Source organism: Camponotus floridanus, unplaced genomic scaffold (assembly GCF_003227725.1).
Source record: "Camponotus floridanus strain SB8 unplaced genomic scaffold, Cflo_v7.5 scaffold3, whole genome shotgun sequence".
NCBI classification, from domain to species: Eukaryota; Metazoa; Arthropoda; class Insecta; order Hymenoptera; family Formicidae; genus Camponotus; species Camponotus floridanus.
Window position 1 is genome coordinate 7,182,323 of NW_020229436.1, and position 70,276 is coordinate 7,252,598.

The 70,276-nt window shown below is 27.4% G+C and overlaps 3 protein-coding genes across 4 annotated transcripts; 1 reads left to right on the forward strand and 2 right to left on the reverse strand.

Annotated features, from left to right (window-relative positions):
- Nucleotides 1-511: 511 nt before the first annotated feature.
- On the reverse strand, nucleotides 512-18,962 carry LOC105254349 (RING finger protein nhl-1). Its single transcript, XM_025410159.1, has 10 exons — nucleotides 18,641-18,962; nucleotides 17,986-18,125; nucleotides 17,185-17,351; nucleotides 16,805-16,924; nucleotides 16,397-16,618; nucleotides 4,660-4,814; nucleotides 3,621-3,874; nucleotides 1,638-1,981; nucleotides 900-967; nucleotides 512-808 (listed from the first exon to the last, which is right to left on the reverse strand). The coding sequence occupies exons 1-10, from the start codon at nucleotides 18,808-18,810 to the stop codon at nucleotides 586-588; spliced, it is 1,863 nt and encodes a 620-aa protein (XP_025265944.1). The 5' UTR covers nucleotides 18,811-18,962; the 3' UTR covers nucleotides 512-585.
- Nucleotides 18,963-26,362: 7,400 nt separating this feature from the next.
- On the reverse strand, nucleotides 26,363-33,116 carry LOC105250535 (myb-like protein X). Of its 2 annotated transcripts, none has more exons than XM_025410102.1 (10): nucleotides 32,988-33,116; nucleotides 30,303-30,523; nucleotides 29,963-30,115; nucleotides 29,700-29,744; nucleotides 29,362-29,466; nucleotides 28,139-28,288; nucleotides 27,641-27,745; nucleotides 27,221-27,445; nucleotides 26,561-26,857; nucleotides 26,363-26,394 (listed from the first exon to the last, which is right to left on the reverse strand). In XM_025410102.1, exons 2-9 carry the CDS (start codon nucleotides 30,424-30,426, stop codon nucleotides 26,613-26,615), a joined length of 1,152 nt encoding a protein of 383 aa, XP_025265887.1. In that variant the 5' UTR covers nucleotides 30,427-30,523; nucleotides 32,988-33,116; the 3' UTR covers nucleotides 26,363-26,394; nucleotides 26,561-26,612. The 2 variants fall into 2 exon arrangements, with proteins under 2 accessions (XP_025265887.1, XP_025265886.1); XM_025410101.1 differs by having other exon boundaries at nucleotides 29,700-29,780.
- Nucleotides 33,117-46,206: 13,090 nt separating this feature from the next.
- On the forward strand, nucleotides 46,207-56,438 carry LOC112638431 (aminopeptidase N-like). Its single transcript, XM_025410160.1, has 12 exons — nucleotides 46,207-46,379; nucleotides 47,449-47,941; nucleotides 48,046-48,546; nucleotides 48,614-48,800; nucleotides 49,152-49,305; nucleotides 50,485-50,566; nucleotides 51,321-51,742; nucleotides 53,485-53,762; nucleotides 55,249-55,445; nucleotides 55,628-55,963; nucleotides 56,056-56,125; nucleotides 56,273-56,438. The coding sequence occupies exons 2-12, from the start codon at nucleotides 47,469-47,471 to the stop codon at nucleotides 56,393-56,395; spliced, it is 2,823 nt and encodes a 940-aa protein (XP_025265945.1). The 5' UTR covers nucleotides 46,207-46,379; nucleotides 47,449-47,468; the 3' UTR covers nucleotides 56,396-56,438.
- The last annotated feature ends 13,838 nt before the right edge of the window (nucleotides 56,439-70,276 follow it).

Sequence of the window (70,276 nt, forward strand, 5' to 3'; positions counted from 1 at the left end):
AAATATTTTGCCTAGTACAAAATAAATCACACAAATTCTGACCATTCTACTCGGCCATCTTACTCATAACTTTTTACAAAACATTCTGAAAAATTAATTTATATGAAAATAGTAGAATTTTTAATTTAAAAAATTGCACTTTTTGGATGCGTTATTGCATTTAAGAAAAAAAATAAGATTAAAAAGTCATTGTTACGCTATTTTTCTTTACCATATTTTCAAATTATCAAATTAAATAAAAAATAAGTTTCGCATACATATTAATTGTGACGTTTAATAGACATTTCTATATTTATATTGTAATATATTTTTGTAAGACTCATATAAAAATTATAGAAATAAATTCTACTTGAAATTTAATTGAAGAATATATTTTATTATCTTTTATTTCTTTTAATTTTAAAGAAATTTTTGCTTTTTAGTCTTTTCAGCCTTTCTATTAATTTAACGAAAAGGCTCTAAAAAAATATTTCGATATATTTATTTAAAAAAAAAGGAATCGGGTTAAAATCAAATAAGGCACAAAATAACCCGAAGTTTCAAGGGAAAAGAGTTTAGAGTAAGAAAGAGAAACTATAACACGTATTAAAATAAATATATAAAGTTATTCCTGCTATCAGAGACTAAAATATCGTAATTATTTGTCACGAATATACCAGATACCCATCCAAACTTATGTCCTTGGGTCTTTTTGTCGCCTAACATCCGTAGAAATTCACCTTTTGGAGAAAAAATCTGCACTCTTCCATTTCCAGCATCGCCAACGATGATATTTTCCTTTTTGTCGATTCTCAGTACCTCGGGCGATCTATCGAGAATTAAGAATAATTTATTATTTTTTCAGTAGACCTTTGATCTTAGTAACAATAACTTGGTGATAATAGCAATTTCATATTAACCTAAAGAAACCCTTTGCTGTACCAACATCGCCGATTGTTTGAAGAATTTGTCCATCATGGTTAAATATCTATATGATGCACAAAAAAATATATTTTATTTACTGTAAAACATATATATTTATAAATTAGTTATATTGTTGAGGAAAATTATATAACTAACAGTTATATAACTTTGATGTTTGCTGGACATTTTTTAATATAGTGACCATAATAATCGATAATTTTATAATATTTTGCAAGAGTATTAATCATCATATTTTTTTAAAAACATTTAATTGTTTTTAAATCGTGCAACGATGCATTATGCGATCTTTATTAAAAATTATGTTTATAAAAAGCATGATATAAATCAGCAAACACCAAGTAACATTTATATAATTCTTAGTTGTAATTACCCACTTAACAATATAATTGTTACATGTTATATAATTGTTACATAACAGTTATTTATAGAGTGGGAAATTATAACTAACAGTTATATAACTGTTATTTGGTGTTTGTTGCAAACATAATACAAATATTTCTTTTATTTATGCAATTATATATTTTAATTTCAATATTAAATTCTTTTAACATATCATATGTTTCACTTGATATTTCCTATATCACGCATACAGACACAACATAAAGAATTTGGTAAAATTTTAAAATCCATAAGATTCAGAGAAGAACATAATTTATTTAAGAAGCCAAAAATGCACTCGAATTATATGTATTATAATCGTAAACGCGTTTTACCTTCACGTTATGATTTCCGGAATCAGCGACGACGATGCGCGTTGTGGTGACAGCCACGTCTGTCGGTTGATTTAGTTGACTAGGGACCGAGTCGGTTCTGCGGAATCTGACAGTGCCCTTCGCTTGTTTGCTCTTGGGCCCGATACTGTCCAAATACGCGCCGTTCCTCTCAAGGACCTGGACACGATTGTTTCCGGTATCGGCGACGTAGAGCACGCTTCGTTCCGGGTGAAACGCGATTCCCTCCGGCGAACGTAGCTCCGACTCTCCATGGCCCTTATTGCACATGCGACGAACGAGCTCGCCTTTGTGGTCGAACACGAATATGCAGTGCTTCCACTTATCTGCGAAAGATATTAAATCGTGCGCAAACCGACGCTTTGATAAATGATATTCAGAAGAATTAATTACACAGGCGAAAAAGGGGGTCAAAATTTCTTTTTAAGATGCAGTAGTGATTTTTGACGTAATTTTGTGCGCTGAATCCGAATCTGGCCGCCGAATTTGCGTAGCACATCAGGTTTTTGAGTTATTTGTAGTTGAATAGCCCAAAAATCGCTATTTTACATTTTCATGAATTTATTGTGAGTAAACCAAATTTTTTGAAATATTTCTGTCAATGGCATCGTATAGTACTCACTTTCATCTTTCGAATCCACTTTCGATTACTCCCCCCGCCGCACGATTTTTTTTCGCTCAGATATACAAGTTATAAGACTGGTCATGCATAGGGATCTAAGCCATTCTAAATCAACCGTGTCACCTCTTTATTTCACTACGAATCAAAATTAGGATAAAAATATACATTTTTAAATCTTCTGTCATCTTTTGAAATTAAAAATGGCGCATCCAGTATGGCGAATAGAATCACAATAAAAAGGCATAAAATTTAGAAAAATTTATCAAAATGTGTAACAACTGTATTAGATATTTCTTTACAATACTTCTTTGGACAACCGAACCTGACGTATGTCAGTCTTTTCAACTTTCAACATCATGGATCTACCATATTGATGTCTATATAAATTTTCTTTAACGTAAATTTTCTTACAACGTCATACTTATATATCTCAGCGAAGAAAAATCGTGCGGTGATAATCGAAAGTGGATTTGAAAGGTGAAAGTGAGTATTATACGATGCCATTGGCAGAAATATTTCAAAAAATTTGGTTTCTCCACAATAAATTCATGAAAATGGCCAAAATAACGATTTTTAAGCCATTCAATTACAAATTACTCAAAAACGTGACGTGCTACGCAAATTCGGCGGCCAAATTTGAATTCAGCTTACAAAATTACGTCGGAAATCACTATTGCATCTTAAAAAAAAAACCTCGCAGGCCTGTGTTATCTATAAAGTTCATTCCCAGCAAACACCAAATAACACTTATATAATTGTTAGTTGTAATTTCCCACTCAGCAATATAACTGTTACATGTTATGCAACTGAAAAATTATAACAGTTATATAACAGTTATATTATTATAATTTGGTGTTTGCTGAGTTGTATCTTGAAACTAAACATGAAAATACTTTGCGTTGTCTTTAAAATGTGAGCTCATTGAATGTATAATATTTATCTATAAACGTTCATTTTTTTACTGCAAAAGTAATACTTTACTACTTCTTTGTAAATATTATAATAAGCTACGATGAGAGAGAATTCTGTTAGATAATCTGTCATGAAACTTTTCCTGAAGTTTATTACATACATAAAATTTTATTACAATTTGCTGAATAAAAAATTATAGTTTCTAATAAACTTTTCTGAATTTTTATTACAATTTTAATAAAAAATTACAATGAAAAGAGATTGCTAGATATTTCAGTATGTGATTCAATAATACCTCAGTATGATTTAATTATAATTCTCGTAAAATATTTTATAAAATATAAAATAAGGCGACTGAAAATTCGATAAAATCAGAATAAAATCTGGCAAAAAGTGCTCTCTTCTATTTTATAAGAGTTAAATATCAAAACCTGTCACATATATCTCGTCATTTTCCTGCAGGAAAGCGAGTCCTTGAGGCGCCATCATCTCTTGGTGACGAATCCTCCGCACAACTTTGGACTTCCTGTCCAAAATGACAACCTGTCCTGACCCTGGACAGGTCGTGATAATGTTATCCCTCCAGGAATCAACGGCGAGCGCCGACGGCCGTTGCACCATGTCATGATTCGCGATAATTTTGAATGCGAAATTGTTTGCTGAGTGCGTTTTTTTAATTTTCCGCCTGTGTCATTTTAATTTTTATTTATTAATCTTATACTTATATATCATTGTGATTTAATAAAATAAATTACGCGTAATTTTTCGCGAGATTTGACATAAAATAATATTCGCTTAATAAATTGCAAAAAATTAAAAACTTTCAAATACAAGATTTACTACAAAAGCGATTGCACATTTTTATATTTTTAATTTTTATTTATTAATCTTATACTTATATATCATTGTGATTTAATAAAATAAATTACGCGTAATTTTTCGCGAGACTTGATACAAAATAATATTTGCTTAATAAATTGCAAAATATTAAAAACTTTCAAAAACAAGATTTATTACAAAAGCGATTGCACATATATTGAGAATCCCTCAACATTTTTCCTCCGATATTTTTGTATTTTAATAGATTAACTTTAATTATATAATGTATGATCTATAGAATTCATTTTTATTCGTTTTTTTATTAAAAGCTTTCTTGTAATACTAAAAATTGAAAAAGATTTCAATTACAGGCCTTCTATTAATACCTTATTTTTACACATTGTAAGTATGCAGTTAAGATTGTATTATGATAAAAAAATCTATGATTGAAAAATAATAAATATTTAAAAATTAAAAATACAGATATATTTAAATATTAAAAATACAGATAATAAAAAAATTTCAAAACTTTTAAATATTAAATACTTAAAACAATCAAATATTTAACTAACCTATTGAAAATACAGATAAAAAAAATTTAGAACTTTTATTTCTTAATTTTAATAACGATAAATAAAAAAATTTCTTTACTTGTTCGGAGAATCTATTTTTTTCTTGGCAGGCAGTTTTTCCTTTCCCTTAACTTTCTTAAATCCCTTTTCTATCTTATTTAATTCCGCTTCCCAAATGGCAACTGCTGCCATTACTTCCGCGGCTTTTTGTTGTAAATCTAGAAATACTGTTACCTGAAATAAAAAAAAATTGATTTATCAATAGTTCTATAATTATTTCTCTATCTGCGAATACAAAATGACCTGGGTTAAAAATTTCAAGGATATACAAAATTGACGAACATTTCTTCTGCGGGAGCACTTCCTTGCTGATAAATTGGCGAACGAACAAATGAAATATGCAGAGCAATGCAGTTGACGTTCTCCGCCGCAAATCCCGCACAGTGTGCAACGACGCGTCGCTAAATTGCGGCCAATCGCCGGCATAAAGAGGGACGAAAGGAGAAAAGGGGGTGGGAGGGGAAAGAGAGATGCAGAGAGAAAAGATAGAGAGCGAGAGAAAGGTGAAGCTTTGTGCTTTCTGGCACTTATGGTACCCCAAAGTCGTACCACTGGCAGTCACGTGGCGAAGCGTGCGGGCCCTTTGTACTTATCCCGGCCCCCTTTCTCTCTCTCGCTCGTCTCCAGGCCGTTTGATCGTCATGAGGATTGCCACGATTCAACGTGCGAGGACACGTGTACAAAATAGGCTTGGTGGCCTAAAGCCTGTTTGCGTCGGTGATGGACCTCCGACGTTGCGATGATTCGCCAATGCCGTAATATGCGAGGAATTTTTACGAACCGATTTACTACCCTCTTGATAAAAGTTGGGAGATACACAAGCAAATTAAATTTATTTCGATACGCTTTCCTTTTGGTTAGTATTTAATTTTAAGACGTGTAATCCTTCAAAATTCTTCAATCCTTCTTCAAAACCATTTGATAGAGCGTACCCGAATAAATAATTTACTTAATAATAATAATTTACTTAAAAATCGCGAACAATTTTTAAGTAAAAATTGTTTGCGATTTTTGATAAAAGCTATTTATTTTCATTTTGGAAGGGATGTTTGGGTGGTCTGGGACACCCTGTATATACATATGTATGCATATATTGTACATAATACAAAAAGAGAAAAAATGAAAATATATAATAATACTACTTATTTATTTTAAATATTTTATTTAAAGTTAAAAATAATTTATTTTAAGTTAAAAATATTTTATTTAAAATGTAATTATTGTAGCAATAATTAGTGTTAGGAAATACATCTCTTATCATACATTAATAAGTAATTAAAAAATATATATCAAAATTAGAAGCAATTTTGGGTTTTAATGATATAAGTAGTAATGTAATTATTTACTTGTGTTTATAACATATGTTATATAAACAAAGATTTTTCTTTATGATCTATTATTTTATCAAATTTATTTTATTCTACAAGCATTACTTATCATAATTTTTTGATAAACATTTTAATTTCTCATCGAAAAGTTGTTGAAAGATTACAATTGATTCATGCATGAGAGCTTCGATACATTTTATAATTATTGTTAGAGAATATTTATATAGAACCTCTTCTCAATGAAAAAACTGATGGAGTGGTCCAGTTATATAATCTCCTGATTGATTTAAATTTGCTGGATTTTTTTATGAAAACGTTTTAAACACTTGGTATATTTTTATTGATGAATAAATTAAAATAATGTAAATTTTATCAATAAACTTAAAAGACGATTACTAACATTTTTTGAAAGAATTTGCCATTATATGATACAAAATATGTCAAATACGCTTGTACAAATGGAAAGAGCATGGAAATATTAAACTAAAGTAAAATAATTATTTATTTCCATATTAAAGCACATGTTATAAACAAATGCAAGCAAGTCCGTTGTATTATTAATAAACAAACAATAAAATTGTATAAATAAAAATTGTTTTTAATACTCTGACAGTGTTAATTTTTTGATTAATTTATTTTCTATTCACAATCAATTTATTACTCTTTCTTAATATCTTATATAAAAATATTTTAATAATTATATTTCTAGAAAAAGTCGCGGTGATTTTAAAATCCGTGTGATATTTCTATCACTTAAATTTTATATATATATATATATATATATATATATATATATATATCTTTTGTAATTTAAAAATGTCTTTAATCTTTAAATTTAAAATTGTTTTCAGTTTTTTAAAAAATATAAAACTGGATAAATATAAACTGGATAAATATAAAACTGAACACAATATAAGATAAAAATAATTGAACGCATATTGATTAAATAAAAAATCGAGGGATAGATTAGAATATCACATAAAATAATATCGCTTCAGATGTAGTTATAATTTTATGTATCTTTTATAATAGAAAATGTTTAAAAATATATAGAAAAGAATTTTATTTGCTAAAACAAAATGTCTGTTCAATCTTCTGTTAAGAATAATACGGATTTGTAGCGTTTATTTTCGTGCTACATGCATTCTTGTTGAGGAAAATCGTTTAAAGTACTTGTACGGTAACTTCAAAGTGCAATGCAAAACGCCTTTGTTATCGTTTTTTCGTGACACTCAGGTGCGCCAATATATTCACGCCAATCAGGTAGACAGGGATACGCATGCCGATAAAATGGTTACCCAAGAATCGACATCTCTGTCCAACGATGCGGTATCTCCTCAACAGGAGTAAGCAACAAAATCGAATTGAAATTGAACACAACGAACTATCTCTAGTGAGATAAGAAAGATAGATAAGAAAGACAATGATGAAAAACGATGCGATTAAGAGATCTTTGATGAGTCACGTTTGAAAATAATGGCACGTATTGATGACGTATTGACCATTCTTGAAAAAAGTGATTTTCAATGTAAATGTTGACAATTGAATAAATCAATATAAAATGCGCTAGTAATTTTTTTTATAATATGTGTATATAATTACACACAAATATATATATATATATATATATATATAAATATATATATATATATATATTTATTTATTAATAATATATATTATTAATATATTAATATATATTAATAATATATATTAATATATATATTTATTTATTGATATGCAAATATATATAAATATATATTTATGATTACGATAGATTTATTAATGAAACGGTTTTACGACATGATTAGGAAACTTTTAACAATGTTTACCAAATGTTCTCACGAGGGAATCTCGCGAATCTGTGAAAATTCTGGTTTTGATGAAACTTTGTATGCGTATAAAAGTAAATAGATGAATTAAAAAATTTCCAGTTATCTAAAACCGACCCTAAAAAATGAAATCATACCTCGTAGATAGACTTTTTATTTTTCTCGATATATGGAGAATTATTCGAGACATTGAAAAATGTTTTATACAAAAATGGTTAAAGCACTTCTATTTAAACACATTAAAAATTTTTTTTAAATAATAATTTTTGAAAAATCCGTGAAAAAGTTATTTTTCCAAAATTAATTAGCATCAATTAAAAAATTTCTAAATTTACTTATTTACCCTCTCTTATATGTGTGTAAAGTTTCATCAAAATCAGAATTTTCGGATACGCAAGGTTTCCTTGTCAGTATTATTTTATAGATGTAATATTACTTTGATCTTAGTTCTTTATGATTAACATCTTTGATCTTAGTTCTTTATGATTAACATATTACTTTGATCTTAGTTCTTTATGATTAACAAGTTTATAATTTTTTAAAAGATAAGGCTTCTGTTAGAATTTGTTAAATCTACAAAAGTAAATAATAATGTAACTAAATTAGGATAAAATTAATAAGTTTTATGTTTAAACTCGCATATAGATGTTGATAACTAAATAAATTGTCATCCTTCATTTATATCAATAATAATTCATTTAATTATTACGTAAATAAAGATTTTTACAGAAGAAAATATGTCAAAAACTTGCATGTTATTATTAAACTGCACATATACAGGGTGTTCCAGACTACCCGTACACCTCTTTTAAAATGAAAATAAATGGTTTTTATCAAAAATTGACCTTATTATTTCATCGCAGTTCACTTTCAAGGTCAATTTTAAAATTGACAGAGGCACTTTCAGAACAAACATTTGATACAAAAGTTTCTTATTTTTTCATGTACAATTCGAATCTGTAATAAAAAGTACCATGTTCCCCTAAAAAAATTCAACTTCCGATCCGGATGGCGTATTTCCGGTCGGAATCAAAAGTTGAAAATTTCACTTTTTGATAGAGCATACCCGATTTACTTAAAAATTGTTCGAGATTTTTTATGAAAGCCATTTATTTTCATTTTAAAAGGGGTGTACGAGTGGTCTGGGACACCCTGTATATTATATATTAATGTGATTTTTTAATTAAAAGACAAATTGTAAATAAATATATTTCTCCCAAAACTTTAAGAAAGAAATAATATGTTTCAAAGTGGACGCAAAGTTTGATTGTACATTTTGACAACTAAACTTTTAATTAAATTTTATTGAAAATAAAATTTAGTTATTCCGAAATGTATAAAGTTTTATTAACAATCTATAGAATATCTAAGATTTTTTTTACTTAATGTCAAACATAAAATTTATATAAATTTATAAAATTATAAAATATATAAAATTTATATAAATTTATAAAATTATAAAATATATAAATTTATAAAATTATTTATATTAACTGCTGTAATTTTACAATTACATTGCTGCAATTCTTTTTTTCTTACTTTCGATATCATACTTATAATTTCTGATTGTATGACGGGTAATTTGCAGCGACACTGCTTTTTTAGCGGTTCTCGATAAAAATCAGCCAATTTGAAAATCTGGGGCCCTCCCTCCTCTGCAGTCGCAGGAGCCCCACGCGCTTTTTAACCAGCATGATATAAACATACACGTTGGAATTAATGATACACCGTTTAGTTACGCGTCAGTTGATTTTCCCAGGACGCCGGCTTTGTGCGTTTTAAGGGTGGAAAGGCAGGAGGGGAAGGGGGGAAAGTGCAGAGAAGAGGACCGTGTCTTAGGGGGTTCGACACGCGCTCTTCAATATGTCACTGTGGCTAATTTTAGGGGCCAACTACCGGCCACCAGCAATTCGGGACGTTCTGATCTCCGAAAGGGACAAATCGTAACAAACTCTGCAACGAACTAAGAGTGATCTGATTTTTCATTACATTAGGAACGTTATCAACATGGAAAACATTGATGTCATGCTATTTTCTTTTATCAGTTATAATCAAAATGTATCATGAAAGAATCAAAAAGAGAGAAAAAGAGAGAAAAAGAAATTATTTTTTAAATTGTTGATTTTTTATATTACATAAAAAGAGAAATTTTAAATTAAATTGTCAAATATGTCATATTGTTAGAAAAATGATAAGAATAATATTTTAGAGTGAGAAGTCTAAAGTTAAAAATATAATAAAATTGTTTTCTGACACATATGATTGGCTTCATCATGCATATCCGGTTATAAATATTTGTATCTATATTTTTATGTTTATAATTTATATGTTTATAATTTATGTTTATTATTTATGTTTATAATTTATGTTTATTATTTAATTTAATATATATTTATTTAATATATATTATTTATATATTTAATTTAATTTATTAATTCAATTTAGTATATTTAAGTTCATAAATGTAAGAATCTCAAATTCTTTAATGTCTGTAAAAACTTTAAGGAATAGAAATAAACTGACAATATTAATTATTGGTTATTATAAATTCAATTATTTTATAGTCAATATCAATTGTTTTTAATTTACTTAATTACACAAACATATATTTTGGGCTCATTATATTAATATAGAGAATCCAAAGGGATAAAATATTAGATAAATATATTAAATAATTTAATTTTACAACTTTGGAATAGATGGATTACACGATTTTTTTATGTAAAGTCATTGTTCCCGATTAAAAAAATAAATATTACTTTTATGTCAATTTATCTCACATTTCAAAACAATAAGATATTTTCAAAAATAATTTTTGCAAATTAACTTTTATTTTGCGCAAACAATAAAATAATTCTTGTTAAACATTAAATTATGCGGAATAAAAATTGCCAACAAATTTTGAGTTTTTTAATTCTACAGATATAGAAAAGTAGTTTCTGATACGCGTAATGGAATTAGTCATTAAATGCATCAGTAAACAATTACCTTCAGTCTAGCACTATTAAAAAAATTTAATTTTTTATGTTCTTTTGAAACAACTACGTTGTGAGATTTATTTTCGAAATTTTGTTTTTCTTTTTTCGTATAAATACATTCAATAAACGGAGTAAATCGAAAATCACCGCATCGCTGCTGTTGTTTATCGAGTTATCGGACGATGACTCGTCATCGCCGGCGAGTGAATGACTCCGGCGAATGATTCGGCGGCGCGTTACATAATTGTCAGGCTAGTCAGTCATCGGGCGAATTTTCCAGGCACGGCAAATTTCGTGCTAACGGGCGCGGCAATAAATTATAAAAGATGATCGGTAATTAACAGTAACTGCAACTGGATAGCGTTTATGCCGCCGCTATGGAATATACGCCCGATGCCTGTAGCTGACTCTTTATGGTAGGGTGTGTTTATGACGTGAATTATTAGCCCTTGGGTCCTGCAGAGCCTTCGGGCTATGTGTATGCACGTGTATGCGCATGTGTGTTGTACCTCTCTCTGTGTATGTGAGCACGGGCGTGGCTTGACGAGGGTGTCGGGCGTGGCTATGAACCAACCCCGAAAAAGCCATTCTAGAGAGAAAGAGAAAGAGAGAGAGAGAGAGGAGATAGGGAGGAAAGATAGATAGATGGAGAGAGAAAGAGAGAGAAGACTGAGCAAATATACACTGAATTGATTCAGGATGGATCCCCCATTTTGTCCACGTGAGTGTATAATTTGCAAAATTCTTTTCTAGCAACTGAACAACATTTTCTTTCTGTAGAGGTTCTTCAAGATTTAGATATGTTAAAATATATAAATTTTTAGAGGCGTCTAAAAAAGGTAAATAGAAGGCGAAGTTGAGGCGAAAAAATGCTGACGATAACGAAAACATTGCGATGCGCAGAAAAAATTGCATGAAAGTTATTACTAAAGAAATACTATGCAAAGTATGACGTAAAGAAATATTGCAATTAATATATCGTTAAATATAATAAAAATATGATAAGCGGTAGATTAAAGTGATTACTAATAGAATAAGATATATTGCATATGAAGAAGTTAAATTTCATTATGTGTAATTATTATAATTATCTGCGAAAAATCTATTATGCAGAGATTTATAGATAATAAGATTTAGTAAGTAAATAAAGAGTTTATATGATTTTCTATGCACGTAAAAAATTTTTTTTAATCATTTCTGTAGAACTTTATACAATGAAGATTTCTATATCAATTTTAATTTTAATTTGATTAATTTTAATTATAATTTAATTTAATACATCTGTTTTCTTCTCATTTTAATTCTGAAAGGAAAAGGAATTGATAAAATTGACAATTAATATAAATTTCATGTTTGACAATTAAAGAAAAAAATCTTATATATATTATCTTATACATATTCTCTAGATTTTTAATCAAACTTTATACATTTCGGAATAACTAAATTTTATTTTCAATAAAATTTAATTAAAAGTTTAATTATCAAAATATACAATCAAACTTTTTGCGTCATATGATTTCTTACAAGATTTTAGGAAAAGCTTATTTTCAATTTATCGGCTAACTTTTAATTAAAAAATCATTTTATAATCATCTTAATATTGTAAAATATGTGATTGTTATATTGTGCATTACATATATGTATGCGGGAAGGAAAATATTTTATTATAATCATCAGAAATAAATGACGCTGTGACTTAAAATAGACTTGAGCAAAAAAGTCAATAAAATTAGAGAATTAGATAAATATTAGAGAGAGCTTTAAAATGATTTAAGATGTTAAAAAGTCGTATTCATTTTTTTTTTCAAACAACAAGTACCGTAGATATGCTTGAACAAATATAATAAAAATAGTAGAATAAATAAATGTATTTCAAAAGATATCATCTAAATGTATTGTAAAAGATATCAGATATATTTTTATTATATTTTTATATATTTTTAATAAATTTCAGATATATTTTTATTATATATTTATTATATTTTTTATATATTTTTAATTAGATTATCGTTAAAAATTATTAGAAATATTTGACGACAGTAATGTAAAAATTTTAATGAGAAATTAGAAAATAAATGGATGATAACTGCCTTTCCATTATCAAAATTTACACTTGAAAAATTTAATATCTGACTTAATTATTAGGATAGAAAAAATTAATATCAAAAATCAAATAATCGTCAAGTTTTCCTTCTATTTTCAATTTTCTCACATTTATGGAGTCGTAGATTTCGATTTTCGCTTACTTTACATACAAATTAAGCTCCTACTTTGTATCTCAATATAATAAACAAACAGTTTCCTTGTTAGAGATTTAATAAAAATTTAAACAAAACTGTAAGTTCCATAGATTTAAGAGATCAATTTAAAGATATTTTGATGAAAACAAAATTTGTGAATTGAAAAATTTGATCGAAAGTAATAGGAAACTGTCGACTCGGATCAATTACAAGTTTTTTTTTTTAAGAATCGATTTATGATAAAAGAAAATATATATGAGAATATTTTTGGCAAAGTATTTTGCGAAAATTTTTAGAATTCCATATTTCCGTAACAGAATACAATGGCGAAGTCGCAAGTGTATCTCATTATTTGGTTTACTTCTCGGTAGGATGGAGATCTTTGATATCTCGGGGATGACGGAGGGGGGGGCGGTGGGGAAGTGAGGGATAGGCAAGAGGAGAGAAGAAACGATGTGAGAGAGAGAGAGAGAGGAATGGATGAAGGTGGAAAAGAAGGAGGTGGAGGAAAGCCACGTTGCGGAGAAAGAGACAGGATTCGGAAAAGCCTTCGCCATCGTACCAGACCGCCGTGTCTGCGTTTGTACAGTGGTAATGGGCTGTCAGTAGCAGACGTTCGTTGCTCGTGCCTTATACACCAACACCATTATTCTCCAGCTATCCCGGGTTAGGTTCTATCGGTTCGCGAACCCGCTCTCATCTCATCCCTCTATCTCTTTCCCGGCTACACGGCACGTTTCTCGTCGGCTTTTTTCTCGATTTAATGTCGGCTCCTTCGGATACAAACGCGACTTTTCAACATTTTAAATCACTCCAGAGCTCTCTATAATATTCATCTAATTCTCCCATTTTATCGAGTCTTTTGTTCAAGTCTGTTTTGGACCGCAGCGTTATTTATTTCCCATGATTATTTATAATAAAATATTTCCCTTTCTCAATACATACACATATGTAACACGCAGGATAATAATTATACAGGGTGGCCTAAACCATCCGTATAGCTCTTTTAAAATGAATATAAATGGCTTTTATAAAAAATCGTGAACAATTTTTAAGTAAATCGGGCGCGCTCTATCAAATGGTGATATTTTCAACTTTTGATTCTGACCGGAAATACACCATCCGGATCGGAAGTTGAATTTTTTTAGGGAAACATGTACTTTTTATTACAGATTCAAATTGTACGTGAAAAAATAAGAAACTTTTGTATCAAATGTTTTTTCTGAAAGTGCCTCTGTTATCTTAAAATTGAAAGTTCATTATTTCATCACAGTTACTTTCAAGATCAATTTTAAGATTGACAGAGGTACTTTTAGAAAAAACGTTTGATACAAAAGTTTCTTATTTTTTCGCGTACAATTCGAATTTATGATAAAAAGTAACATGTTCTCCTAAAAAAATTCCGATCCGGATGGCGTATTTTCAATCGGAATCAAAAGTTGAAAATATCACCATTTGATAGAGCGCACCCGATTTACTTAAAAATTGTTCGCGATTTTTGATAAAAGCCATTTATTTTCATTTTAAAAGAGGTGTACGGGTGATCTGGGACACCCTGTATATTATATATTAATGTGATTTTTTAATTAAAAGACAAATTGTAAATAAATTTTTCCAAAACTTTAAGAAAGAAATAATATGTTTCAAAGTGGACGCAAAGTTTGATTGTACATTTTGACAATTAAACTTTTAATTAAATTTTATTGAAAATAAAATTTAGTTATTCCGAAATGTATAAAGTTTTATTAACAATCTATAGAATATCTATGATTTTTTTTACTTAATGTAAAACATAAAATTTATATAAATTTATAAAATTTATATTAACTGCTGTAATTTTACTAATTCTTTTTTGCTTTCAGAATTAAAATGAGAAAAAAAAATAGATATTAAATTAAATTCCAATTAAAATTCAATTTAACGTTGTTAAAATTGTTACGGAAGCCATTTTTCGTGATATAAAATACGACATAAATGATAAAAAAAATATTTCTTTACGTGCACATGGAAAATTATATGAACTCTCTTTATTTATTAGATTTTATTGAATCTCTGCAGTAGATATCCTTTGCAAATAATTATAATAATTCTGTATACATGCGATTTAACTTTTTCGTATGCGATGTACTATGTTTTACTGCTTATTTCGTCGACAATCAGCTCGATCTCAACCCCTTGCTTATCGTATTTTATTTTTATTACATTTTTAACGGAATATTAATTATCATATTTTTTACGTCGTACTTTGCCATATTTCTTCGGAAATAAATTTTACATTTTTTATGGTCATTGTTTTCGTTATTATCAGTATTTTTTCGTCTCGAATTCGCTTTCCGTCTATCTTATTGGTTTTGCAGGAAACGATGAAAATTCCGACCAAACCACCCGTTCTTTCGCCTCGAAAGCCCCATATATTCGCCAACCATTCTCCCCCTCCTCCTCCATACCTTCCTCCTCTCAAGTAATCAATACTATGAGGCATCCTGCACAAGACAGGTACGGCGTTGGTCCAGATTTCAGAACCAGAGGAGAGACCGGACATAGTATCTGTTTCTCTCTCTCGGTCTCTCAGAAAGGCAAAAAAACTCAGTTTATATTATTACAAAAAAGAATTAATTTAGAATATGTGTATGAGGATTATATATTTGACAGTTCAATAAAATATTTGATATCAAGGTAAAATCAATACACAATGTATGATAATAAATCGCTATCTCATCCATTTTTTTTAAATTCTGCTCTTTATTATTTTCAATAAAATATTATGCAATATAAGTCGCAAATTAATTAAATGTGTAATGTTAAATATTTTAAAATTTTTATTAAATTTATAATAAAATTATAAATATTAATAATGTAATACTAAAAAATTTGTGTTAAAATGTGTTTTCAATTTCACAATTTAAAATCTTTTATATAATTTTGTTAAACATATAATTGTTGCATTTATATTATATGAACGTATTATTCTTCGTTCTATTTGATAAGAAATTGTTTCATGTAGATAGATGCGTGTAAGTAAATAAATATGTAAAATATAAAAAAGATCAAATATATTTCCACCAGTGTTCAAACTATGCATTTTATATAATTTATAAAATAAATAATTTAATAAAATTATTTTATAAAATATAATTTATAAAATAATTATTTTTAAATAATTAAATTAAGGAACAAATATTAGCTGGCGCAATAAAAATGGAGCACAAATAAATATATTTTTATCTGAATTTAAAGAATTTTAAAAGAAATAAAATTTTGAAGATTATTTTCGTTCATCTTCAGAGCAATTTTACTCACAAACGTGAATAATGAGCATAAATTAAATAAATACAAAATGTCAGATGAGAGATAAAATAAAAATTTAAAATGTTATCTTACCTTGTTCTCATTATCGGGCAACGCATCATATGAAACTTCCTTCTGTTCTCTTATTTCCATCTGGGCCTTGTTCAGTTTTTCTCTAATATCCCCCACCGATGTTTCACCCGCAGCAACTATGTGATCGATCTTCTTAATCTGATTTTCTCTTTTCTTATGAAGTTCTATTACTTTGCCTTCTATATCTCTATTGATAAACTCTCGTATCTCGTTTGCTTTGCTCTACAACAAAGAAATTAATCATCTTCACCGAGTGATTTAACAACAGAACATCATTTGTTCAAGCTTTAAGCAAAATACATCTTCTATTTCATCACATTTAAATGACGTTTGATTCTTTAAAATAACATATATGTGGATGTTTTTTAATAAATACTTTTTTTATTCTGACTAATAAATAACAATTACCTGGAAATTGCTGATTTTATCTTCAAATCTCACGGCTGATGTATTAAGATCTTCATTTATATTACCTAATTCTTCTTTTAAATCATTGATATGACTTATCAAGCAAACATCGCAAAATCTCTGTGAAAATATTATATTAAAATTAAAATACTGAAAAAATTTATTTAATAGATATATTTTTTTCAAATGTTTATTAGCTCTTCATTATTCTCTTTACTTCCAAGTATTAATGTTCTAATAATTACAATCAGAATTTAGTGGTAATAGATTTATTGCAAAATGTTATTTTATTAATATAAAAAATTCGTGAAGAGATTGATAGAAAGAAAATTGCAAAATGGAAAATTATCAATTAACTTTAAAATATTCGAATTACTTACGCGTTTACAGTGTTTACACTTATCCTCACAAAATTCGCCGCAGGTACGACATTTCTTGTCTCGGATCTTTGGCGGTAAGGGCGCGAAACTTACCGCACTTTTTAACTCTTTCTTATCTATTGCATTGATTATTACTACATTGCAAACTGGGCAAATTGTACCGCCATCTAAAATAAACACGGTATTATATATATGGCAAAAATTTTAATTCGCTCAAAAATTTAAAGCATAATCGGAATGTTGTTTGATTTTATGAATAATTTTTTTAATAATTAATTAACGTTTTAATAATTAATTAACGTTAATGATTTTATATTATTATAAAATTATTTTTAATTTATATTAATAATTTATTTTATATTTATTTTATTTTTAATTTATATTAATAATTTATTTTATATTAATATAAAATTATTTTTTATTCTTTAATTATATCTTTTTTTTATTCTTTAATTATATCTTTAAATTTATGGTAATTAATAAGTGTTTTGCGATCGTTATCATTACATGTTAATTAATTTTTTGGTAATAAAATTATTATCAAAAAATATTCAAGTCTTCAATTAACAATAAGTCAAATATCTATTTACAATAGAGGAAGCGTATAATATTATAAGTATTGCAAATTCTATAAATACATTATTTTAAGAAACTAAACTAAATATTACGAAAGATAAAGATTTACGTGTTTAAATGTTCTTTTTACAAGTTTTTGTCAATCGATTTGACTCTAATTGTAAGATTTGACTTTAAGACAGAAAACATGATATTATTTACGTAAAAATGGTATTTTTAATTTACCTTTTTTATATGATATCATAAATCGATTTTTGAAACATTGCATGCAAAAGGTGTGACGACATTTCATCGTTTTGAGTGATTGTACTTTGTTCTTGCATACAACGCATTGCGATACGTCAATAGCTCCGAGCGAAGCCGTCCTATTATGAAATAAAAATTAATGAATATAATTATTATAATTAATAATTGTGAAATTAATAAAATTATTCCAACAGAAAATATAAACAATAATTATAATCTAAGGCTGTGCACTTGTTGCACGAGAAAAGAGCAATAATTAGAATAGCATATTTGTATTGTCAAGGGCCAATTAAATACATATATAATATAATTTATGAAAATTTGATTAATATATTAATATATTTATTGAGAAATAAATATAATTTTAATATATTTATTAATATATTTATTGAGAATATCAATTATATATATATATATATATGTGCATGTATATGTGTTGCATAATCTCAATTATTTTAAATCGTTTTCATATTTTAAATAAAATATAAATTTTAAATTTTATTCCATGTTGTTATTTTTTCAATCTTCCCGATCAATCTTCCGTGTAATCTTCCCGATCATATCATCAATTACGCACAACACATACACATACACACAACGTTTCTTAATAAAATAAAATATTTGACGACCATACCTGCGATGACGAGTATTTTGTTTCTTCGATGAAAAATTCTTAGATCCTGTTGGTTTTCTGCCCAGAGAAGCGGATCGCGAGAACCTCGGTTGCATTTCCATTCTCGAATTCGACGCAATAACATTTTCTAGACTCGAATTTAACGGATGTGGCAATTGTCGGTTAACCATTTTCTTGTATGATACTTTAAAATTATGTCATAATTAAGAAAACTTATATTCTTATATATATAATAAGCATTGACACTTTTTCTTTCATTTATATGTTCAAGATATATATCTTCATGCCATATTTCAATTGTGTACAAGTTATTATTTTTTTGAAATATTATATAAACACACACACATATATATAAAATCCCCTTTATTTCTTGCTCTCACTTTGGAATTAATGCGTATGCAAGTAGTTTGATTTAAAATTTGACGAATAGTTAAGCAGATTGTTCATTTAAAAATTTTCAGTTTTACATATATGCATTTATGTGATTTAATCTCACAAAAGATTACTCATTATTGATTAATTTTATCGATTAGTCGAATATATATCATAATGGTTTAACAATTTTATATATTTTTTCACTTTCAAAATTTCATGGTACAAATTTTTACAGATATTACATAATTTTGAATAATAAAAAGTATAATTTTACAAATTAAAATTCTTTTTAAATTATAAAAATAATTACTTCACACACATTATATTCACTTCGAATTTGTATTTTTCACATTAATAATATACTATTTATAGTAAAGAATCGCATTGAATTACATGAAATTTGATAGTTTGAATATTATTTGCGATGTTTTTAGGTTATTTTTTCCGAAAATGAGATATTATGATACATCTTGTCGTATCCGTATCCTGATAGAAACTGATAAGAAATATTCGAGCGATTTATCTCATTGCGGCCATCAATAGTAACAGTGAATCATTTATTACGATAAGATAAATTGTCTAGAAAATCGCTTATTCGTTTTAATAAAATTAGAAAATAAAGATACGAAGACATTTTTACAAAACTTATTTATAAATATATTGGAATAAACATTCACCAACATTGCACTTATTTATGCATACGATTACAAAATAGAATTGTTACTTTTGACAAGAAATATTTCAAAGCTTCGAAGTTTTGAAGTGTCTTTTAAGCTACGAAGTTTTGAATTTCGAAGTTAACTTTGAAACTTCGAAACTTCAAAAAATATATGCTTGTAAATTCATGTAAAAAATATTGAAAATATTGTAAATAAAATGTAAATATTATATAAATATTATATATATTGTAATTATTGTATAAATATTATATACAAATATTATAAATATATTGTATAAATATTATTAACAGTTAGTAATATTTATACAATAGTATTTATATTCTAGGATAATTCTAGAAATATTATGTGCTTATAAGGCTATTTTTGATCTAATCATATTTGAAATATTAATCATATTTGAATCAGTATATAATTTTACACATGCAATATTGCTATGCACTCATACACACATTTTGTTTTTCATTTAATATAATATAATATTAATATTTATAACAATTTTGCATTTTAATATTTACATGATAATATATCTCTTTTCATTTTTATATCAAAAGTTGTAATAAATTATAAAATACACAATATATACATACATATATATTATAATAAATTATTATGTGTTATTAATAATATTCGTAGGAAAAGATTCATAGGAAAAGATAAAATTATATTTTTAATATTTGCATATTATTAATAGGAAAAGATAAAATTATATTTTTAATATTTGCATATTATTGAAAATAATCAGTTATGGATTAATTTCCTTGATTATCAAAAAAGTTTGAAAGTAATTAAAGTATGATATTTGAGAATAATATATAGACAATGTTAGCTTTTTTGAAGCTAATATTGCATAAATCCCCGTATTCTCCTGATCCATAATTCAAATAAATGTAGTTACAGTTCTAACCGGATGTAGAAGCGCCACTATACGGCATGAGGCAATATTGTTAAGGTCCTTGCACCAGAGAGAAGACTGAGAGATGCCATGGCCCGCTTTTAGGTGATCCCTGAAAGCGATACTCCCTCTGTGAACATGAACTACAAAGCCAAAGTTAATGTTCTCAGAGGGTAACATATAATGTGTACAATTTCTGGTTTTGTTCCTGTATACGAAATGCTGGTAGCACTAGTGCTATATAACAAGATACTTAAATATATATTTATAAATATTATAAATATTTTATAAATATATATTTAAATTAGTAGTAAATAAATGATTGAATCGCGAAAGATACTGTAATCTTCCAATGTAATGTTAATGTTTAGATGAAATATTTTTCTATATATTCATTATCATATTTATATCTTTTTATTTGCAAAACACAAAATACTTGCTGTGGGATAAAAACATTTTTTAACCATATTTCTATAAATCTTCTTAATTAGCAGTAAACTGATCTTTGATATTTATTAATCATTTCTTTAATCATTTAAAAATTTAATTATTAATACATGTATATAAAATTTGTTAAATTAATCACTGATTCTTCTGAAGCTTTTATAATTAAGATTCGAAAAATATAGATGTTGCAAAATATTTTAAATGTATCTTTCTTTATATAAAATATAAAGAATTCATATGTTCCATTCTAATATAGTCAATATTATTTATATATCAATATTATTTATATATTTTTATTATAATTTCATACCAGCATAATATTTTTATGCTCAATATTTTATATAATACAAGGTACTAAATTGTAAAATTTAATATAATTACAAAATAGTATTATTATTGATAAATAGATTGTATGCATACTGTCTTTTAGTTTCTAATTATTTCCAATAACTATGCATTTATCCAATATATTCTCTTCTTTGAAGTTTTTGAATTATTATGGTTTATTGTATTCCTTTGTGTTAAAATCATAAGAATTACCATCATTTGCTTATTCCTTCCTATGGAGTCCAATGGAATACTTTCTATGGACATTTATTCTCACGTACAGATATTCAAATCATTCAGGTTTAAAATATTCAAATCACTGTAGTTGTCTTTTTTTTATTTTCTCGATTACTCTTTTTTTCTATCATTTTATTCAAACATATTATATATATATATATATATATATATACATATATATATACCTAAAAAAACCTTATAAATGTAAAAAAATACGCCAAGTACATAAAAATTCAATAAATCTAAAAGAGTGATAAAAATAAAATATTTAAAAACCGATATGAGATCAATACTATGAGCCACAATAAATTATGTGATATTAATTAGTAATCGATACTAAATGAGTTAAAATTACATTAATTCCTAAAGCATTTTTTATATGATGTATATAATTTAAAAAAGCTTTACACGAATTCTAAATCGCATGAATGATCTTCAAGTCGAAGTAAGATATGAAAACTTGGCGTGCTTCCCCCAGCCCTATCGTTTACATATTTTGAATAAAATAAAAAATTGATTATACAATATACATATATACAATATATATTTGTTGATCCTTTTATTTAGTAAGTACAATTTACATTTTTATAAAATAAGCTTTAGAATACGAATATGCAACAGGCAATCTATGAGCCAGAAACAACCTGCGAAGCTTTTTAATCCGACTTACAACAATCAAACTTTACTTGCAGAGAAAATAAAAAAACTTATAAAAAAAGAGATTTCATTTTGCCTAATCTCTGTGTGGTGATTTCCAGGTAATACAAAGGAGACAAGATATATAAGTTCGAAATTTAGCTACGCGTGTGCGCGGTCCGTAGTGTAATTTCAAATTCTACATTGGACCCATCAAAAATCTAGCCTTTCTCTATTTTAAACTATATGATTTAAATACGGGGCACGCCAAGTTTTCATATCTTACTTCGACTTGAAGGTTATTTATGATTGATTGATTTGATGATTTGATTTGATGATTTGATGATTGATTTGAAGGCGATTTCGAATTTGTGTAAAGCTTTTTTAAATTATATACATCAAATAAAAAATGTATTAGGAATTAAAGTAGTTTTAACTCATTTAGTATCGATTACGAATTAATATCACATAATTTATTGTGGCTTACAGTATTGATCTCATATCGGTTTTTAAATATTTTATTTTTATTACTGTTTTAGATTTTTTTATTTTTTTATTACTTGGCGTATTTTTTTACCTTTATAAGGTTTTTTTTAGGGTTCTTATAATTCTTGTTATTTTTTAAATGAACTAAGTTATTTGTAAAGATATATATTTTATAAATTATCTCTCTCTTATATACGCAACAGTGATAAGAATGAACATGGACAACCCATTAAACACAAAGCAATACAATAATATAACGTTAATGTTATAATTTCTTATTCAACAATATGTAATTATTGCATATTATATTCCAATTACATTGCACAATCAAAATTATAACATTAATGCACAGACTTCTATATAGATCGGTAATATCGCTATAATATACCGTTAAATATATAATAAGTCCTCATTATAATGGGGGAGGGGGCACCATAAATGGCTGCCATAACTCCACGTGTAACATCGCTAGGCTAGTATAATGTAGAGAAATCTGTGCATTAATGTTATATTATTGTTGCTATTTGTTTATGTATTGATTTGCTTATAGCATTAAATTATTATACAAACCATCAGGAACGATCACAGAGAGAATTGGTACATTTTCTGTATTAGAATTCACGAATACCTGCATGCTTCAAGAAAATTCTGTTAAAAATGTGCTGTGCACGCTGCTAACTGTTCTCGAGTGTTATTCGTGAGCGCGATCTTTTGTTAAATAACTCAACCAAGAATACTATTGCACTTACACTACCACATTTATGTGTTGTATATGAATATGCAAGGCGCACAGCACTACTTTATATCTCTGCATGTGTTTATGTGGAGAGGGAGAAAGATTATTGTATTTTTGTCTGTATTGTGCTTTGACCAGTTAGATTTTCCTACGTCTCGAGTAAATACAGTAGGGATGAGATAAAGATTACCTGCTGTGATCGAGATCTTCCCCAACTATTCTGGAGGTTCGGATATTCTGGCACCATGTACGACAATAAGTTCGTGAAAAAAAATTTCATTTCCTACTCATTTATTTAAACAACTTTTGCTGAAAGCTTAAAAATGATTACTAAATTAAAAGAATTAATAGAAAAAAATTGAAAAAAAGAATAAATCGATAAAATAAGTAAAATTTTTAATAATAAATATAAATTTTATTAGTAGAAGAATATTAAAATAATTAAAATTAATTTAATTTAATAATATATGGTATAAAATATGTTCAAAATAGAGCCAAAATATATATATTAAATAAATAAATAATTAATTAAATAAATAAAAATAAAAATCTATGCATGTACCTGTGAAATTTGTAAAATTTATATTATTATTGTAAGTAAATTATAATTATATTAATTATAAATACTATTTAAATTATAAGTATTATTTACGCCATCAGCATTAAAATATCTCTCTCGATATAAAAATAAATCTTAAAAACTTTGCATTTCTAGTGCGCACAACACTACCTGCGTCAGGCGATTTTATATGAATGAACGCGCAGGTATTGCACGTTGAGCTTTAATTTACTCGCGAGCGAATTTACTTGCGAAAGGTAAGGAAGAGAAGAGGGGAGGGATGCATTATGACAATTGCATCTAGCGAAGGAGATGATGTGTGTGCATGTGGGAGGTCACAATATTTTCCCTACATTATATAGATGTCTGTCGTTTATCGAACGACCTTTGTTATTGCAAAAGTCGACAATGGGTGCTCATAGTGTACAATATATGAGCGCAGAGTTGCCATCCTTTTTCATTAGATCACTATATATTTATTGAAATATTTTATTGTATCTTGATCAAGTTTCGCTTCAATTTAATTTATAATGGAAGCGATGACAATTATGTTTGCACTAATTTTTCAAACAATATATAAATAAATGTATTAAAACCTGAAGTTTTCTTTTTTTTGTTCTTTTTAAAAAGATTTCCAACCATATGTTATCCCGAATAAATATGCTATACGTGAATCGTTAATGGCGAGTCTGTAGTGTAAATTCTGTCGAGTTCAAATATAATATCGTAGTTTATTCGTTTCCGATCGTGCGATTCGTCGGGCGTTCGAATTATTTTCTAATTAATTTCATATTTTCAACAGTTGTATATGTTTAACACGTTAAGCTAATTAAATTAATTGTATAGGATTAACAATAAAAGAAGGGAGTTCTTGCTTATTGTTTACGAAGTCGAGTAGGGTATCGGTAAATTAAAATGATAAATATATTATGTATAGAGTTGTGACAACAATATAGCATGCCTATTAAATTTATTGAATATATAAAGCTGTATTTTTATACGGTTTTATTGTATTTATAGCAAAATAAGGGAGATACATACAATGATGTACATATAAATTTATCATAAAAATCAAACTTCACAAGAATGTATTTTAAAAATTATTATTTCTAAGAAAATGTATATATATATATTAATTTCTAAAAATTTCTTGTTTTCGAATCAATAATTGCAATATATTTGAATGAATTTGTTATCTTTTTATTATAAAATATTTTTTTTTCTTTAATTGATATTGCATGGTCTCTTAAATTGCTAAAAATATTCACAAAATGCTATTAAGAAAAAAAGTCAAGTTACTATTAGACACAGTTTTCTTGGAGGTAAAAGCTAAGTGGAAAGATTACAAAATAATAAAAAATAATTATAAAGTAATATAATAGTACAATAATCAATACACACACACATTAATAAAATTGATGAGGAAAATATTATAATTAATTAATAGGTGAAAAAATATTAAATCAATTCAGGAATTTTATAATAGAATTCCTTTCTGTCGCATAACTTTACCATATAGTATACAAAATATTTCTAAATTTTTTTTGTGAACACGATGTAAATTTGCATCTCCAAAGTAGAAATATTTATAATATTGGCAAAAATAATTAGGAAATAATTTTTTTTAATATTATATATATAAAATATTTTTTTAAGAATTTTGAAACAAGTGAAATTAATCGTTGTAATGATCTTTCTTCGTATTAAAGTAATGCGTAATTACATTTAAGTACAACATAAGAAATACCGGTTTTTCTTTACATCGTGTATCACATTTATATTACCAATTGCATAGATATATTTATAAATATATACTAATTGCATAGTTATTTAAAAATTTATAAATTTATACTAATTGCATAGATTTATAAATTTATACTAATTGGTAATAGATATATTTATAACATCTTAACACAAAATGACAAAATCGGAGATCTCTCTTTTAAATTAAAAGTTTGTCGAAGGAAATTATTGATTATAACAATATTAGGTAAATGAAACTAAAGTAAATGAATGAAGAAACGAAACTAAACGAAGCCAAATGAAAAATCAAATATTGTCTCTATTATAAGCGATATAAATCGATGATGAATTAAGCCCTGATTTACACATCACGTATAAATGTTCATGATGTTTAAATAAAGGGTTAATTCAATATACTTCGAAGAAACCGTTCAGAATGGCACCATTGTAGATGTATACCGTACTGTAGTTGCGATTCCATTGCTCGACATATACTACAATTTGCATTAAATTTTATAATTTCATGCAATATCTTCATCTTTTTGTCCATTTCGGTATTTTCACTCATATTTTTCATTCCTTTGGCCGCTTCTGTATTTTTTTTCTCCTCTTTGCCTGCTGTTGTCATTTCCTTGGCTAAATCGGAAGAAAAGAACAATTGTCAATCAAATTTATTTTAAACAAAACACATGTACACATAATGTTATTTCTAATGCAAACAAATATTAATTCTATGATATTGCATGCACATTTCGCTCTTCTATATCTGGATCTGTTCAAAAAATATATTTTTATTACTTACCTTTGAAATCTTCATCGCATTTGTGTGTCGTCGCTTCCTGTTTGCTCGTATTCTATAAAATTGAAATTATTTTGCTCAGTAATACTGTTATATCTTCTGTTTTTTTAGTTATATCTTCTAATTTTTTGTTTTGTTCTTCTAGTTTTTTGTTTTGTTCTTCTATTTTCTTGTTCAATTTTGCATCAATTTTCATCATTTCTTTGATTTCTTGTATTTTTTTATCAATGTTTGTATTTTCACTTGTCTTTATTGTTTCTCTGGTTGTTTCTATATTTTGTCCAATTGGATCGAAAAGAGCTAAAAATGAAAAATAGTTAATAAAATTTATTTTAACAAAATGCGAATATACACATACTAACATTATTTTTATTGCTAACAAATGTTACTTCCATAACATTGTATGTACATTTTGCTCTTTTATATATTAGACTAGATTTTATATGTTACCTAGATCTTTATGTGCAAAAACTAGTAATACTAATTTGAAGTGGGAGTTTATTTGAGAATTATAAGCTGTACAATTTATTTTAATGAAATTTATACATACATACTTAATGTTATTTTTATTGCAAACGAATATTAATTCTATAATGTTGTATGTGCATTTCTCTTCTCTATATATCTGGATCTTTCTTTGCAGAAATATATTTCTTTTCTTACCTTGGTGATTCTTATATACGTCGTCCTCTTCATCTTCTTCGTGCTTTTTATCTTTTATATCTTTACTCATTTGGTCTATTTTTTTGTCCGTTTTAGTCTTTTCACTCACTTTCCTTACTCTTTTGATTGCTCCTGTATATTTTTTTGTTTTTTCTGTGTCTTGAGTTTCCTTTATATTTTCTATTACTTTCTGTATTTGTTTGATTGCTTTTATATTTTCCTCGGCTGAATAGAAAGGGAGGGGAGAAATTGAGAAAAAATATTTATAAAATTTACTTTCACAAAACACTTACACACGCACTTAACGTTATTTTTATTAATAACGAATGTTAATTCTATAATATCGTATGGATATTTCGCTCTTTTATGTGTATATATTTAGACCTTTCTATGCAAAAATATATATATTTTTGTACTTACTTTTGTCTTTTTTATTTTTTTTCATTTTTGTTTTGTTCAATTCTTTATACATTTGTATAAAGTATATCATCAATCTGTACAGCAGCGGCGTATTTTCAATCCAATCTACAAAATTTAATTTGATAAATTTACATGCATACATACTTAATAATCTATTTTTATATAATTCATTTATAATATTGTATGTTTCGCTCTTTTACCCTATTATACCTTAAATCTTTACGTGCAAAAATATATATTTTTTTAATTACTTTTGTCTTCTTTATTTTCATTGACCCATTTTACACTTATTTTATCTATCTCAAGGTTGAGCAATTCAGAAGCATCAGTTACAAAATTTTGATGAAATACATACATACTTTATATAATGTTATTCTTAATATAAATGTATATTTCTATAATTAATTCTATAATTCTACAATTATATATTATATATGTCGGTTTTCCTATACCTATGTGGGTTTTTCTTTGAAAAAATATATGTATATCTTTTGTTACCGTTAAACTTTTCATCTTTCTCGTCGTCCATTTCAACTTTCTCATCTTCCTCCTTTTCATCTTTATCATCTATCATTTCTATGATCGCTTTCAAGTCTGCTCCCTTATCAATTCCTACCGCCATTTCTTCCATCTCAATTATATGTTTTCCTGTTGAATAGAAAAAAGAAAGATTAGGAACAATTATCTATAAAGTTTATCTTAACAAAACACATGTACACATTTAAACAAAATTTTAATGTTATTTTTAATGGGAACGAATATTAATTCTATAATCTTGTATGTATATATTTCGCTCTTGTATACTTGTGTGTGTGCGTTCGTGTGTGTGCATGAGTATATAACAAAAAACATGTATACATACTTAATATTATTTTTAATGCTAACGAATATTAATGCCGTAATATTGTACGCACAGTTTCTTTTTATATCTAGATTTTTGTTTAAAATATGTATTTATTTTATTTACTTGCGTCTTTTTCGCTTTGCTCGCTCTCTTCTGCACTTGCTAGTACTGAATATCAATTCCTACTTCCATTTCTTCCATCTCAAGGTACAATATAGAAGCTATAAAATTTATTTTATTGATTTCGGATATTCAGCAAGTGCAGAAATGACGAGAAAAATATCGGGGCGAAGTCGCTGAATCGGGAATCGAACCCGAGTTTTTCGCTTGCCGGGCGACTGCTCTTACCAGTGAGCTATTCAGCCCCACACCGATATCACTCTCGCCTATTTGTTTATAACTATGAAAATTGAAACGCGATCTTTTCAGCCACGCGTGAATTAAACTAAATCGAAAGGAATTAGGCTCGTTATGTATTAAACAACAAGATAAGAAAACTGGCGTCTCCGAGCCATAGCGGATGGTAATGCCTAAAAATTCTTTTAATTTTACGCGAAAATTAAACTCGTCTACGTCTCTCCAGGGGTGTAAAGAGGGTTTTTATAGAATTTCTCAAAAATGAGAATCTATATATCTTGGTAAATGCACCAAATAAAATATATGCATATGCCTTGTTCGCGTTTAAATTTTCGCGTACAATTAAAAGAATTTTTACCATTACCATCCGCTGTGGCTCGGAGACGCCAATTTTCTTATCTTGTTGTTTAATTTATAATGTTGTATACATTTCGCTCTTCTATACTTGTGTGTCTGCGTGCGTGCGGGTGTGTATGTGTATGTGTGGATCTTGCTTTGCAAAAATATTTTTTTTACTTACCTTCGTCCTGCTTATCATCTTTATCCTCTTCATCTCCCTCGATCATTTTATTTTCTGTATCTTTATTCACCTCCTCTGTTCTTTCTATCTCTTTTATTTTTTCTCCTGTTGAATTGAAAAAAGAGAAAAATTAGGTACAAAATTATCTAGTAAAATTTATTTTTACAAAACACTTGTATGCATACTTGTAATGTTAACGAATATTAATTCCATAATATACATTTCGCTCTTTTTATATATGGCAAATATCTTTTTATGAAAATATATATATATATATATATATATATATATATATACATATATATATATATATATATATATATTTTTATTTTACTTACTTTTCTCTTCGCTATTTTCCTTGTCCGATTCTATATTTTCTGGTACTAACACGAAATGGCAACATAATTCAGAAATGTAAACTATAAAATTTATTTTGATGAGACACATATACACACATACTTAATGCTATCTTTGATGGAAACAGATATTAATTCTACAGTGTTGTATGTACATTTCCTCCTTCGAAACTTGTGTGTGTGTGCGTGTGTGTGTGTATGTATATGTGAATCTTGCTTTGCAAACATATTTTCTTATTACTTACCATCGTCATCCTCATCTTCGTTTTTATCTTCTGTTCTTTCTCCACTCATCTGTGGTATTTTTTTGCTCGTCTCTTTATTTTCGCTCATTTTCTCAATCTTTTTATCCACTTGCGTACTCTTACTCATCGCTTGGCCCTTTTTTACATAATTTTCTATTAAATCAAAGGAAAAGAGAAATTAAGAACAATTATCTATAAAACATATCTTAACAAAATACATGCATATATACTTAATATTATTTTAATGCTAATAAATATTAATGCCGTAATATTGTATCTGCAGTTTCTTCTTCTTATATCTAGATTTTTGCTTTCAAAAATATGTATTTATTTTATTTACTTGCGTCTTCTTCATTCTTTTCTCCCGCTTCTATATTTTCACACATTCTCCCTATTTCTCCTTCTGCTCCTGTATTTTCAGTCGTCTTGTCTATTTCTTTATCCGTTTTTGTATTTTTACTCATTGTGTCTATTTTCTTTAATTGTATGTTGTTGTGATTTGTTAATTATTTTAATTATATTTTTTTTTTGCCAAAATCTGATTCTTGTCAAAATCTGATTCTGTAAAGGAGCAAAATTACATATATATTACAAACCGTTCCGAATTATGCATTAACTTTTTTATGATGAAGTCAAGTGACCGATTCTTTTCGGTATGTATAGCTTTTATAAATGAAATGTTATTGTGTATATAATCAAGTAATTAACATTTTCTTTTTATGGAAAGTTGAATTTACTGAAAGTATTTACATTTTTTATGGTTAAAATTTAATTTATTGAAACTAGATTCTTGTTGATGTTTGATCTTTTGAAATGCGAGTGAAATTTGGTGAGTTTCAAAATAAAGGAGAGCTATAGTTTTATATTATTTTCACTTAAAATTTCACTCGTAATCGCAGTTCATATTTATATTGTCTTTTGTTATTTCGTTGATTAATTAAAAATTTTTCTTTATGTGTTACATACGTTATAAAATTCGAAAACTTCGAGCTTTGTTTAATATTGAAATTTTTGAATTAAATGAAATTAAATATTGATAAAAATATTACGAATATAGAATATAATATTTATATGTGAATTATGTAAGAGAAAAAAATATATAATATTCTCACATTTCTTTTTTCTGACATTCGTCTCTTTGTCTTTTACATTTGTTAACACACGACTTTCGATACGTGTAATGTGTCGTTTTTCACTCGCAATTGCCAGTAACTGCCTTTCGTCACATTATCCACATGCTTTGGGACAAATGGGTATACGTAGATACAAGAAAATATTGACCTCAAGTGTTTGTGTTTATAACTTCTCTCTAACTGTCGTTTTTTTAACCGTCGTTTAAACTATCTCTCCAAGATATTTTGACAATTCACAAATTATAAATATTAATATCTCTTAAAATAAAATGAAAATAGAAATGTACTTTTATAAAAAAATTTGAACAGAAATTACGCAGAATAGGAAATATAGATATTTTATAGAAATCTATTGAAAAAATTTAAACATTATTAGTAATTTAACATTATGTGTATTAATATGTATGAAAAAGGAGGAAAATTAATTGTTTATTTAATACCCGTATTTATAAAATATAATTTATATATATTTTTCACTTGAAAGTCTTAGCGTTTGTTTTAGCATTTATAGCAATAATCAACTAATTTTTTGTCGTTTTTTATACGAGATAGCCCAGATATTCCAGAATTTTTTCGTTATCAATCTTATATACAAGATTGCGTCGTTTCAGTGTTGCATATGTTGCGTGGTGAAATAATTGATAATTGGCGTTTTCATCAAATTACCAGTATGTTTATAAAATACTTTTGTAAAGTAGCTCCCTTTTATAATGAAAACTAACAATGTTAAAAATATACTTATTAGTGATTTTGTGAAATCTCGAATTACATTAGTTAGGAAAAAAAACAATTGTATAAGATTAATTGTTGGTACCTAATTAGCTTTAAATTATTTGATAGACGCGGCTTTATTTGACGTTGGTGAAGGAGGAAGGTAACTTAATAAGGATCAAATTATTATGTACAATTTTATAAAACTGTATTTGTACGCGTAGAAAGATCAAATAACGCACTTGCTCATTTTGTAAATTTAAAAGAAACTCGAAACACATAAAATTGCATATCATAATAAATATCTTATTTTATTCTGATAATAAAATCCCGTATGTATATTTAATTCCCTAAAATACTCAATTAGAGGATGTAACTTATTTTTTACTTAATTTTAAAAAATATAAATAGTCACTTTTTTATATAAATTTATATATATTATTTTATATAAATTTATATAATTATATAAATTTTGTTATATGGGCAAGCTTTTATGCATAATATTTAAATTGGATTAATAATTTCGATTCTATCTTTATTAATGTATATCTCTTAAATCAAATAATGCAGGATAATTCACATAATACATGCACTTTTATGAATAACTTAGTTTGTCAAAAAATAGTAAGAATTGTATATAAAAAATACATTCTTTAAATTGTATATAAGTATTATATATTTATTAAATTTTTATTAATTAAATAAGTATAATATACTTCATAAATATTTTCTAGATATAATTCATGTTATTTTTTTAATGAACTAAGTTATTTGTAAACATATATATTTTATGAATTATTTCTCTCTTATATACGCAACAGTGTTAAGAATGAACATGGGCAACTCATTAAACACAAAGCAATCCAATAATATAACATTAATATTATAATTTCTCATTTGACAATATGTAATTATTGCATATTACATTGCAATTACATTGCTGAATGGAAATTATAACATTAATGCACAGAATTCTATATAGACCGTTAATATCGCTATAATATATCGTTAAATATATAATATGTCCTCATTATAATGGGACACCATAAATGGCTGCCATAACTCCACGTGTAACATCGCTAGGCTAGTATAATGTAGAGAAATCTATGCATTAATGTTATATTATTGTTGCTATGTGTTTATGGATTGATTTGCTTATAGCATTAAATTATTATACGAACCATTAGGAACGATCACAGATAGAACTGGTACATTTTCAGTATTAGAATTCACGAATGCCTGCTTGCTTCAAGAAAATTCTGTTAAAAATGTGCTGCGCACGCTGCTAACTGTTCTCGAGTGCTGTTCGTGAGCGCGATCTTTTGTTAAATAACCCAACCAAGAATATTATTCCATTTACCCTACCACATTTATGTGTTGTATACGTATATACAAGGCGCACAACACTACTTTTTATCTATGCATGTGTTTATGTGGAGATGGAGAAAAATTATTGTATTTTTGTCTGTATTGTGCTTTGACCAGTTAGTTTTTCCTACGTCTCGAGTAAATACAATAGGGATGAGATAAAGATTACCTGCTGTGATGGGACTCGAGATCTTCCCCAACTATTCTGGAGGTTCGGATATTCTGGCACCATGTACGACAAGAAGTTCGTGAAAAAAAATTTCATTTCCTACTCATTTATTTAAACAACTTTTGCTAAAATCCTAAAAATGATTACTAAATTAAAAGAATTAATAGAAAAAAAATTGAAAAAAAGAATAAAGCGATAAATAAGTAAAATTTTTTAAAAATTAATAATAAATTTTATTAGTAGAAGAATATTAAAATAATTGAAATTAATCTAATTTAATAATATATGGTATAAAATATGTTCAAAATAGAACCAAAATATATATATTTAATAAATAAATAGATAAATAATAAATTAAATAAATAAAAATAAAAATCTATGTATGTACTTGTGAAATTAGTAAAATTTATATTATTATTGTAAGTAAATTATAATTATATTAATTATAAATACTATTTAAATTATAAGTATTATTTACGCCATCAGCATTAAAATCTCTCTCTCGATATAAAAATAAATCTTAAAACTTTGCATTTCTAGTGCGCACAACACTACCTGCGTCAGGCAATTTTCTATGAATGAACGCGCAGGTATTGCACGTTGAGCTTTAATTTACTCGCGAGCGAATTTACTTGCAAAAGATAAGGAAGAGAGGAGAGGAGGGGTGCATTATGACAATTGCATCTAGCGAAGGAGATGATGTGTGTGCATGTGGGAGGTCACAATATTTTCCCTACGTTATATGGATGTCTGTCGTTTATCGAACGACCTTTGTTATTGCAAAAGTCGACAATGGGTGCTCATAGTGTACAATATATGAGCGCAGAGTTGCCATCCTTTTTCATTCAGATCACTATATATTTATTGAAATATTTTATTGTATCTTGATCAAGTTTCGCTTCAATTTAATTTATAATGGAAGCGATGACAATTATGTTTGCACTAATTTTTCAAACAATATATAAATAAAGGTATTAAAACCTCTAGTTTTCTTTTTTTGTTCTTTTTAAAAAGATTTCCAACCATATGTTATCCCGAATAAATATGCTATACGTGAATCGTTAATGGCGAGTCTGTAGTGTAAATTCTGTCGAGTTCAAATATAATATCGTAGTTTATTCGTTTCCGATCGTGCGATTCGTCGGGCGTTCGAATTATTTTCTAATTAATTTCATATTTTTAACAGTTGTATATGTTCAACACGTTAAGCTAATTAAATTAATTGTATAGAATTAACAATAAAAGAAGGGAGTTCTTGTTTATTGTTTACGAAGTCGAGTAGGGTATCGGTAAATTAAAATGATAAATATATCATGTATAGAGTTGTGACAACAATATAGCATGCCTATTAAATTTATTGAATATATAAAGCTGTATTTTTATAAGGTTTTATTGTATTTATAGCAAAATAAGGGAGATACATACAATAATATACATATAAATTTAGCATAAAAATCAAACTTCACAAGAATGTATTTTAAAAATTATTATTTCTAAGAAAATGTATATATATATATATATATTAATTTCTAAAAATTTCTTGTTTTCGAATCAATAACTGCAATATATTTGAATGAATTGGTTTTCTCTTTATTATAAAGTATTTTTTTTTCTTTAATTGATATTGCATGGTCTCTTTTGCTACAAATATTCACAAAATGCTATTAAGAAAAAAAGTCAAGTTACTATTAGACATAGTTTTCTTGGAGGTAAAAGCTAAGTGGAAAGGTTACAAAATAATAAAAAATAATTATAAAGTAATATAATAGTACAATAATCAATACACACACACATTAATAAAATTGATAAGGAAAATATTATAATTAATTAATAGGTGAAAAAATATTAAATCAATTCAGGAATTTTATAATAAAATTCCTTTCTGTCGCATAACTTTACCATACAGTATACAAAATATTTCTAAATTTTTTTTGTGAACACGATGTAAATTTGAATCTCCAAAGTAGAAATATTTATAATATTGGCAAAAATAATTAGGAAATAATATTTTTTAATATTATATATATAAAATAATTTTTTAAGAATTTTGAAAGAAGTGAAATTAATCGTTATAATGATCTTTCTTTCTATTAAAGTAATGCGTAATTACATTTAAGTACAACATAAGAAATACCGGTTTTTCTTTACATCGTGTATCACATTTATATTATTACAATTGCATAGATATATTCATAAATTTATACTAATTGCATAGATATATTTATAAATATATACTAATTGCATAGTTATTTAAAAATTTATAAATTTATACTAATTGCATAGATTTATAAATTTATACTAATTGGTAATAGATATATTTATAACATCTTAATGACAAAATCGGAGATCGCTCTTCTAAATTAAACGAACTTAAAAGTTTGTCGAAGGAAATTATTGATTATAACAATATTAAGTAAATGAAACTAAAGTAAATGAATGAAGAAAAGAAACGAAGCCAAATGAAAAATCAAATATTGTCTCTATTATAAGTGATGTAAGTCGATGATGAATTAAGCACTGATTTACACATTATGTATAAATGTACATGATATTTAAATAAAAGGTTAATTCATCATACTTCAAAGAAACCGTTCAGGATGGCATTGTAGATGTATACTGTAGTTGCGATTCTATTGCTCGACATATACTACAATTTGCAATTTTATAATTTTATCCAATATCTTCATGTTTTTGTCCATTTCGATATTTTCACTCATCACTATTTTTTATTCCTTTGGTTGCTTCTGTATTTTTTTTCTCCTCTTTGCGTGCTGTTGTAATTTCCTCGGCTAAATCGGAAGAAAAGAACAATTGTCAATCAAATTTATTTTAAACAAAACACATGTTATTTATAATGCAAACAAATATTAATTCTATGATATTGCATGCACATTTCGCTCTTCTATATCTGGATCTGTTAAAAAAATATATTTTTATTACTTACCTTTGAAGTCTTTATCGTATTTGTGTGTCGTCGTTTCTTGTTTGCTCATATTCTCTAAAATTGATATTATTTTGTCCTATTTTTTACTGATTTCTTTTATGTTTTTGTTTTGTTCTCGTATTCTTTTGTTCTGTTCTTCTATTTTTTTGTTCTGTTCTTTACAGATTTCTTTTATTTTCTTGTCAACGTTTGTATTTTCACTTGTCTTTATTGTTTCTCTGGTTGCTTCTATATTTTTTCCAACTGAATTGAAAAAAGCGAGAAATGAAAAATAGTTTATAAAATTTATTTTAACAAAATGCGAATATATACATACTAACATTATTTTTAATGCTAACAAATGTTATTTCCATAACATTGTATGTACATTTTGCTCTTTTAAATTACTATATAAATTTTATATGATACCTAGATCTTTCTGTGCAAAAACTGATAATACTTGGTAATACTATTTGAAGTGGGAGTTTATTTGAGAAATATAAGTTATACAATTTATTTTGATGAAATTTATACATACATACTTATTGTCATTTTTAATGCAATTGAATATCACGCAATGAATTTAATGCAACGAATTCTATAATGTTGTATGTGCATTTCTCTTTTTTATATATCTGGATTTTTCTTTGCAGAAATATATTTCTTTTACTTACCTTGGAGATTCTTATATACGTTCTCTTCATCTTCTTTGTGCTTTTTATCTTTTATATCTTTACTTATCTGGTCTATTTTTTTGTCCGTTTTTATCTTTTCACTCATTTTCTTTACTTTTTTAATCGCTCCTGTATATTTTTTCGTTTTTTCTGTGTCTTGAGTTTCCTCTATATTTTCTTTTACTTTCTGTATTTGTTTAGTTGCTTTTATATTTTCCTCAGCTGAATAGAAAGAGGGGAAATTGAGAAAAAATATTTATAAAATTTACTTTTACAAAACACTTACACACGTATTTAACGTTATTTTTATTGGTAACGAATGTTAATTTTGTAATATCGTATGTACATTTCGCTTTTTTATATGTATATATTTAGATTTTTCTATGCGAAAATATATATATTTTTGTACTTACTTTTGTCTTTTTTATTTTTTTTTCATTTTTATTTCGTCCATTTTTATTTCGTTTAATTCTCTATTTAGTTCTACTATCAATCTACAATTCTGCACATATTGAACGCACTCTATAAAATTTATTTTGATAAATTTACATGCATACATACTTAATAATTTATTTTTAATACAAACGAATATTAATTTTATAATGTTGCATTCACATTTCGCTCTTCTTTACTTGAATTTTTGCAAAAATATATAATTTTTATTATTCATTCTCAAAGTCTTTTTTATAGTTGTCGTTTTTCATATTTGCCGTTTCTGTCTTCCGCTTTACAATTTCTTCCATTTTACCTAAAATTTCGAATGCTCTCCTCCAGTGGTAAATTTTAAACGTTTCTATCATTTTTGCATCCATTTCAAATTCTTTAATCAGTTTTTCGAGTTTTATATGACTTTCTATTTCTTCGGCTTCCATATCTTCTCCGGCTAAATCAAAAGAAAAGAGAAAAATAAAAAACTGTTATTTATAAAATTTATTTTTACAAAATACTTATACACATATTTAATGTTATTTTTATTGCTAACGAATATTAATTTTATAATATTGTATGTTTCGCTTTTCTACCTTATTATACTTTAAATCTTTGTGTGCAAAAGTGTATATTTTTTTTTACTTACTTTTGTCTTCTTTATTTTTATTATTCAATTTTACATCTATTTCTTTTATCTCAAGGTTGAACAATTCAGAAAAATAAGCTACAAAATTTTGATGAAATACATACATACATACTTTATATAATGTTATTCTTAATATAAATGCACATTTCTATAATTAATTCTATAATTCTACAATTATATATTATATATGTCGGTTTTCCTATATCTATGTGGATTTTTCTTTGGAAAAATATATGTATATCTTTTGTTATCGTTAAACTCTTCGTCTTCCTCGTCGTCTATTTCAACTTTCTCATCTTCCTCCTTTTCATCTTTATCATCTATCATTTCTATGATCGCTTTCAAGTCTGCTCCCTTATCAATTCCTACCGCCATTTCTTCCATCTCAATTATATGTTCTCCTGTTGAATGGAAAAAAAAAGATTAAGAACAATTATCTATAAAGTTTATCTTAACAAAACACATGTACACATTTATACAATTTTAATGTTATTTTTAATGAGAACGAATATTAATTCTATAATCTTGTATGTATATATTTCGCTCTTGTATACTTGTGTGTGTGCGTTCGTGTGTGTGCATGAGTATATAACAAAACACATGTACATACTTAATATTATTTTTAATGCTAACGAATATTAATGCCGTAATATTGTATGCACAGTTTCTTTTTATATCTAGATTTTTGTTTTCGAAAATATGTATTTATTTTATTTACTTGCGTCTTTTTCACTTTGCTCGCTCTCTTCTGCACTTGCTAGTACTGAATACATAACGAGCCTAATTCCTTTCGATTTAGTTTAATTCACGCGTGGCTGAAAAGATCGCGTTTCAATTTCCATAGTTATAAACAAATAGGCGAGATATCGGTGTGGGGCTGAGTAGCTCAGTGGTAAGAGCAGTTGCCCGGCAAGCGAAAGACTCGGGTTCGATTCCCGATTCAGCGACTTCGCCCCGATATTTTTCTCGTCTTTTCTGCACTTGTTAGTACTGAATATCCGAAATCAAGGTACAATATAGAAGCTATAAAATTTGTTTTTCTTTGCTATTTTCCTTTGATTCTATATTTTCTGGTACTAACACGAAATGACAACACAATTCAGGAATGCATACTATAAAATTTATTTTGATGAGACACATATACACACATACTTAATACGGGTAATACCTTAATAGGGGTAACACCACTCTAGGATTTTGAAAAAATCAATTTTTTTTGTCTTAAACAATACTTTAACATCATAAAAACAATATGCACTTGGTTCTATAGTAAAAAAAAATTTTTAAAAGGCTCTGCCAACGTTTTTTCCGCAGCGCCTCGGAGCGTCTCTTGAGCATCGTCAATCACTAACGCGGCGCGTTCTGGTTCATCGCTTTTGTCCTGTTTTACTTTTCAGGATAATAAGTGGCCCTGTTATTTATAGTGCAGAAGTGCATACTCAAAATAGTAACGAGAGTTTTAATTCGACAGTTTGGTCAATGGCTCCGAAATCGACCTCCAGTGGCAAGCATGTGCTTGATACTGCCATATACATACAGGGTGGACCAAAAGTCTAGACACAGTCGAATATCTGGTATAGAATGCATTTTAGAATAAAATGATTTAGACAAAAGTTGTAAGGATTAAAAAGATGTATTTAACTGTAACATCCATTTGACATTGAGTGACGTCGCCAAGCTTAGGGCAAGGTCAACTTGAATTTTTTAAATGGAACCCCCTATTTTTTATTGCATATTTTTGTAGCTTACCTCGAGAGCTTTCCAAAACACTATAATAAAGTATTTCTTCATTGAATACTTTTCAAGTTACGAGGCTTGAAGTAATTTTTTAATTTTACATAAACCATAAAATATCTAGTAAAAAATTCATTTTTGGATTATTTTACCTTAATACTTTTATGTACAAAATAATGAGAGGAATCAATTGGTGTAAAGAAAACATACAGTTGTTTCGAAGAAAAAATATGGAATTGTTAATTGTAAATTACATATTTTTTCTTCGAAACAACTGTATGTTTTCTTTACACCAATTGATTCCTCTCATTATTTTGTACATAAAAGTATTAAGGTAAAATAATCCAAAAATGAATTTTTTACTAGATATTTTATGGTTTATGTAAAATTAAAAAATTACTTCAAGCCTCGTAACTTGAAAAGTATTCAATGAAGAAATACTTTATTATAGTGTTTTGGAAAGCTCTCGAGGTAAGCTACAAAAATATGCAATAAAAAATAGGGGGTTCCATTTAAAAAATTCAAGTTGACCTTGCCCTAAGCTTGGCGACGTCACTTAATGTCAAATGGATGTTACAGTTAAATATATCTTTTTAATCCTTACAACTTTTGTCTAAAGCGTTTTGTTCTAAAATGCATTCTATGTGAGATATTCGACTGTGTCCAGACTTTTGGGACACTCTGTATATTGCTGTAGGCATACATAATGATGGCCTATCAAGTGTCATGAGGCTTATGCAAAATTTAGGCATGAAAATTGGGACGAATTGTTACAATTTCTGCGTCGAAACGGACGAGCGCCGCATCAAGTATTCGGAGCGATCGCTGACTGATGCTGCAAAAGAGGCCCGATTGCTGTTAAAATCATCCAGGAAGGAAGAAGAAGAGGCGAGCATCAATCTGGATGGCCAAATGTATGGTGCAGGCATCGCCGATTAAAGGTAAACATACATTTCAAGCATTTAAGTGCTCGTAAAACTTTAAACGTGTTTTTTTCGAAACCGCTTTTTTCAATCTTAGCGAACACATTACTTCGACACGGTTGCATGGATCAGTTTGAAATTTTGACAGTAGCTTCACAATTACATCCTTTATAAAAGTACGTAGGGGTTTTTCGATTCGATGTAAACTTTTTATTTTATAAACAATTTACTGCTTATTTTTTGGCAAAAAACCGAATTTTTTTTTCAAAAATGCACCGTTTCTACAAAATTTGATTAAATAAAAAATCCCTACGTATTTCTATAGGCAATAGTATATAGATTTAAAATTTTTTTGGTTTTTTGTTCCAGGTCTTATATTTCACGAGAAATTTGTTCGCTACTGGAAGTGTTTTTTAAAAAGATTATTTCGAAGATTGACTCTCTCGTCGCCATTTTGTACAAAAATAATAATAAAAAAATTTTTTTTCTATACTTACATATATGCTGAATAAACCCTCTAAAAAACAATTCCCATTCCTTTTATTATACTCCCAAAAAAAATCGTCTTTAGGCCTTTTTTTCTGCCGCTTCTATATTTTCACACATTCTCCCTATTTCTCCTTCTGCTCCTGTATTTTCACTAGTCTTGTCTATTTCTTTATTCGTTTTCGTATTTTTATTCATCGTGTCTATTTTCTTTAATTGTACATTTTTGTGTTTTATTAATTATTTTACTTGGAATTTTTTTGCCAAAATCTGATTCTGTAAATAAGAGCAAAATTACATAAAAGGATTATTGAAAAAATTATATTCGACCAAACTAGCCAGAAATTTCCTTTATTTAATACGATGTTTCGACCATATGGTTGTGGTCCTTATCAAGTATATACTGGAAGGATTTAAAATACATTGAATTAACGGTTTGAATACGTAAAAATCACAAAACAGAATAAAGAGTAAACAAATTTACCGATGAAATATAATAATCAGGAGGCAAACATAGCGCTTGTAAAAACCATCACGAGTCGCACATAAAAAACGTTATATAATTAAATTCAAAAAACGAGAGAGACTGATGCGTCCATGTGAGACTTCGTCGAAAAACTAAACGAATCTCGAGGGAGAAACACAACTAAGCGACCTTTATTATTTTGTCATAAATATTATTTAGATTATCTGTGTCTGTCTGTAAGTTGATGAGATTATCAGATCTCTTAATAAAAAACATCTCAGCAATCTCTCTTTTTCGAACATACGTTTCGCTATGTAAGATGTCGGGTTTCAACCAATCAAAATCGTGTCCAGATTCCAATCTGTGTTTGGTAATTACGGAGTGATTAAAATCATGTAACTTTATATTATTACAATGTTCCTTCACTCGTGTACGTAGATGTCTTTTTGTTTGACCTATGTATGAATAATTGTTTTCCTAAACATATCATATCGTGTACGTAGATGTCTTTTTGTTTGACCTATGTATCAATAATTGTTTTCCTAAACATATCATATATAGACACATTCGAAAGAGAATCAATTTTTTAAATACTCGTGACCGTAATGACAATACTGATGACAATCTTACTCGTGTAGATAAGGCTCAAATTATTACAATACCATACGTAGAGAATACGAACCATGATCTGCACCGCCTTTTGCGAAATAACGGTTTTAGCGTTGTTTACACAATAACAAAAAAACTAAATAATTTAATTAGACGCGGTAAAGACAGATTACATAATAACGACAAGACAAGCGCTGTATATAAATTAAATTGCAAAGATTGCAACATATCATACATAGGTCAAAAAAAAAGACATCTACGTACACGAGTGAAGGAACATTGTAATAATATAAAGTTACATGATTCTAATCACTCCGTAATTACCAAACACAGATTGGAATCTGGACATGATTTTGATTGGTTGAAACCCGACATCTTACATAGCGAAACGTATGTTCGAAAAAGAGAGATTGCTGAGATGTTTTTTATTAACAGATCTGATAATCTCATCAACTTACAGACAGACACAGATAATCTAAATAATATTTATGACAAAATAATAAAGGTCGCTTAGTTGTGTTTCTCCCTCGAGATTCGTTTAGTTTTTCGACGAAGTCTCACATGGACGCATCAGTCTCTCTCGTTTTTTGAATTTAATTATATAACGTTTTTTATGTGCGACTCGTGATGGTTTTTACAAGCGCTATGTTTGCCTCCTGATTATTATATTTCATCGGTAAATTTGTTTACTCTTTATTCTGTTTTGTGCTTTTTACGTATTCAAACCGTTAATTCAATGTATTTTAAATCCTTCCAGTCTATACTTGATAAGGACCACAACCATATGGTCGAAACGTCGTATTAAATAAAGGAAATTTCTGGCTAGTTTGGTCGAATATAATTTTTTCAATAATCCTTTGATTATTCGACTAGCAATTATACCTTTCTACAAAAATTACATAAATATTGACAAACCGTTTCGAATTATACATTAACTTTTTTTTATTATGAAGTCAAGTGACCGATTCTTTTCTGTATGTATAGCTTTTATCAATGAAAGGTTATTGTGTATATAATCAAGTAATATATTAACATTTTCCTTTTATGAAAAGTTGAATTTACTGAAAGTATTTACATTTTTTTATGGTTACAATTTAATTTATTGTAAGTAGATTCTTGTTGCTGTATGATCTTCTGAAACGCGAGTTATAGTTGGAGTTTAAAAGATAAAGAAGAGCTATTGTTTTATATTATTTTTACTTAAAACTTCATGCGTAATGGCAGTTTATGTTTATATTATCTTCTGTTATTTCGTTGATTAATTAAAAATTTTTCTTTATATGATATATACTTTATAAATTTTGATAAACTTCAAATTAAATTCTTTGTTTAACCTTATTTAAAAGAAACTCGAAACACATAAAATTGAATATCATAATAAATATCTCGGTATATTCTGATAATAAAATTCCCTAAAAGTGTGTATATAATTCCCTAAAGAACTTATTGTTAGTTAGAGCTCGTAACTTATTTTTCACTTAATTTCAGTTTATTCAAAAAATATAAATAGCCACTTTTTTATATAAATATAAATATAATTATATAAATTATTAATATGAATAATTTTTTTATTCAATATTTAAATTGGACTAACTTTTTCAATCTTTTCATTTATATATATCTCCTAAGTCATATAATACGTATGTAAGATAACTCACATAATATATGCACTTTTATGAATAACTTGGTTTGTCGAAGAATAGTAAAAATTGTATATAAATACATTTTTTAAATTGTATATAAGTATTATACATTTATTAAATTTTTATTAATTAAATAAGTAATATATTTTATAAATATTTTCTAGATATAATTCTCGGGTCACATTATAATACATATAATTTTACAAAGTTTGCAAATTATATACCTGTAATTAATTTCAATTATAGAAATATATGAATTATAATACGACCCGAGCACGCCAAGTTTTTGTAAGTTGTTTTGGTCTTAACTTTTTTAGTTCCAAACTTACTTGGAACTTATTTTGAAAATCATTTTTATTTTGTCGAGAATCTAATATATAAATGCAAGATTGAATTTATGACAAATATTTCAAATTACAAATCCCTATCAATTGTTTCAATATACTTTGCTAATTAATCATTGATTTCATATTTAGTTTTGATTTTTTTTAGGAAAATTATATATATTTTTTGAGAGAAAATTTTTATAAATTATTTATTATAAGGGTATTCTTTATTAAACGGTTTGTTGCATACAAGGTGGAATATTTTTTATGTACTTGGTGTATTTTTTTTACCTTTGTAAGGTTTTTTTTGGAAGGATTTCACATCTTTTTGTAAAATTTATTTATATACCTTTTTTGCAAAAAATATATATGTATTTTTAGCACTTCTAGGCCAACTACACTTTTGTACTACTAAATTATTTATTAATTGCCATCCGGTATATTACTATATATTATACGTCAAAATTATTGATTTAATTAAGTTTTTATTATTACATATTTACTATTATAGATTTCATTATTATTGCATTATTATTTATTATAAAATAAAATTTTGTTTCACGTATGAAGAATCAAAAAAAATTTTAGAAGTTCAGATTTAATTAAAATAAAACATGCTGCAATTCTGTCATTGTATTAGATTTCTATCTTAAATAAAATGAAAATTAAAGTGAAATTTAGCCATTACTAGGTTTAAAGAGAAAAAAAAGAAGTTAAAAATTCAAAACCTTAAACAGATATATATATATATATATATATATATATATATATATATATATATATCGATACGCAACAAACTTATATTAAATTTATATATATATATATATATATATATATAATATGTAATAAGTAAATAATAATAATATAATTATCATAAAAGTTTAATACAAGTTTGTTGCGTATCGTAATAAATATTATTTTATAAGACAGCATCAACATATATAGTACATCCTCCCACAACTTAAAATATATTTCCAATTTTTTTACAAATATGATATTACTCTTTTCCTACTTCTATGCAACATCTAAACCTTATTCTTCTAAGTAATCTATTCATACAAGTTATGATTACGCAGAAAAAGATTATTTATATACATAAATATATATAAGTATGTATATCTATAACTCTATAGTTCTATAGTACATAATTATTGTATACATACATACATACATATATATATATGTATATATATATATATATATATATATATATATATATATAGGTATATATGATTATTACTTCAAAAAAACGAGAAAAATGAACATAATTTAACTTATCTTTAATTTATATTTAAGCTTTCAAATATTTCATTCTCTATACTTAAAATATCTAAAGAATTGAGTCTTTCTTGGCACATTGAAGATCTCAGATAACTTTTTATTAGTTTGAGCTTAGAAAAAGATCTTTCTCCTGCAGTTACTGTTATAACTACCGTCAGTAAAATTCTTAAAGATACTGTTAAATTTAGAAATACTGTGGTTAATTTATTTTTTAACATAAATTGCAATATATCGAAAGCATTAAATTCATCTTTAAAAAAACCTGAAACATTTTCCATTTCCGTATTAAATTCTATCGCATCAATATCACACTCTTCGAATAAAGGATCACTTGATTTTATTTATAGGTCCACGCAAGTTTTCAGTCTAAAATCTTTATTTTCTTTATTAAATTCTTTTATATTATTTGAAAACCTAAACCAGTCAGGAAGATTTTTTAAGTGTTACATCATTCTTCAACCTTCGAAAAGGCAACGTCTATAATAGTGTAGAAAAGAATATATATATTATGTGTGTGTGTGTGTGTGTGTGTGTGTATCTGTGTGTGAGAGGGAGAGAGGGAGATAAGGAGAGAAGTTTTTCTTTTATAATTTCTTTTTGAATTACATTGTTAATCAAAATTTGCCGCCCTTTATATTCTGCCGCCCATGTACATTGTACACTTCGCACACGCAGGTAAGACGGCTCTGCGTATAACCTTCTAAATATTCTTAGGTATGCCAACAGAGCCATCAGTTTATGGCAGTCTCTTCAAGAGATAAGTTCGCGATTGCTTTTCCTGTTAAATCTGGTATTAAACCTAGCTGATTGAACTAATTAGATAAAGCATTAAATATATAATAAAATATTTATCTTTCTTTCTTTAAATGTGCATACAAAATTGTGTAAAGTAACAGGTAACGCTTCTATTTTATAAAAGACATTTTCTTTAATTTTCAAATCGACTTCATTTTATTGTAAATATCATGTTTATCTTTTGCATACATTAGTGTTAATAGAAAAGAAAACATTTATTGTAATAGCATGTTTCGACATTTCATTTTGAAATATAGAAAATGTAAAATTTATAAGCTAAATTTCTTCTTTACATTATAAAATTATTGTGCCATTAATTTTATATTATTGCTATAAAATTATCTAAGCTATAAAATTATCTATCTTAAAAACGTAATATTACCTGTGTCTTGTTTTTAAAATATTATTTATAATGAAAATCTAGGCCCAGTCGGATATGTTAATTTAAATGTGTAAGGAACGAATAAATAACAAATAATAAATAAGTAACATTTTATGCAAAAAGATTTGTTATAAAAATATTAACATAATTGTTTTCAGAATTTTGTTCGAATGTTTGATACAAATCGCTATATTATCAAAATTTCAAATATTTGATGATATTTGATTTCCGTTCAGTGTTTATATGTTTTTAGTATATTTCTTACTTAAGAAACAGGTCGATCTTGAAAACAACATGTTAGTAAACATACAGTATATATCATAATATCGCGTTGTTCAGAATATACTTTCATTTCTCATACATTTTAATGCTTATATTATATACACATATATACATATATATATATATATATATATTTATATATATACACTGAATTATGTAATTGCACTAGAAGAAATGTTAAAGATAGCTAAATTAAGATTAAGAAAAGTTTTTTTTATTTTTATTGTGCTTGTCCTATTCGAATTATCTAAATATGTCCTTTTGTCTCCTAATATTTAAATCCGAGAAAAATATTTCATATGTCGTTTCAATAAATTTACATTTATCTTTTCTATTAATTTTTTTTATTTATTAAACCATATTATTTTAATTTCTTTTTAAATTAACCGTATTTTCTTATGAAACGTTAGTAAATTCTCTTTAACATTTTTTTAACACAAAAGTCGATTGAATCGCATACTCTTTGTAAGCAAACCTTGTTTTTAACGCAAGAACGTTTTTTATAGATATCCGAACGAAATTTAACATGACATTCTTAAAACTATTATTAAGTAGTAGTATAATATACATAACCATAATGGCAATAGCGTGTTGTATGGATGATGAAGAATCAAAAATCGAAGCAGTAATAATCAAATTAAGCAACATATCAGGTTATGTACTTCCGATACATTATAATATGAAGATAAAGTTAGACAATAATTATCTCCATAGCATATGCATAATCACTTTACGTATTTTTAATACAAAACGATACATAAGTTTTTATGTACCGGATACAACATATATAGTGTACTCAAATCTTACATTAAATCAAAATAATGATACGGTTTATGAAACAAATCACACAAATATTACTAAAAACAATATTGTCGTGCTCGATTTCGGTGATGTCTCGTTTCATGGAATATACGATTTGTATATAGAGTACATAATCTCAATTAATATCGTAAGAGAATCTTTCGGAACTCCATACATAAACGAAGATGAAGAAATAGAGTAAGTAGAAGAATATATGAAATATCAAAAACAAATTGTACATTCTACTCTTACAATTACCTAAAATTAGTCATTATCTAAAATATATCATTAAAATACGGTAGGTGGTTAATCGCAACAGGAATCCAGCGAAGAAACAGGTATCAAACGAAAAAACAGCAAATGTTTCCATATTGGGACAAGCCAGAATTAAGAATTACTTTTATTATTTCCATAATACATCATCCAAAATACGAAGCTTGGTCAAATATGCCGATACGAGATACTAAATTGACGGACGATAATATGATATGGACATATTTTAACGTCACTCCTTTAATCTCCATAGATAGAGTAGCATTTCTGATATCCAGTTTTCGTCACGTCATCCTCTCGGATAATGAAACAATTCGTTCGTCCATAACGTACAGACCACAATCGGAACCGCATTTAGAATTTGCGAAAACTGTTATTTCTTTCACCAATGTATACATGCATAGAAGGAATATTTGGAACAAAGAACTTGCGTCGCTAACCTCTGTTTCATTTGAGAACAAAATAGATCATGTCGTAATTCCGGATTTACAAAATGAAATTGAACAGACTTTTGGTTTCATTTTTTATCGGTAATATATATAATTAAAAATATAAATATATTTTAAAAATTGTTTTAATTACATATTAAATTTTTAGAGAAGCAGACATCACTTATAATGAAGAATTAGATCCTGTCGCATACAAAACGATAATTGCGCACTTAATTGCACGTGGGATGGTGCAAAAATATAGAGGAAATCTGTTCAGACCAACTTACTTATGGCCTCATACATTGTTAAACGAAGGATTTAATATATTTTATTCAGCACAAATGATCGAAAAGGTTATTTTGTTAATAATGTTATTATTATTTGAATACGCAGTCAAATGATTAACCGTTTAGCAATGCAGATAATTGTTAAATATTCGTGCAAATATTGTGTTTTATTTCTTAATTATAAGTAATAATAAGAATCCAAGTCTCTAAAATTTCAAAAATCCAATGAAAGAAATTTAATAAGAACTAAGTATGTATATGTTTTTGTATTATAATTATCGCAGAAAAATTTACATACACAAACACACAAATTTTATTCTTAACAATGGCATATAACAAGCTAATTTTAATACGCACCAAAAACTTTTTCTTAATGATTATTTTTGATAAATTATGATTATATCGAATTGATTTTAGGCTCTGCCAGATTCCCGAATGATGGATTTGTTTGTAGTTCAAGTTCAACATGAATTACTCTATCTAAATACTTATGTTGTTATAAATTCTACTGTAGAAAATAATATAGGCTATCCTGAAAATTATATACAATCTTCTCTTTCTCATTTCAAAGGTATGCGTATAACATTGCATAATTAAACAATTAAATAATTAAATAATAAATTAAACAATTAAATAAATTTTCGAATGTTAATTTCATAAGAAATGAGAAAAGTCATTTATAAACAAAAAACCTCGTAAGAATTTTATGGAAGATGAATTCTAAAGTTTGGTGAAATTTGCACAAACTCTGGAAATAAATAATTTGTGGTCAATCAAAAGTCACATTAATTGCAATATCGTTTGCTAGTGCCATTTTGTCGCTACAAATGTTCAAATGTCGAAATAAGGCGTTATTTCATTACTACTGAGGAAAAATAAATAATGTACTGTATTATTGAGTAGAATCACACACAGTTGTTTACTTTTATATTATTATATAGATATTATTATATTTACGTGGAAAATATATACATAAATGTATATATAATAGGATGTCCATAAATATCCCATCTACTATATTTTAGAAAGGGTTCAAATATTACGAAAAATCAAGAAAAGATGTTTAATTATTTTGAGAGGCTAGTCTTTAAAACATTTAGAGAAATTGTATCTCTCTCTTATCCGAAGAGGGATATTTAGGGAAAACCTATATAATAATTATACTTTTAACTAATTATATTTTATCAAATATCAACTAGCATGTTGGCGACGGCAGCGGTGATGCTACACATTTTTTCCATGTAAATATATTATTATAATGTATAAATAAAAATGATCAACTGTGTATAACATTCTAATATATTATTTACTTTATTTAATATATTATTTACTTTGCCTTAATAATATTGAAATAACGTCTTATTTCGATATTTTAATACTTGTAGTTTTATTTTTGGATAATTTTATAATGTATAATTTTTTTTTAAATCATAACTATACATGTTTCTCTAAGATTTCAAAAAATCATAATAAAATATAAAATTAACTAATTCCTTATAATTGTCTATTTAATATATAATTTATTACTTTTAACAAATTTTTTCTTAATTACTATTTATCTATTATTACAAATTGTTTTGTTAAAATATATTTAACAATTTTTTATAGCTGCTTACTTTGATTTAATTGCACAAATTTTGTATGTGATTTATTTAGTTTTATTAGTTACAAATATATTCACAAACTTTTATTGCACATTTTAGTAGAGGGATTTTAAATATATTAAATTTTTTTCTTTTAAACGTTATAGGATCTATTATATGGCGCATCTTAGAACGAATATTACCACTTCGTATATTTTCAAAGGGATTGGCGAAATATTTTAATAATCAGTAAGTATAATGTATTTTAATGTAATAATATACATCATAGAGGATAAAGAAAAAAAATCAAAATATAAAATAAATTTAATAATATATTTCCAGTTTTTTAATATTTAAAAGACATAGATATTTAAAAGCTTAAATTTATACTGCTATTTTATACGAGTATTTATGAATTTTTGTTAAGATTGAATTTTAATTTTTTTCTTAATAAATATATAATAGGTATTCATATTATCTAAATAACAAATAATTCAAATGGAATGATTTTGAGAATCTAGTTTTACAAACATAGAATATAAACACTTTTTGTAATATAAAAATTAAAATTATTATGTATTCAGTCACGACAAATGCTAACATAATTACTAATGGATATATATATATATATATAGTTTTTAAATATCTATGTCTTTTAAATATTAAGAAGCTGGAAATATATTATTAAATTTATTTTATTAACGTACCTATATTTTGATTTTTTCTGTATTATTGTAATGTCACGTCGACATAAACTTATTTTGGATGTACACTATGACATAATTAAACTTTTATAATATACTTATTTTCTCGCTCTACAAGCCCTTTATAACTAATTGTAATTTTATATAATGAATAAATAATAAGAAAAAAGATCATAATTTACACACACACACACACACACACACACACGTGTGTGTATGTAAATTATGACCTTTTTTCTTATTATTTATTTATCATTTTTAATATAGTGTTAAAATTATTATAATTTTAAATCTTATAGACTTAGTAAGCCTGAAGCAAAAACTGCCAATTATTTATGGAACGCAATGAGATCCGAGATGTTTGAATTGGATTATATGTATGATTTTAAAATAAAAGATGCGATAAATTCGTGGATTATGCAGAAATATCCTTCCATATTGAAGGTGACGCGAAATTATTCTACTAATGTTGTAAGTGTATCGGTAGAATTTCGCAACAAGTTAGATGAGGAAGAATATTATATTCCTGTTAGTTATACTACGGAGTCGAATCCCAATTTTATCATAACTTGGACGAATATTTCGGTAACACCATGGATTTCAAAAATTGACATTAATAAGAATAATTCTCATAATAACTTTATTTGGCTACATTACATTACAGAAACTGAACTCTTTCTTGAGAAAAATCAATGGATTATTTTCAATTTACAACAAGCTGGTGAATATTGAAAAATAAATTTACATCTAAATTTACATATTGAATATTAAATTTATATTATATATTATATAATAATAAATTTACAATTATATTATATATAATTTCAAGTATACATATTTCAATATATAAATACATATGTTTGTATAATTATATATATTATGTTTGTAGTCGAAGCCATTTTATGTTTGCACTAAATTGCATATTCAAATTCTCAGAATTGATCAATTATTATACATACATATATACATATATGTGTATATATATATATATATATACATATATATATATATATATATATATATAAACACAGGGTATTAATGAATATCTGTTACAAATTTGTAGGGTATGCAGAGAGTTTAAGTAAATTAACTTTTAATAAGAAACTCATTTCCAAAAACATACCGTTTGCGAGCTGCAAACTGGAACTATATATTGGTATATTCACTATTAAGAATAATGGAACTATGTTCAGTATTAAGAATAATTCTCATAATAACTTTTTTTGTTTACATTACACTACAAAAATGTTTAGCAATGTTAAACCAAATGACTACAATAATTGCTCATAATGACGATCATTAACTTCGATGCAAGAATTGCACCTGCGAAGCATGTTCTGGTACACTCTTTTTAAAATGTTAGACGTCATTTGAATTTCTTGTTGTCATTACGAGCAATTAATGTAGCCATCTGTTTTGACATTGCTAAACATTTTTGTAATGTAATGTAAATAAATAAAGATATTATGAGAATTATTCCTAATACTTATCTTCCTAATACTAACAGTTCCAGTCTGTATCTCGCAAACGGTGCGTTTCAGGACATGAGTTCCTTATTAAAAATTAACCTTCTTTGAACATTTTACATACCGTAGAAGTTTGTAACAGGCATTCATATACATATATGTGCATATATATATATATATATATATATATACACACACACACTCACACACACACACACACACACACACACACACACACACACACACACACACACACACACACACACACACACACACACACACACACACACATGTATATGTGTATATAATATACCATATATATTATATGTATATATATATATATATATATATATTTATATATACAGCAAGCATCTTTTATTATATCTTATATCATATATATGAGTTTTAATACATTTTATGACTATTTTTAATTAAAATTTATGTTATATATATATATATATATATATATATACACACACATGTATATATGTATATAATATACCATATACATTATATGTATATATTTATATATATATGTATATATATATATATATATATATTTATATATACAGCAAGCATCTTTTATTATATATTATATTATATATATGAGTTTTAATACATATATGTATATATGTATACATATAATATATATATATATATATATATATATATAACATAAATTTTAATTAAAAATAGTCATAAAATGTATTAGAACTCATATATATGATATAAGATATAATAAAAGATATTGCAAGAATAATGAAATTTTAATGACATATTTGAAATTTTTATTGTTTGCTGTAATTTGTAGAATTGCTGATACAGCCTTCATGTTAAATAATAAAAACAGGAGATACAAACTTCTCTAATAATAATAATAATATATTTATTGTATAATAATATGGAAATATGTTTAACATCTCGAAATGTGTTTATAATTAATATATATTATTTGGAAGTATTTAATAATCAACAAAAATAATTTATTTTATTATAGGATATTATCGCGTCCATTACGATACTGCGAATTGGCGAAAAATTGCACAATACTTAAATTCTGAAAAATATAGTAATATACATGTTCTCAATCGAGCGCAAATCATTAATGATGCGTTTCATTTTGCGATAGAGAAGAAACTTGAATTCTCCATATTTTGGGAACTCGTTTCTTATTTGGCACAGGAAACAGATTATATAGCATGGTATCCTATGTTGAAAGCATTTGAAATTATGTCGAATATCTTCCCATTCTTGGATTTTCATTTTGAATTTAAGGTATATATATATATATATATATACATATATATATATATATATATATATATATATGAAATATATAACACAAATATGTAACATAAGCGCTTTTTAAAGTTAAATTTCTGAATTTTGTAACAAAAATAATTAAATATTAATGTATAATTAATTTTTTTTGTTTAATTCACTACATATATCTATTTTTAAAGGAATTATTATGATATGAAATCGTTGTATTATAAAATAGATAATTGGTGTAATGGATAATTTTTTTTATAAAACAATTTTATTATATATATATATATATATATATATATTTATATATATAATTAAATAATATATATATATATATAATTAAATATATAATATAATTAAATATAATTAAATAATATATATATAATTAAATATATATATATATATATATATATATATATTTAATTATTTTTGTTCCAAAATTCAGAAATTTAACTTTAAAAAGCGCTTATGTTACATATTTGTGTTATATATCTTTTCTTTACATTTAATACAATTACATAAATTTTGAATATTTCAAGTTATTTTTCTTTAATAATAATACATTAGTATTTACGTGATAATTGATGATCAATTGTGTAAATAATTTTTAATATGTTTTAGGAAATTATAGAACACAGTATATGACAAAATTATTTTTCTTATATTAATTTTCTTACGTAGCATTTGAATATTTACGATGTTAAAAATATACAATACATATACGATACATTTTGTAAAGAAATTGACTTATATAATTTTACAATAATTTTTTTTACATTATACAACACATAATAGTTTAATATACATATAATAATCCACTTGTATATACTTGTTTAATAATAAAAGAAATTGATATTTAAAGTTTAAAATATTTACAATCTATATTTGATATGCCACATATTTAAATTAAGGAAACATATTAAAGTCGATTCATCAATCGATACATCAATATGCACAGACTTAAATATATATACAGAGTGTCTCGTAAATTTTGATCGCGCGTACCTCGACTCTTGTTTCTTCATGACTATGCGACACTCGCCGCTGACACACCTACCGCGCATATCTTACAATCTAGCCTCGCGAAACGCGCGTTTATTCTCATTTTTAATTAATATTTCAATAAATCATTGCGAAAATTGTAAAATGGTAAAGGACCTTTGTGTTGAGTTTTTTGCGTTTTATCCACTCACGTGCGTTAGCACAAACTTATGAAACACTTTGTATATGGATATATATATGTGTTAAAAATTCATTAGATGATATAAAATCCATACCTATATAGATAATAAAATACATACACAATTATTCACACACAAATAACAAATTCTAATAAATCTGGTTATTATAGTATTGATGCTATAAAGTCACATAAATATTAAAGACGCATATAAACAAAATTATCTAGGAATAATGTTTATTTGCGCGTACATTATATGTGTTCTTGTGAATAATAAATAAACTAAATATAATAATATTTATCAATTTTTAGGGCGTGCTAAAGTTTGATTTTATGCAGAATATTACATCTAAATACGGGAATTTAGATGACGAAAATAACGTCAACGATTATACTAAATGTTTGAAACAAGAACTTGCAAAGTGGGAATGTATTATAAATGAAAAGCCTTGCGAAGAGAAATCTAAGAGACATTTGAAATGGCATCTAGCAAATCCTGAAGAAAACAAGTAATTCTTTTCATAATATTCAAAATATTCGATTCTTTTTATAAGAACATTTTTTAAATTCTCCATATGATTGGGAAATTAGTTATCACTTATATCAAAAAATTATTTATAAAACACTAAAGAAACTATTAACACAATTTCGTTACAAGATTTTTACTTCTTTTTTGGACTATCTTCTGTAGACTTTTGCCTGGCTGGAAGAGGTGGACATATTGTAATGGTTTGAAAACGGCAGATCATTATACATGGAATAAAGTTTTTACTAATTGCATGGAAGCAAATGATACAATTTTAGAATGTCTGGCTTACAGTAAAAATTTTGAAATTATAATCAATTATTTAGAAATAAAAATATCAGAAATTGTATTTAAACCTTCGTGTAATGTATCTTACCTTCCGTTTGAATCGATAGAGCGAACTTATGACTTAACTGCTAATATTTTCCTTTCTATTCTTGAGAGAAATACTAAGTACATGCTTACAAGTTTATTAATTAATTACGAAACAATAAGACACAGGTGACGATATTATTTAATCAAGATATGCTACACATAGATGTGAAGATTTATTGTACAAATTAATTATGATATTGTATTAATATTCTTTATAGGAGGGTCAGTGATATTGTAACATTAATTGTTATAATTAACAATGTGTATGCTAAGGAACAGTTGGGCGAGGTAAATTTTAAATAAATCAAATTTCTATTTTATATAATATTTTTCTATAATTCTGTTCATAATGATACTCTGTATTTTTCTGTGATAGTGCAATTATTAAATCCGAAATCATTTATTGATAACAATTATTAAAATAATCCATTTCAGATAAAGAAATTTGTAAAAAAGAAACTGGAAAATTCAATCATTCCTAATGCTGAATACAAGCTAGAAACACGCTTGTCGGAGATCGAGAAACAGATAAAATATTTTCGGTCTTTATTCACATAATTGAACAACTAGATTTCTGAGATACTGAGTGTTTAGGCATTATAAATACAACATAAATGATTGTGATAATATTTATAAATGTATATACTTAATTATTCACTAATGTCATATAAAAGATAATAATTTATTTAATAAATGTCTTTATTCACATATAATAAATGTCTTTATTCACATATTCACGGTCTTTATTCACATAATTGAATAACTAGATTTCTAAGATATTGAGTGTTTAGGCATTATAAATACAACATAAATGATTGTGATAATATTTATAAATGTATATACTTAATTATTCACTAATGTCATATAAAAGATAATAATTTAGTTTAATTATTTAATTAAATATTAATTGTATTTAACCAATATAATATTAATTATACAATATAATATTAAAAATATTGTATAAAAATATTGTATTATATAATATTTTATAAAAATATTATATTATATTACAATATAATTCATATTATGAATATTTTTAATATTATATTATATTACATGTTATATTGTATTACTTTTCTGTATTACAAATTTAATACATAGATGTTGATTATATAATTACGTGTGTTTATTTTACACAGTTACATGAATATACAAAGTATTTCTGGTATCTTGCAATAAAGTAAAACCATGAGTAGATCTCACTAAACTAAACTAAAAAATCCTATATCATTTTGCAAGAAACCACATTGCTTTATTAGCAGCTTTATTACATAGTAAGATTAGATAAAAATATTTAAACTCTCGTGTGCATTCTTTTTTATCTCAGAATATATATTAAAAAATATAAAATTTTGAAATATCATTGAAATATAAAAAAGTAAAAAATTTTAATTTCTGTTTCTTTTCCTTGCTTTCGCTTTCCCTTTTTTTACAAGTTTCCGTATTGTAATAAATTAATAATCACGAATATGTTCTTATGCGAATCGTTATCCGTAACAATGTATTATTGTGTTTTATATTTGGACTAAGTTTTGCGATACTACAAAAACACATGCAAATTATCACGTTGAACACGTTAAATTATTTATTTATATTGCGCACTAATAGATTAATCATATTATAATCGTTGCAAATCTTTTCTTAAATATTTTCTTAAATATTTAAGTCGAACTTATTTAACTTGTAAAACATGCATAAAAATATGCTGATCAAAATGGAAACAATATTAAAGAATTAAAATCTCGAATTTGAAAAAATATGTAAGCTTATAAAGCTATCACGTATATAAACATGTTATTGAAGAAATGTCAATAGTGATCAATCTAAAAATGGTACCAAAAATATCTCTTCCTTGAAAAAAAATTACTTGAAAAAAAATACTTACACTTGTATTGCGCTTATATTGTAGTTACATTTTCCGCAATGCGGAAATCTCACGTACTCTCGAGACTACTCGACCGAATCAATACTCTAGTATCAATTTTCCATTTGCACTAATATCGATGGTATACGCTGCTATCAGTATTTGAGTTCACGAAGTCAAATCTTCGCGGATAATCCTAATCGTCAAAACGATGCAACGTTTTATCTGTTAATCCCGCACTGGACGCCTACGATGATCGAATCAGATTGATGTCGTTTAAAATTTATATCTGGCCATGAAAAAGATTTTATATCGGATCGCGAGAAAGAGGGAGAAGCGAGTTCGAAGGAGTATACATTGTGTATGCGTTTAAAATAGGATTTTTAAACGCATTTTTAAAAGTCTCAATAAAAATCGAATCAGCTGATATAAAATCTGATTCTCTTATTTACTTATTTTAATTATAAAGATAATGGAAATATCAATAAATTAAACAAAAATTAAATTTTACATTCATTTTAAAATCTTGAGATTCTTAATATATCGCATTCTTTCCTTACTTTATACTTTGATATTATTTTATCATATATTTAAATTATTGTAATATATTTTTTTATGTAATTTTTATAATTATTATATATTTAAGAAAATAAAGCGAGAATAATTTGCTTTAATTTAAGACATTGCGATTGAAAACAGGTGAATATCAAGATTAAAAATTCTTCTGGAATTTTCTCAATTTTCAAACATAGACAGTTACACGGTTCAGTATTGTGCATTATTAAATTGGAAAATGCAATCAAGCTCTTTAGCAATACCGTATATTTACTGCACAATGTAAAACACTAAAAATCATAAAGCGGCTGGGTTTGCTGCTAATTGTAATTTTTTTTATATATGTATTTTTGTAATTTTTTTTATATGTATTTTTTTAATATATATATATATATATTTCTCTTCTCTAATTGAAGATTATCTTATCTTCTTATCTTCTTGTGTAATTTGTATTATCAAATTTCTTCAAAGATATTACGCATTTTCTTTTGTATCTTGTATAATAATTATCGTACACATGTATACTTGGTATTAATGAGATTGTATATTCGAATTTAATTATTCGAATTAAATTATATGCTTATATACATTTTATTAAAAATAAACTATATAGTATATACAGAATGTCAATGCAATTTCCCGCCAAAAAAAATAAACATAAGTAGATCTCGATAAACTAACTAAACAGTCATGTATCATTTTGAAAATTACTACGTAAAATTTTGAGATATTAATTAAAGAAAATCGATCAATACATGCAAGTATAAGCGCGATTATAGTTCTTTAATGAATTTTCTCTCGCAAATGGTTTTCTAGAAAAATTGTCTTTAAAAGTTTTTCAAATAAAACTTTATACGAAAACGGAATACAAAAACGAGTATATGGGAGCCAGGGAACAAAAATAACAGTGTCATGAAAGTAACAAGTATCTTATTAAACTACTGTGACGTTCTGGTAACGTCAATCTGTTGGTTCCGTGAGGCAGGCTTTTCCAACAGTTTTCCGAGTTCGACAGAACGTCTTAGTTGTGGGTTCTTTTTCTTGCGGTTAAGGGGGTAAAACCCCAGGATAATTAACTGCTTTGAATTGGGTTTTCTTTATTGATGATGATTAAAGAAATATATTTTGTTTAAAATTTAAACACTTTATTCTGACTTGAATTGCTCTAACAGTTTACAGTACGAATAAGAATCTGAGTGGGTTTAAGTCCAGAGTGAATCTGAACTGACTGACTGACTGATCTAAAACTGATCAAGAATGAGGTTGAACAAAGCTCTTGTTCCGTTGTTGGAAGAGTTTTTATACTCTTTTAAAATTGAATAGTAGGGGTAATTTATGAGGGAGTTTTAAGAACAAATTCTTTAGCTATGAAATGGATTTTTGCGAACTTCTTGGGTGGTCCTTAAGAGAAAGTTTTTCTAAGAATACATATTAGTTGGTTCTCTGAATGCATTGCTTGCAAGGTCGTGTCTTACATAAATTACGATAAATGACCCTTTCAAAGAATTACAATAACTATTTGATTATTTAAAATATTGGTCATTTATCATGATTTTTACATAAATAGATTCTCTCTAATCTTTGGACATGTTTTACAATATATTTATATAAAAGAAGCTTATATTTAAAAGGACTTCCTTATATCGGTTCTTGTCTTTCCTAAGTATTACACATAAGTCTATCTCGCTCGTATAGATGATTCATATACATATATATATATAGATATATATATATCTCTCTCTCAGATTAGTATTTTATTATAGGTGACGTATAAGCGTGTCTTTCTTAGTTTCATGTTAGTTTGTGCTTGTAGCTTATTGGATGGAGGATAGTGAAAAAAAAGGAAAAAATTTCTCCTAGATCTAGGGATCTATGGATCGCCGGACGTGACATCTCCCCCGTTGGAGAAATTCGGTCCCCGAATTTAAAATGTTATATCTTATGCTTTTGAATAATGAATGGTTCATTGATTAGAAAAATTTCTTATTAATGTAAGATGTATATGTTATATCGGGAAAAGAGATCAGGAAAAGAGTTGGTAATAAGAGTAATAATAATAATTGTTAATTAATATGAATAATGCATTTATTTGAGTTATATTTATATGATGCTTCTTGTTAAATATAGGAGTCGGAGGTATGTTAAATCTTGAATGCTCAATATTATTTTTATTTTTCTGTTCCTTTTTTTTTTTTCTTTTTGACTATTCTAAAAGGAAATATAATATATCTTAAAAATTTTTCTTTGTTCCTTATTTTATTTTATTTATATTTTTTTTTAAACGGATGAGAGAGATATATAATAATTGTAAATTTATTACTATATAATTTTTCTAAAGCAAAAGTTAAAACTCTTTATTCCTGAATTATGATTATTCATTTCGCAAATACATTTATTGAATTCAGCGCAATATTATTTATTAAAAGTTTTATACCTATTGTTTCTTCTTATATATTTTTTATTACGTTTGGAGTGTTCATATATAGTTATATCGTAGTCGCAAGGTAATAAAAGTGTATAGAGTATATCATATGTGTAGAATATGTAGAATACATAATAATAAGACATACAAAGAATATATAAAATATGTAGTATATATGTAGTATATAAAGTATATGGGTATATATATTATATGTGTAATTATGGGAAAATTGTTACATCGCACAAAATTTGTGTTATTAAATGATTTACACGATGGATATTGTCCATGATATGTTGTCTGCAATGGAAATAATCGATGGCTCTACGAGTGCGGAGTAATAAATTATAACATCGCCCACAGTGTAATGTCGTATTTTGAAAGTGTCGAGAAATTATATGTAAATGTCGCCAAACTGGTGATACTTGTCGTTCGCAAAAGATATGTTCAGCTGTAGCACAACTATCACAATAGATTGTGGTTGCACTCACTTGAATATACCACGCGGATTGACAAATAAAATGATACGCTTGTGCCACGTCTGGATTTAAATAATCTCGATAATATGGAGGAGGTCGCACACTTCATAAGGGCGTTACAGGGGGTGAACCTTGGGGAATTGGTGCTGCTATGCCTACGTTACTGTGCTGGTGTGTCCCCGGAATTTGTGATTCAGGCGCGGATACTGTTGATGGGGTTGATGCTGCTGGCGGTGATGGAAATTGTGAAGCGACTGTGCGGGTTGATTCACTTGCAGTTGTTAGTGGATCACCCGTTATATTGGTTGTTGCCGTTGTTGTTGTTGGCGTGCCAAATGTGTCGTAGGATGATGTGATCCGTGTATTGTTATCGCGTAGTCTCTGTTGCTCGTATGCCACGAGATCATCTAATATTTCTCTGATATCGTCCGGCGCAGGCACGGGATGAAGAGTTGGCCTTGGACAATCGTAGATAGGTTCTCTTTGCTTGAATGATTGCTCGGATCTATTGTAGACTTCGGGATCCGTTGGCTCTGTGGTGTCTAAATCTGAATTCATGAGGGATATCTTAATATAGGAGATATTAAAGATATTCCATCATAAATATCTTCTGCCGTATCCATTGAGGCTTGTATGAGTCGTACAAGTCTCTGTCGTGATTGAAATTCACCCATATGAATTATTTTAAATTCTTACTGTTGTCTATGGAACTACTTTCGTAGATGCTGACCGTATTTGACTGAACGTGGGGCAGGTCTTCGCTAGTATTTATAGGGTGCATATCTCTTTGTCGTAGATTCCTCATGGGTGAGCTATTCCCTTGTCTTTTGCACAACTGTTCTGTGATACGCGTGCACCAAGGACTTACTAGGAAGAAATAAGCGATAATAAAGAAAGTACTAAGAAGTCCAGTAGCATAAAATAAAGTATAATGAACAATAGTTCTCCATCGTTGCGTTTTTCTAATTTTTATTTGTTCAGCTTCCTTAATGATGTCGTTGAATGTTGCTTCTATTTGACTATGATTAAATTGCCATAATTCATGTGCAGCTTCTTTCAATTCGACATTATATTTTTCATATGTAGATTGATATAATTTTAATATGCTGAGATTGCTGATAGGTGTATAATATTGCAAGACTTTTGTTTCTTGTACAGATGGATAAGTTATAGTAGTGGTCCTTGTATTAATTCTACAGCCACGTTGTAGTGTAATGATTCCAGAATTACTGATCATGGCTTGCTTTGCATAATTCGAACATTTTATTGATATAATCTCTTCCGTCGGAGTTGAATAAATCCAGGATCCGGTGGTTGTAAGAGTTTTCCAATAAATGCTTCTTAATTCTTTCATTATTATTTTACAATAATTCGGCTTTATTTGGTGATTTAAAAGACGTTCTATGTTGCAATTAGGCGTTTCTCGTAATTTATTTAAAGGGAAGGTTGTTGGGCAGATAAATATTGCGTCATGTATGATGCATTTTTCTAGCTCTTTTCTTTGAAATAGATAAAAATTATCAGCGTTTTCGTTCAACCCGATATATTCTGCGTTAGGTTCAATGATAGCGAATTTTGTCGCATCAAATTCTTGTTTTACAGGTAATGGTATTGGTTTGTATAAAGTATATTTTTCTGATGTAAGCAATGGTATGTGTAAAATATAAATTAAACGATTGTGAGCATAAGCGACTTGTAAATGTGATATTTTTATTAATTTATCTATTTCTCTTTCGTCGATTGAGATAGGAAATTCCGCATATGGTATTTGTTCTCTTATGAGTTTGAGATTTTGAATTAATTGTTGTGGGGATATCATTCTTGGGTGTATTAGTCCTTGTTTTCCAAAAAGGATGCCATCTATTAAAATATTTAAATCTATTTCGTGTTCTACTAAAGCATGGTCAATACTTTCGATTATTTCTTCGAATTGGCAGTGGATATTGTTTTGAATGAGTTGTTCTTTTATGCTGCTGATATTGTCCCTTACATGCTGACTAAGGTTAGATAATCTCATTTGTATCTTCGAAGTAGCTTCGTATAGTTCTCCGAAATGAATTCGCGTCGCAGATGTTTGATTAATTATCAATGAAGCAAGATCATTAGTTTTATTTTCTACATGCTGTATGGCAGAATTGATATGATAAGCGTCTTCGGTTGTCATTGTTCCGAATAATATTTTACTTATTTGTCCAATAAATTCAAAAGGTGCTCTTTTTATTCGATGGTCTCCGATAAGTTCGCGAATGTGGTTTTGATATTGAACGATTTTATGTAGTTTCGCAAATAGTAGAACGAGTTGTTTTTGTGCTATGCATATTTCTGAAATATTATCACATTGTTGTATAGTTAATTCTATTTTCTTCTGAATTTTTTCTAAGATGCCAAAAATATCAGTTATATCTATATAAGTAATCATTTTCCAATAGATTTCAGTCGTGCGTAATTCACTAATGGTTTCGTAGAATATTCCAGGGTTATCTCTTAACGGCGTTATAGTGTATTCGTTCTCGGTCATCCCGGGTCTGTAATTTGAGCAGGTTTTGTTCGATTTATGTGTGTTATTTTCGTCTTATTTTGCGTAATTAAAATTTTTATATTGTTGTTGTCTAATAACTCTATGATTTCGTATGGTCCAGTATACTCATCGTCAAACTTATGTTTCTTAGTCATTTTTAGTAAATATACAAAGTCGCCGATTTTATAATCTTGTATTTTTAATTTCTTATCGTAATAATATTTATATCGATCTTTTGCGTTTGTAAGATTTGAAACGGCTAGGTTTCTTAATTCTGTTAATTTGTCAACGAGTTCGGTTACATAGTCGTTGTATGTTTCTAAAGAATCATTTGATTCTAATTGCGAAGGTAAACGAGCTATTCTACTATATACTAGTTCGAAAGGAGTAAATTTTGTTCCTTCGTGTACGCTAGTATTATATGAAAACATGGCATGCTCGAGCCAATTGTCCCAGTCGCATTTGTTTGTAATATAATGTTTTAAATATTCAGTTAATACGTGATGACTTCTTTCTAAAGAACCATTAGATTGAGGATGGAAAGCCGTTGTACGATATTGTTTTATTTTAAAATATTTTGCAAATCTTTTCATTACATTACTAGTGAAATTTGTTCCTTGGTCTGTTAGAATTGCTTTAGGACTTCCAAATTGACATATGAATCGTTGGGTGAATGCCTTTGCGATTTCTTCAGAATTTGCTTGGATTAGTGGTACTGCTACTGAATATTTGGTTAATTGATCTTGTATTGTCAGTATATATTTGTTACCAAAATCTGTCACAGGTAATGGTTCAAAAATATCCATAGAAACTTTGTCAAATGCATCAAGTAGTGTATCGGTGATAATCATAGGCTGCTTTGTTTTTATTCGAACTAATTTTTTTCTTTGGCAATTACTGCATGTACGAATAAAATTTTCGATTTGTTTTTTCATATTATCCCAATAATATTTATGACGTATGCGTGTCATGGTTTTAGTTATACCTTTATGTCCTCCTATACTTGATTCATGATATTCGCGAATAATTCATAGTCTATCTTCGTGTTTAGGTATGCATACTTGGCCTTGACATATGGTTATCTATAGATTAGTTCCCAGAAATGCAAGACGTATCATGTTGCGGATTTTAAACCAGGATATATTTATTTTACTTTTGTTTTCGGATATGTTAGCATGTAGTATATTGAATCGTCTCATTTCATTTTTTAATTCCTTGAATCCTCGCATTATGATTTCTTCAGATATTTCTTGTTTTAATTCTTCTTTAATAATTATGCCGAAAGTTCTTCTATTAGGTTTACCTGCGGTAATTACATGTCCTAGAGTACCTTTAAAATTTTCAGGTATTTGATAGATTTTTCTACATATCAATTCTTTTCCAATTTCATCTACTGGATTGCCTTTTGTGTCTATAAAATATATTATATGATCCTTCTTCATCCATATATGATCGCGTGTATATAAAATATTAGTGGGAATTTTTCTTTCTTCTTTAATCCTTGGCTTTTGCGAAAATGAATTACCTTTTTTCATTAATTTTTTGGTTTGTTTAGTGGTCTTAGAGGATTTAAGTTTTATGTTCGTTTGTTTTCTAGGTCTTGGTTTTCTATTAGTAAGGGGAGTTTTTATTTTTGTTCTTCTCTTAGTCATCTCTATTAATTTGGAATTTATTCCATGGAAGGGTGAAGAAGCAGTTTCGGTGCTACTTCCGATTGAGGTACTTTCAAGTGTTTTCTGTTCACGATATTTTAAAGGACTATAATTTATTTCATAATCCATTTTATCTTCTTGATCTATTTTCATAGCTTCTATTTCTTCTTTCTTTAATGGAATATCCTTTTCAATGATTTGAATTGCATCTACGTTATCAGGGATTTTTTGTGATGTTTGCATGTTTTCTAGATTTTGTGGTGTTCTCGCAGAACCATGAGGTGCGTGAATTTGTGCTTCTATGTTAATATTAGTTTCAGCTTTAAAACTGTCGTCGGATAAATCTATTTCCATCGGCTTTTGTTCTGTATCATGTAATTCTATATGCCGATAACTTTGTTTGCTTTCGAAATCTTCATCTGCTATTTCCTTATGTGGATATTCAACAGGAGATGTTATTTCTATAGGCGATGTTCCAGGTGTGGTATCGAGATTAACGTATTCTTCGGTTGATGAATTTGCTTTTTTGACGTTTTTATACATTTTCCTTCGATTTTTTCGTTTTACACGTCGCCCTTGACCAGATGAGCTGCTTTCGTGTTTTCTCTTTTGTTTTTTGGAAGTTACTTCGGAATTATCGTCGCTATCAATATCGGTGTCATAATAATAAGATATAGTACTGCTATCACTATCCGACAATGTTTCATGTAACTCGATACGTTCTTCCTTGTTCGAATCGTTGTACGTTGGTAAATCATCAGCCCTTATTTTTTTATGTGGTGCCAGGTTACCAGATCCGTTGCTATCTGTAGTTAACTGTCTTTTAGAAATAGGATGTGACGTTTTTATTTTTTTATAATCTTTTTCTGCTGACGTATCACTAGATGAGGAGAATGCGCGTTTAGCATGTAGTGGATATATATTTTTTATATCCTCGATAGGATTTCGAGATAAAGCATCTGCATTTTTATTTTTCTTTCCAGGTTTATATTTTATTTCATACTCGTATTCCGCGAGTTTTAATCGCATCTCATTAATCGCGATGTAGGATCTGATACTGAGTTTAACCATTCTAAAGGTTTATGATCCATAACAAGTGTAAATTTACGACCGTAAATGTATGGACGAAAATGTTTGACTGCATACACAAGAGCTAATAATTCTCTTTCAGTAGGTGAATATCTAGTTTCGGCGTTATTTAATACTCGCGATGCGTAGGCTATAGGGAGATCAGATCCCATTTTTCCCTGACTTAAAATTGCTCCAATTGCAAATCCGGACGCATCTGTTGTTATAATAAATGGCTTATTAAAATTTGGATATTGTAATATGGGTTCTGAACACAAAACTTCTCGTAGTTTATCAAAAGCTTCTTGTTGTTCTTTCTTCCATTCAAACGTATTTGACTGTTTGGTTAAATCTGATAACGGTTTGGCTATTTTAGAAAAGTTTTCTATAAATCGTCGATAGTATCCAGCAAGTCCAAGAAATTGTTTAATATTTTTTCTGGTTTTTTGGCGTTGGAAAATTTTTTACAGCCATTATTTTCTTTTTATCTGGTCGTACTCCATTTTCGGTTATTATATGCCCGAGATATGCTACTTCTCTTTTCAAAAATTCACATTTATCTGGTTGTAGAAATAAATTTGCTTCTGATAGACGTTTCATTAATCGTTGAAATTTTATTTCATGTTCTTCAAGTGATCGTGCGTATATAACAATGTCGTCTAAATAAACAAATAATTCGATTCCCTGCAATCCCGTTAATACTTGATCCATTAATCTTTGGAACGTGGCAGGAGCATTCTTTAGTCCGAATGGCATGCGATTATATTCAAAATGTCCGTAAGGCGTCGAAAAAGCTGTTTTATGTTTGTCATCTTTATACATTAAAATTTGATGGAATCCAGATGCTAAGTCGAATATTGAAAAATATTTTGCACTTCCCAATTGATCGAGTATATCTACAATATTTGGTAATGGATATGCGTCGCCCACCGTTTTTTTCATTTAAGGCACGAAAATCTATAACTAAACGCCATTTTTTATTGCCTAACGAATCATCTTTCTTTGGAACAATCCATAAAGGAGAATTATAAGGTGAACTTGATGGTTCTATACACCTTTTTCTAACATTTCTCCAATCTGTCGTTGTATTCTTCCTTATGTACTTGAGGATATCGATACTGTTTGACATTAATTGGACGGTCATCGCTAGTAAATATACGATGTTTTAACACGTTAGTTGCTCCTAAAGCTTCTCCTGGTAAATGGAATCTTTCCTTATTTTTCGTTACCAAATTAATGACGTTTACTCTTTCTTCTTCGTTTAAATGATCGAGACGTAGTAATTACAATATTTTATAGACTCGGGATTCTAGATCTCTTGACTCGGATTCATTGATTTCTTCTATTTCTTTGTTATTCTTTGTTTCTTCAAACGGATATAATTTTACTGTAGGAATTGTTAACTTTATATTCTCGTCTGATGAATTTATAACATATAGATATGCAATTCCGTGATGATTAGATACGACGGCGTTACCTAAGTACACCTGCGGCCCTGCATCTAATTTCGGAACATATCCGTTTTTTATTTCAGGATTAGCTACTCGTATGAAGATTTGTTTCCGTGTTCGTGCTGGGATCATGACAGTTTCATCACTATGAAAATAGTATGGAATTCCATTTACAACTAGACTGGCCCTCGGGTAGTCGATAGTTGCTCGTTAATTTTTGAAGAATTCTGTGCCAGGATTCCGTTCTGTTGAATCGGAAAGTCGTCTGGAACTACATGAAATAAAGTGTCGGTGCCGAAAATGCGTATTTTAACTACGCCTAACGTGCGAGTTTCGACCTTTTTGTTATTCCGCTTAATTCAAATACGACTTTATTATCAATAAGCATCTTCTCATGAAGAGAATTCTTCTTTATCAGGTTTATGTCAGAACCAGTATCTATCATAAAATTAGCACGTTCCTCTATCAAATCTTTGCTGGGTAAAATGACGGAAGGTGGTTTACCGATTTTGTTACATGCGAGGTTTATTCTTGCGCTTCTTCGTGAGTTTGTTCGGGAGTCACTAGGGCACTCGCGGGCGTTCGTTCAGCGTTGCGCCATTTCGCTGCACCCGTTCCCTGTTTCCCTGACCTTCTCTAATTCGAATTTTCTTGATTGTTGGATCGAGTTAGTTGATTTCGTGATCGTTATTATATTGTCTTTTTCTGCACTGTTCAATGCTATGTCCTGGTATTTTACAATAACGGCATACCAAATTAAAAATTTCTGGAAGTTGTATGATTTTGTCGATTTACTTGATTATAATTCATATTTCGATTCATATTGTTTATCGGAGTGTTTCGAATAATTTAAGCCTCTTGATTGAGGGGTTCTGCATTCTGCACGTGTATGTCCTGAATTTTTACATAACAAACTTTAGGTTGCCATTGGACATGAGTTACTTGAGCCAATGGATTAATGGTGCTACATGAATAAGCATTATGTCCATATCCAGACAATTATTGCAGCGTATTGATTGCATAAGTCCCTCAGTAATTTTCATTCTTTGTGCATGTTCATTATATTCAGCTTCAGCCTTTATGGCAGTTTCAATAGCATGATTTAGACTGACAGGATCACGCGGATAAAGTCTAGTATATATGTCAGTTTTTAATCCTGTTAAGAAATTTTTGATGGCATTAGCTTCTGCAGAATTAGTAAATTGGATCGCTTGGTTCGGATTTTCGGTTTGATAACAAGATTTCAATTGTTGCAATAGCATTGATACACGGCTACCATAATCCACCACAGATTCATCTGGATGCTGTGTTACTTTAGAAAGTTCTCCATGTAATTGTGATGAAGAATAAACAGGTGCAAATCTAGTTTTTATGACAGCTAACAAAGATTCTATATCGTTATATTCTCCACTTAAAGCCACTCTTAAAGCAGGTCCTACTAATTTGTTTTTAATCATTTGTACCAGACCATATTCTGCTCCGGGAGAGACCATATTCTTTTGCATGTAAGCAGCTGTTAGCGAATTGTGATACTGGCATATTTTTTCCATCGAATGGGAGAATTGTCTCGGCTGCGTCGCGCAAGCTTACATATGGTATAGTATTACTAGGTCTATGATTGGCGCTTGTATCGTTAACTACGCTCATGTTTCCTATTTGTCTAGTCAACGCATCTATTTCCCCAGTATGAGACATATTTATAGAATATTCTTAATAAATATCGCACGAAGGAAATCGAAATATGATACTCGTAGCACTTACATATAGCACGCAGTGAAGAAAAGTATGAGAATACGCAAATCCATGAAGACTTGATTCCTTATTTGCAGTCTTATCCCCGCTGTCGTGTTCCTTCTGGACAAGGTATTCCTCTTCTCTTGAAATGTAGACAGGATCCAGGCCTCAGTCCGGTTTATTCGAAGGATCAGCGTATTAGAATCCCACCGCTGCCACCAAATTTTTGTTGTGACGTTCTGGTAACGTCGAAGTTGGTTCCGTGAGGCAGGCTTTTCCAACAGTTTTCCGAGTTCGACAGAACGTCTTAGTTGTGGGTTCTTTTTCTTGCGGTTAAGGGGGTAAAACCCCAGGATAATTAACTGCTTTGAATTGGGTTTTCTTTACTGATGATGATTAAAGAAATATACTTTTGTTTAAAATTTAAACTTTATTCTGACTTGAATTGCTCTAGCAGTTTACAGTACGAATAAGAATCTGAGTGGGTTTAAGTCCAGAGTGAATCTGAACTGACTGACTGACTGATCTAAAACTGAGCAAGAATGAGGTTGAACTGAGCTCTTCTTCCGTTGTTGGAAGAGTTTTTATACTCTTTTAAAATTGAATAGTAGGGGTAATTTATGATGGAAGTTTTAAGAACAAATTCTTTAGCTATGAAACGGATTTTTGCGAACTTCTTGGGTGGTCCTTTAAGAGAAA

Bases quoted from the DNA above. Each gene is read 5' to 3' on its own strand.
- LOC105254349 (XM_025410159.1), bottom strand. From the start codon at position 18,810: ATGGTTAACCGACAATTGCCACATCCGTTAAATTCGAGTCTAGAAAAT. The intron at 16,619-16,804 runs GTAATTGTTATT...TCTTTGTTGTAG, and splicing joins ATAAAATCAGCAATTTCCAG to AGCAAAGCAAACGAGATACG. The intron at 809-899 runs GTTAATATGAAA...AATTCTCGATAG, and splicing joins ACAGCAAAGGGTTTCTTTAG to ATCGCCCGAGGTACTGAGAA.
- LOC105250535 (XM_025410101.1), bottom strand. From the start codon at position 30,426: ATGAGTAAAAATACAAAAACGGATAAAGAAATAGACAAGACGACTGAA. The intron at 29,467-29,699 runs GTAAGTAAAATA...TCAATTCAACAG, and splicing joins GGAAAATAGCGAAGAGAAAA to GAGAAAAAATAAAAGAGATA. The intron at 27,446-27,640 runs GTAAGTACAAAA...CTTTCTATTCAG, and splicing joins AAAAAATAAAAAAGACAAAA to CCGAGGAAAATATAAAAGCA.
- LOC112638431 (XM_025410160.1), top strand. From the start codon at position 47,469: ATGACATTCTTAAAACTATTATTAAGTAGTAGTATAATATACATAACC. The intron at 48,547-48,613 runs GTAATATATATA...TTAAATTTTTAG, and splicing joins TTTGGTTTCATTTTTTATCG to AGAAGCAGACATCACTTATA. The intron at 51,743-53,484 runs GTGAATATTGAA...ATTTTATTATAG, and splicing joins TTTCAATTTACAACAAGCTG to GATATTATCGCGTCCATTAC.